Genomic DNA, 72,089 nt, shown 5'->3' on the forward strand with positions numbered 1-72,089 from the left:
ATTGCGTTTATTGGCAAAAAGTCCGCGATGGGATCCAATTGCACAAGCAGTGGGCGTTTGGTAGCTAGGGTTCAGGCTGAGGAAGTGGGACCGAAAAGGTCAGAATTGCGACCGAGAGGGTCAGCAAGGTTTATTATGTGTGAAAAGTATGGTTCACACACGGAGGCTTTTTACAATGAATGGTTACGTATAACTGACAAAGATAGGGTACCATTCCCTAAGGTGGGCAGCTTTGAACCAGAGGTACTGCAGAACTTAAGGATAAGGATATGTCTGATAAAATCCAGAAAACACAGGGTCAGACATACAAAGTGTTTAAACCTGTGGCAGCAAGAGGGGTTGGTGAGTTTGATCCTAAGGTATTGCAGGTGGTATGTCTAACCAAAGTCATATAAGACAAGAATGGAAATATAAGAACTGTTTGAACTTGTAGCAACAATAAACAAGTAAAAAAAAAAAAGATAATGCAAGTACACCGCCATATGTAGATGTGGAAGCAGTTACGGCCAGCATACAAACTATAGAAAATAATAAAAATATGACTGTAACCTATATATGTACTAATGAATGTTGAAGTTTTATTTAGGAGGAGAAGGTGACCTGATTGTTGTCAGCCATTTCTCATGCACCCAGAGGAGTATCCAACCGCTAAAAGAAGAGCAGTAGCCTGTGGGGGAAGTGGCTGAGACCAGTGGAACAGGTAAGTATGGTATCATTTGTGTACATATATAGTAAAACAAAAAAAAAACAAAAAAAATCAAGAAATTAACGTCAGAAATGGAGAAAAACCTGTCCGCACATTAGTATTTGCCAGTAGGAAAGCGGACAGAGACAAGGTAACCCCCGGGTATTTCTTTCAGTTACCAAATAAGAAGTATTCATTCCTAGTAATGCCCCTAGTCAAGATGAGCTCGGAAATGTTTGTTGGACCATGTACAGACCCTTAATACGGGATGAGAAGGATTGAATGAAATACTTCGCATGACCTAGAAGCTTGTTAAACTTTTTTTTTTTTTTTGTCTTTTGCAGTAATAGAAAACTCTCCATCTGGATAAGACAACTGGTAAACACTAATTCGGCAAATAGGAGGTGGCTGTCTCTGTGCAAATGGACGGGCTCAATAAGGCATTGAGAGTCAGGGTGCAGACTTCTTTGCAAACTTGGAAAGGGGTCACAGTAGCTAATCTTAGATAAGTGTGCTATTGAACATCACAAGAATAGTGCTAGGCGCAGAGAACAACAGGTGGAGAGGTTGAGGACGGTAAGTATACTGGCACATACAGGAAAGACCCATCAGTCCAAACCCCGGATCCCTAATGGTCAACAATATGTTACACTTGTAGGAAGGAAGGGCATTTTGCCAGAGATTGTAGGAGTAGTAGGACACATAGTCAATATAGATCCCCTAGACAGAAAACACAAGCCACATTATTAAACACATAGACGGGACCAAGGGACATATAGTAACGAATCATAAGCCATATAGAAAACACAGATTCGGCTAATGGGAAGAACAAAATAAATGCAACATTACCCTTTGACAAAACTTGCTGGGGTTAAGAGGGGGGCCTCTAAACTTTTGCTTCTTTTTCCTAGCAGAAATGGCCCCTGATTAACTTAATTTTGATATACATATAATGTGCTCCCGCTCAGGAAGTACAAAGTATGTTAGACACCCACGAAGACTAATATCGCATTCTACTGTTCTAGATGCATGTCCATCACAGGTAGAGGAAATTATCTCACAGATACCGGGTTCCCTATGAACTTAGGATGGACAGGACACTGGATTGATGGCTGGGATAGTCTCAATAGCGATACGACAAACACAGAAATTTTTTTAAGGGGAGTAGACCAAGTAGAGAATCACTTCCCCGTAGTGCCCAATCCAGTTGTCAAATTTTTATAAAATCTCCTTCACCTCTACAAACTCATCTGTTACCAACCTCTATTCTGTTTCTGTACAGTTTCCTTTTCATCTTTTGCGTTCACACCGTGTAGTAAAATACATGGACCCAATTACAGTTCAAACTCCACATGCCTAGGTCCTTCAGAGTTCTGCCCAAACCCAGTATATCTCAACAGCACGATAACACCAGTATTACTGCAGTGTGCCTTGTCATGCACAAAGGGTGGAGAATGGGAATACTGGTGAAGGGAAATTTTGTATAGACACTGATGTGCCTGTTGGTGAATGGCAAACCTGACATTTTCTTTTTCATTTTCTTCTTCTTTCTCTCCTCTAGAGATGTTTCTTTTTTTCTTTTTCTTTTTTTGAGTTATGCTCATGGTACTCTACATTGCAAACACACGATAGTAAATTAAAATGAAAAAAAATTGTGTTCCCTACAGGAAAAGGCAGTCTGGAGGACAAAGGGGTATGGCCAGGAGTCCTCAGGACTGTGGACAGGTGGACACAGTAAGCCAGTAGCCCCCAGAGCATACCTTCCAAGTCTAGCTGAGGTGGCACACGGTCTGACTCATCTAGGCAAAAAGGGTATGTGCAGGCTGATGAGAGCCTACTGGTGTGCACCAGGATTCTATTCTCATGCAGGTAAGAGAGCAATGACCTGTCTTGCTTGCTTGAGGAAGAATATTGGTAAAGCAATACCAACAGAGCCATCCCATATCCCTCCTGCAGACGGATCTTTTCAGGAAATACAAATCGACTTCGTACAGTTAACACCCTTTAGGAATTATTGTTATGTATTGGTGTGCACTGATGTTTTCTCAAACTGGGTAGAGGCATTTCCTGCCGCCACGGATGCTGCTGTGTTTACCGCAAAGAAAAATTGCGCAGAAATTTGTGTGTAGATAATGGTACCCCTAGAAGTAGGAGCAAAGCTTGAAATTGTACTATTGTGATCATAGATACTGCCACTAGTATTATGTAGCATCGGAACCACTCCCAGATCTTCACTCAACGAATCACCCTCTTCGAAATTTGTTTTTGTTTTGGTATTTGTGTCTTTTTGGTTGTTTTTGGAAGACAACCCCATGTCATGATTGATCCGCACAATGATCAGAAATACACCAATGAGGTGACAGTACAGTACCTTATTGAGATGAGCCAGCATTTGAGAACTTGACAAAAGAACTTGAAACTGTTGATTGCTGGTATGCCAAATACTAACTATCTTGATTGTGAATCAAGAGACTGCGTGATTGTTCTTACGCTCAGGTTGCCTAATAGATAGGTGGGAAGGACCATACCAATTTTTGTTGACAGCACTATCCCAGTGAAAGTAGCCAAGAGAGAGACTTTGGTCCATGATTCCCATTGCAGGAAAGTCGGTAGTCCGGAAGGAACTCGTAAATGGAGTGAGATTGCAAAAGTATCACCAGAGACTCTGTTCCGTGAAGAGTGAGAGGCAGCACTGTTGAACACTACCTGAGCGTACTAAAGGATTGCAGAAAGACCAGTCATTGTAATTGATTTGTTATGAACAAGAGTTGTTTTGTTCTATTCTCTTTTCTCTCTTTCCCGCTGACAAACATTTTTTTTCAGGATATTCTATTTTTGTGAGATTATTTTTATGAGGAGTCGAGTGTGGGACTGGAACTGGTTCTGGAGGAAGGAGTGATTTCCTTATAGGATCCCAGGATTAGCCGATCAGTTTGTTAAAATCAGAGAAAAATCAAAGGTCTAGTAGTTATGAAGTTCAGAGGTAATCAGGAACAATCAGACAATGGCTATTCACACATTGCAGATAAAGAGCTCATTAATATATGTGGAAGAAAGGTTTATGAGTAGCTCTCCCCGAACTCCGAAGGTTTATGTTATTTAGGAAGGACACTACTTATAACCCTTGTTCAATTATTAAACAGACCTAGCATACGTTCCAGAAATGGAAACAATGTTCAGAAAATGATAGGAATATGTAGATCATGAAAATTTTATATGTCACTTTCACGATTTGTTTGTGTCTTCATCTACCCAGCAGAACCTCAATCAAATCCAAACATCAGTGTACAAAGACGTAGGTACATGTATGTGTGAAATGTTCGTGCAAATCAGACAAGATAGGCCAAAGCACTGTCCCAGCATACTCTATAGGTTGAATGTTGTCCCACACCCAACCAGTGGTCCCGTGACCGCCGAGTGCATAAAGAGGATGTCTCGTCCTCCTCCCTGTCTTTCCCAAATATAGTCAAGTGTCTGATTTGCGAAATGAATACATACTTGTGTCTAGGTCACCGATTATTGTCTGAAATATTTTTTTTATGTTAATAATTGATGGCAGTTATTGTTTACTGCCAAAGGGTGGACCGTCGAAGTCAAAAATATTACATAAAAAGAACATACAAACTACACACATTATGAGTCGCTATACTTGCAAATACGCGCAGCGAGCACAGCAATATATGGTAACACACGCATTTACACGAACATGCCACAGAGATGGATTCGACACTTATTTCATACAGTACATAATTATAATAGTATCAAGCGCCAGACATCATGATGATTTAAAATTATATAATGAAGTAATGTCATGTATGTGTATTATTTGAACGAAACCAGATACACCTGTCATATTTGGTATTAAAGCAAGCAGATTAATGTGTAGATTCACTTGATACTTGTTATTAAGTTGTAGGACATTGCAACAAGGAATTATGATTAAATGTATAAAAGCTAAAATCACTTTTATTAGAACAATAGATATTCCAAACAGGTAGTGGACAGGAAGCTCAGGCCAGCCCCTTTTGATGTCTGATTTGGCTGAACCTGTTTAGCATATACACAGACTAGTGACTCATCATGAATGAGAAAGTTCCCTCCCCCAAACTAGATAACACATTGCTGATCACACAGGAAGCGAGTTGCTGTTTTGTACCAGAGGATGATGGAGTTGCTTTTAGACCAGATCCTGCATGATTTTACAGAGAGAGATATAAGATGCATTGAGGGAATGGTATTGTATGCTGGCCTGTAACTGTAACTGTATGTATTTTGTATTAACTGATTACTGTGCTATTGTATCCATGTAACTATAGGTATACTGTACATTGTAATATATTTTGAATCCATATCCTTTTAATAACAATATATATACATCAATGAGCTTTGGAACTCAGATAATGTGTGGGTGTATTGTTTTCTCTTATGGGATGCATTGTTTTGCTATGTATAGTGCACATTCATGGCACATGGTAATAAGAGGTGCAGGCGTTTACAATATATATTAGAGCGGACATTTTAAATATTTGTGAGAAAGCAATTTGGCATTTACAATACTTACCTGGGTGTTACATGAACAGACAGTCTGGCATAGAGAGCATTGTTCCTTATGGAGAGATAGTCTGGCACAGAGAGTGCTGTTCCCTATGGAGAGACAGTCTGGCACAGATAGCGTTCCCTATGAAGAGACGGTCTAGCATATAGAGTGCTGTTCCCTATGAAGAGACTGTCTTCAATAGAAATCATTGTTCCTATGGAAAGACGGCAGTGTCGGACTGGGGCATGTAGGGCCCACCGGGGGTATGCAGTGGTAGGGGCCCATGTTTAGGGGTGTGGCCCTATGAAGAGACTGTCTTCAATAGAAATCATTGTTCCCTATGGAAAGACGGCAGTGTCGGACTGGGGCATGTAGGGCCCACCGGGGGTATGCAGTGGTAGGGGCCCATGTTTAGGGGTGTGGCCAGTCCACAGAGGGGGTGTGGCCTGCCACCTCATTGGTTTGACTAACCATTAGAGAGTGCAACGTCTGGGCCCCTTCATAAACATTTACAGTAAATTCAGCTGCTGCATGCATGATAATGTATCAGATTAATAACAGCAATGCACTGTGGTGAATACACCATAGTCCAGTATAAGGTAACATATGTATAATGTATAATTCAAGTGCACAGTCTAGAACCTGATCCTTAGAGCAGGAGGTGGGCCCCCAGGCAGTAGGGCCCACCGGTGGTTTCCCCTGTACCCCTGTGGGCCAGTACAAGCCTGAGAGATGGTCTGGCACAGAGAGCGTTGTTCCTTAAGGAGAAATGGTCTGGCACAGAGAGCATTGTTTCCTATGTAGAGACGGTCTGGCACAGAGAGCGCTTTTCCCTATGAAGAGACAGTCTGGAATAGGGAGTGTTGTTCCCAATGAGGAAACAATCTGACATAAATAGCATTGTTCCCTATGAAGAGACGGTCTAGTATAGAGAGCTTGTTCCTTATGGAGAGACAGTCTGGCACAAAGAGTGCTGTTTCTTATGGAGAGGTGGTCTGGCATAGAGAGCGTTATTCCCTATGGAGAGATGGTCTGGCACAGATAGCATTGTTCCCTATGGACAGACGGTCTGGCTCAGAGAGCATTGTTTCCTATGGAGAGATGGTCTGGCACAGATAGCATTGTTCCCTATGGAGAGACGGTCTGGCTCAGAGAGCATTGTTTCCTATGGAGAGACGGTCTGGCTCAGAGAGCATTGTTTCCTATGGAGAGATGGTCTGGCACAGATAGCATTGTTCCCTATGGAGAGACGGTCTGGCTCAGAGAGCATTGTTTCCTATGTAGAGACGGTCTGGAACAGAGAGCGTTGTTTCCTATGGAGAGACGGATTGGTATGGTGATCATCTGACCACACTTAGCATGCTTTATAATGGTCCTATGGATTGTCATTATTATCAGGCTTGTTTGGTGCCCAAGATGCTGCAATACTATTTGCCTGATATCACTACCTGACACTGCGCCATGTGACCAACATTCTGCTATTGTCAGATATTTATCTAACAAAAATGTAATAATAATAAAGCACAAATACACAAACAGGCTGATATTTATAACAGATAATCACACAGAGGTTAAACATATTCTTCTCATTTGGGATAAAAACGACTTGTATGTATATTGTTATGAAATTATTTTCTGAGAATAATTAGTAAGTAATTAAAGCCTTGTTATGGCTGCAGATTTTTCACACAGTGATTTTTGCAATATTATCAGGTTATTTTGTGGTTATTCCAGCTTTTGGGACCTCAGAACTCACTGCTGTAACTGGAAATTGCTGCAGATTAGGACAGTGAGACTGGCAGCCTATTACCCTAGTGCCCTGATTCACCCCAGAAAATGCATACAGCCTGTGGGCACCTGACAGCACGTGGAAGGAATGGGATGCTGCAAGGGAGGGGGGCAGAGGTGGTCTCTCTGTAACATATGGTTATCAATCTTATGGGTATCTGTAATGAATGGCCATTAATTTTGGGGTGTGGCATACCTCCAGCAACTTGAAGGGGGATCTCTGAGCAATGTATATCTAGCTATGGAGGGTGATCTTAGTGTAACATGTTTCTGCCAGGGGAATATGGCAGCGACTGGATTTATATCTCTGCAATATATACTGTATGACCTTCAATTTGGGGTATTATAATATAATTACAGGATGATTCCCAATGTTCCCAGCCTAGGAATATGGCTGCAGATGTATATTCCTGACGAGCAGGCTAAGGGGCTAATTCAGGTTGGATCGCAAATTGCGATCCAACCGGAATTTTTATGATGGCTCCGTGGGCGCATCTCAGCGCCCATCCTGCGCCTGCACTTTCTGCAGGGGGGCGCAGAAAAAGCGATCGACCCAAACGGAGGGAGGAGCTGTGCGAACGGGGAGCGTGGTTGCGGCGGCTGCGTGACGTCACACACAGTCGCTGCGACAGGTAAGATGGCGCCCGGACTCCTGCGGCCGCAGCTAAGCTGCACCGACAGGAGTCATCCTTAGTTTCTGCTGACAAGCAGAAATTGCAAAGCGATCACAATTTCTGCTTGTTGAAGGGTGAAGGCGCCGGTCAGTGTGCTGGGTGGTCTTGCCCAGCGATGGGCGGCCCCCAGCATGCTAGGAAATGGATAGCAAATTCTGCTGATTAGCAGAATTTGCTATCCTTACTGAATTAACCCTTAAGTATTCATTATTATACCACAATAAAACCATCTCTGTGGTATATACTACACTGGGTGGGTATAAAAGGTTTACAGACCCTTATTGAAATTTGAAGTTTTTGTGATGTACAGACTGAAATCAGAATAAATCAGGCCCGACTTTTATTCTGCTTTTACTGTGACTTTGGGGTCTATGTACTGAGCCTTGGAGAGAGATAAAGTGGACGGAGATAAAGTAACAGCCAATCAGCTCCTATCTGCCATGTTATAGGCTGTGGTTGAAAAATGACAGATGATACTTTATCTCTCTCCATGTTTTCTGTCTCCAAGGCTTAGTAAATAGACCCCTTTGAAACCAAATAAAGTGACAAATAACCAATTTCTTAATGAAAAATAAGTGAAATGCAAAACCTATGCAGTTCATTAGCAATACAAATTAAAAATGTTTTGCAAATGTATTTACGTAGTGTGCACCTGTCAGCAATGAACGGGACTGTAGGATTCCCTTGCCAATTTATTGGCTGCATTGCGCAGGGACAGCCGTTTTTTGCTATGAACTTTCAGGACATCTACATGATCTCAATGTTGAAAGAAACTGAGATGAGTAGGATTTAAAATAATTTCAAAGGCATTATATGTACCAGGGAACACTATGATTATCATCAGTAAGGGGAGAGAATGTGGCATGACAGGGACATTGCCAAGATCAGTCTGTCCCTACACAGCTCATGACAGGACAAGGAGAACACTCAGTTAGTAACATAGTATCTAAGGTTGAAAAAGGACAATTTGTCCATCAAGTTCAACCTATTTGTGGTCTCCTATGCAGGATTATTTTGGTCTAAATTTTGTCTGATGCTGATGTCAGCCGTTGTGTTTTATTCCCTTTTCATAGTAACTATAGTGCGCGACTATGCACCATACCCCTGGATATCCTTATCCATTAGGAATTTATCTAACCCATTCTTAAAGGTGTTGACTGAGTCCGCCATTACAACATCCTCTGGCAGGGAATTCCAAACACGTATTGTCCTTACTGTGAAAAAACCTTTACGCCGCATTGTTCAGGAGGCCATCAACACAAAAGGGGCTACAAGAATGTAAAGTGGAACTTTTTGGTCTTAATTCTAGAAGATATGTATGGGTCAACTCATCACCCAAATAACACAGAATTTACTGTGTAGCATGGTGGAGGTACCATCATCATGCTTTGGAGTTGCTTCCCTGCAGCCGGGACACGGGCCTTTTTCAGGGTACATGCATAATGAATAGATCTACATGTCAAGATATTTTGGCATGAAATCCGCTGACCTCTACCAGAAAGCTGAATATGAAGAGGAATTTCACCTTCCAACCATCCGAGGACTGAAGGAAATTCAAGTCCAGCAAGGATGGACTACAGCAGACGAAGATCAAACCTTGGAATGATCCAATCAGAGCTCAATCCAAGCGAAAACCTGTGGAATGACCTAAATAGAGCTGCACACAGGAGATCCCCTCATAGTTTGATGGATTTGGTACATTTGCAGGAAGGATTGAGATATAAAAATACCTACAACACCCTGGTTGCAAAAGTGTGCACACCCCCAAACAAATAATTATGCTTGTATTTGCTGCGCGATATAAGAAACTGTTAATAAATAAATAATAAATATTAAAGCAGTGAGTAAAGGTGCATACACACTTGCCGATAAAATGAACGACGTCACTCATTTTCACCCTTCCTGAGCGATGTTCGCTTTCTTGGGAAGTGTGTATGCTGGTGACGACAACCAATCCGCGGCCCTGCGTGCCGTTAACGAACCCCGCTGTCGGCCGTGCATGCATGGTCAATCTGGATTGTCGTCCAAGAGCTGCCAGCAGGGTCCTGCCGCAGCATGACGTCACTGAGCGATACGGTCGTCATATCGCTCAGTGTGTATGGCCTGCCGCCGACCGCCCGGCCTGGGAGCGGGAAACACTAGACAACATCACTCATAGAGCACGTCGTCTAGTGTGTACCCACCTTAAGTCTCAGTCAACTTCGCAAAACCCTTCTTTCATTTAACTTTCCTAAAAGGTGCCTGTTTTTCTCTTGTTTATTTTATTTTTGGCATCAAGCACACATTTTTGTCACTTGTATTGGATAGCACTGACATTTTGTCATACCCTTTTTTGGGGGGTGGGACAGGTGTTCTTGTGACTGTAAAGGCATTTTACATAACATTTAGTTTACAGCTGTACATTTGGTAGAGATGCTTCAAGGTGTGATTTTAGGAGGACCACCATCAATCTGAGAGGGTTTCAGTAGTAACTGCAGTATCTATAAATCTGTGGTTTGTGTAAAATTGCATCAGATGTCTGGTGGATTAAGAACATCACACCACATGTGGTTTGTAGCAGACGGAACATTGAATGAACCCTTTGCAATGCGTCCAGTTTCTGACTCAAAATGATCCTTAGGCTACGCCATTTAAGAGGTGTATATTCATAGGTGGCATAGGCTTGGTGCTGTTGACTGTTATGTCTGCGCTCTGGATGCATGTGTATTATATATGTAAAGTCATACACATCATAAGATTTGTGTCTACACATACTTGTGCCTGTACTTTGTGACGTTTTAGCAATCAGCTGCAAATCAATGACTTTAATGTAGTTACATATGCAAAACACATGCAATTTGACAACTCTTATGGTGCCCATACTTGTGCGATGCCCCGCGACGCGACATCCATGCGATAGATCGCATGGAAATCATGTGATGGGTACATCACCGCCAAGTGGGAGCAACTCGGCGGGTGCTCCTCGCGCATCGCAGTGCGATATAAAGCATGTGTTTTAAAAACACATGCGATCGCACTGCAATGCAATAACTATTAAGTGCAGCACTTACTATTTTGCGATGCAATATTTGAGCGGCGTGCCTGCGCATCGCGTCGCAGGGTGCTCAATATGTGCATACAATCATGAGATTGATAGCACTGATGCGATCGAAATCAAAGGATTGTACGCTATATTGTACAAGTGCAAAAAAAATAAAACTGTGTGTAGGCGCTGTTCACTTGCAGTATACTGTTCTTAAATCCTTCAATATTCGTGAGTGGTACACTGGGAAACACACCCTCTTAATTAAGAACTTACATTAGGGTTCTCACCCACGGGCCAAACAAGCTATCTTTAACCCCCGATATAATTTCTTCAATATATAATAAAACGGGATAACTTCATAACATATGATCACTTATATATTAATTCTGTCACGCGTTCACATAAGGGTATCTTTAGATCCCCCAGGAAACAGCTGTCCAATACAATGTACGGTGACAGTTTTATTTTTTTTGCATTAGTGTCCTGTGGAGATTTATAGGTGTTCTCCTTTAAACTGTGTGGCTGCAGTTTACTGGTCAGCGCAGAAACCACACTTTGATTCTTGTGTATAGTGTACAAGTGTATGGTCGACATTACATCATTCAGTGCAGTCTTTACATGGCAGTTTGCAACTCACTGCTTAATACACAGCGCCTATTGTGTGGTTCGCAAGTCAGAAACTCAGTTGTGCGGTCTGTGGCCCTCAATCCGAGTTGTTCGCTCGCTAGCTACTTTTGGCAGCCGTGCAAACGCGGGGGAGTGTATTTTCGCTTTGCAAGTGTGCGAACTCCTGTGCAGCCGAACTGTGCAAAAACATTTTGTGCAGTTTCTGAGTAGCTCTGGACTTACTCAGCCCTTGCGATCACTTCCGTCTTTTTGGTGCTGGAATTGACGTCAGACACTCACCCTGCAAACGCATGGACACGCCTGCGTTTTTCCAAACACTCCCAGAAAACGGTCAGTTGCCATCCACAAACGCCCTCTTCCAGTCAATCACCTTGCGATCGCCCGTGCAAATGGATTCTTCGTTAAATACATAGCTCAGTAACGATCCGCTGTGTACCCGTACGACGCGCATGCGCATTGCAGTGCATACGCAGTAGACACCTGATCGCAGTGCTGCGAAAAAACGGCAGCGAGCGATCAACTCGGAATGACCCCGTGATCTGCTGTTTGCAAAATCAAAAATGCATCTTCATTTCAGTTACCAAAGTACCAGCTCTGATAAATACCATAGGCCCAAATGTATTAAGCTTTAAAAAGTGATAAAGTGGTGAGTGATAAAAAGTGATAAAGCACCAGCCAATCACCTCCTGTCATTTTTCAAACACATCCTGTAACATGACAGTTAGGAGCTGATTGGCTGGTGCATTATCACTCACTATCACTCTCCACTTTATCACTTTTCAAGGCTTAATACATTTGGCCCCGTTTACAAAAAGTACACAAAATATGGTTTCACAAACCAGCTGTGGTTTAAGAAAAAAAATCACTTTGATCCCCCTTCCCATTCCTCAAGAGCTCTTGATAAAAGTGGAATGGAAACTTGATCTGCTGCAGAACCTCTTGTGAAAGACTTAACGTCAGTCACCAGTTTATCGCCAGCACTTTCTTCTGCAGCAGTCCCACACATTATTGCAGTAGGCCTGGTAATACACCCTCTCAAGGGACCGCAGACCCCCACCCCAGACTACATGCATGCAGCTGCTAATGTTAATTACTTGCTAAAGCTACTAATGGATAGATATAATCATAAAATATTTACTGTGGGGTAAAACAAACATTATAGTCAGTAGACTGTGTGCATGTTACACGCATTACATACCGTATGAACAAATATAAATCTCAGTGAGTCATTATTACACACTTAGCGATGTTGTTCTCACTAACAACTTCTGCTTTAGCCCTAAAGTTGTTTATTCTGCGAATGACATGACGTCACTCGTCGTTTTCGTACTTGATAATTGCCTAGTTTATGTAAGTATAAGCCACAATTTATATAGCAATCAATTTAATTGCTATATATGAAGTCTTTATGAAAGACTTAAATAGAAATATATCAACTAAACTAGTAAATCAACTTATTAATAATGTATAAAAATGATTAGTAACGTTTGTTTCTGCCAGGTATGAAACACTCATTACCAAGAAAGAAAATAAACTTCAGTGGGAAGGAATTAGCACCCTCTAGTATAGGAGCTCCTGTGGAGTAGAACTACATGTGTCAGCAAGCCATGTGTACAAAGCGGTTATTACAGCAGGACTGTTGACCCCAGCCTACTGACTGACTAGTAACAGTGTCACCGCCATGCAGGTCACTACAGCGGCTCTGTGCGCGCACCTGCGATTCCTCTGCGCGTCCTGTGCGATTATAAGCAGAGTGTGGAGCTGCCGGAGAGTGGAATTATTTACAGAGCAGCGGAGGGAGGAGGAGGAGGAGTGAGGAGCAGGGGAATGACAGGGGGATCTCACAGCTACACAACCACTCAGCCTGCACTGTAGCTGCCCACCACCACTTGCTCTCCTGCGGACAACTGCCACCCTGTGCCCCCCCAGCTCACTCCTGCTTCCACCCCTGGGCACATTTCTTTCCTGGATACCCAATCATGTGAATGGTCAGTGGGCTATGAAAGGTCTGGGCGCGCAGGATGCTGGCAGGGACGTGGAGGCATCGGGATACTCAGCTACACAGCTCTCCGTGCGCTATGCCCACCCTCCTGCCCATCAGCGCGCACTGAGCCCGCTAGCAGCACCCTGCGCCCGGGCGGTGGCTATCTGATGGTTGGCGCAGAGGAGGCACAGAGCGAGCTTGGTACCGGCAACTACCCGGCTGTGATCTCCCTCAGGGGAAGCGGTGCGGTCGCTGGATAACTTGGAGAGGCTGCTCCGGTAACTGGATAGTTCAGGGGAACTTCAGCAGCACCCTGCCCCCGGATAGTCTCCTGTCGCTGGATCAGAGCAAGTGCACGGACTACTGCTGCCACCTCACTCCTGCTTATGTCTGCCTAGTGCAGTGCTATAGGGATCCCCAGCGTATTGTCGGTGCGACTCGCTGCGACTCCCGTGCGTGTGTGTGCGCATCATGATGTGGCCGGAGGGCTCCCCGCTGGTCGCCGCTTCCTTTCTGCTGGCTGTGCTGGCAGCTGCCCGGGGGAGCGGGGAGTACTGCCACGGCTGGACGGACGGGCAGGAGGTGTGGAGGGACGGCTTCCAGTGCCCGGAGAGGTACGATGGGGAGGACGCCACCATCTGCTGCGGGACCTGCGTCCTGCGCTACTGCTGCTCCAGCTCCGAGGCCAGGCTGGAGCAGGGACTGTGCAGCAACGACAGACAGCAGGGGGCGCCAGAGCACGGCAAGTCGGACAAGGATAACCCCGACACTGCCGCAGGTAGGTTGCCAGCGCTGGAGCGGGGCTGGGGGGCTTTTATAAATTGGCTGTGACACCTGACCCAAAACAGCGGGATTATTATTATTATTATTATTATTATTATTATTATTTACTATTTTTATCATGATAATCTTATATAGATATTGCAGGTGAGTCTGTGACAGTGCACAAACCCAGGCATTCACATATTTGTAAGCAGTTGGTTCACTTGTCAGTGTAGGCTGCAAGAGTTGGATAAGTTATGAAAAAAAAGTGCAAAATATATAACGTAACAACTACTGTGGAAACATAAAATTATTTATTATTATTATTATTATTATTAATAAGATGATGATGATGATGTTGATAATAATAATAATAACACCTTCTGATGGAACTTAACAGAACTACTGTGGAAACAAAGTTATTATTTTTTTGTTTTTTATTATTATTACCTTCTGGAGGAACTTATCAATGGTACACCCATCTAGTCAATCCCCCCCCCCCCCCCCAACTCCCTCTCTTACAGAGGCACCTACTACGTCCTATTCATGATTCATTTAAGATCTAGGTTCTGCGGCTTGTGCTCCAGGGATTGTGCTGAGACTGTGCAATGGGGTCACTGTATTCGTGCTTTACCCACTAGAGGGCTGAGTTCCCCCCAGATTATTATATCCATAAAGCATTATATATATATATTATATCCTGTGTATCATTAGAGCAGTACATGAGCATGGCTATATAGGGTGTGATTGCTGACACCCCAGATCCATCCTAAGGGGACTTGGTGGCTGAGATTTGATGGGATACATGTGTTACTGGACGGCAGCTGCGCCTCCTGTGTCACTGGCTGTGCCTTGGACAGGATTGGGGTTGGTGTTACTCTGGTGTGCAGAAAGGTGTTAGGAGCATGTTGTTTTGGAACTTTTCCCGGCTGGAAGTCTTCAGCCCAGAGCACACCAGCTCTCTGCAGTATATAGCTATCATTTATTCATAGGGACTGAACTGAGCTTCCCAGTATTTCCATTCATTGTAGTGTTTAATGGAGCCAATTCAGCCCCCTAGCAGGGTAGATGAGAGTACTGTGTGGGCAGACCCCTCATTAATAATTCATATTTAATCAGCTCTGAGAATAAATGATTACTAACACAACTGTAATCACTAACCTGTTAGTAACCATAGATAACACGTCACATGGGCATGTATTCCGTATCCCAAGGGTTACATTGATCATTTGTGGATGGACAAATACAGTTTCATTGATATCATTTAGAACATGGTTTCTCAACCTGTATAATGGGATGTCCATATTTTTGGAATTGTTAATAACTCCTCATCCCCCCACCCCCATGCTTTGTGGGCATCCCTACATTAGAGTTTCCACCATTGGCATAACCTCACATATTTTGTCTTCCAACAATGCTGGGTGATCATATCATACAACCCATTAAGAACCTAGCAATGGTGAATCATTATGCAATAGGTAGCATCTATCCTTGTGTATCCATGCCTATTTCCCTATAGATTGTAAGCTTGCGAGCAGGGCCTTCCTACCTCCATGTCTGTCTGTCTTTGCCCGGTTTTGTTTTATAACTGTTGTTCTAATTGTAAAGCGCAACGTAATATGCCACGCTATATAAGAAACTGTTAATAAATAAATAATGTTGCTGCACAGTGTTCATATAGCCCTGTCCATTATATTGGGATGCTGTGTAACTAAAGGCTGATTAAAAGGCAACATTGATTGATTGATTGATTGATCGATCATTCAGGTGCACCATTTGTAAACATCAGGTTCTACCCTATCCAGTACCCAGAAACTAAGTGCTGGAAGAAGCCAAAATTCCTTATCTCACAAATTGGTGGAGGGGGGGACCTACTATGACAGGCCTGGCCAACCTGTGGCTCTCCAGCTGTTGTGAAACTACAAATCCCAGCATGCCCTGCCACAGTTTTGTTATTAGGGAATGCTAAAACTGTGTCAGGGCATGCTGGGACTTGTAGTGCCACAACAGCTGGAGAGCCACAGGTTGGCCAGGCCCGCACTATGATCTATGGTCTTTGGGAGGCATCACATAAAGGTGGATATGCCTAATCTAAGTGGATCTCTGGACTTATCCTGGTGCTGATAGTTATTTTGTGAGGGTGACGTTTAAGAAAAAAAATAATCACTGCTATATTTCTATACAAAGTAGATCTGTACACATAGGGATCAAATAAATAACCTGGAGCGATGAATCTGACATTTATTTGTAATAACAGGTTGTGACCTATATATTATATAATATAATATAAAACATGTAAAATCTATTTAATGAATGCATGACTGTCCTTGTTAAATGAAAACCACTCCGTTCAATAAGGCAATGGCTTACTTACCAGATATGTTTGATAATCTATCTAAGCGTGTTTTGTAAAAGATTGATTAAACCTAATTTAGAATATGAGATATATCCGCAAAATGGTCATGTCATATAAATATATGAATTACTAATCTATTGCAAAAACATGATAGAGGACCTCATCGTTCCTAAACAGTGATCTGGTGTGACTTGTGTGATATTACATTAGCCAGCAGAGACCCCAGGAGCAGGGCTTCAGTCTGTACACGTGTTGTTTGCTATAGAATAGGGAGATTTGGTAACTTGGCAACTCATCTGCTCTGACCAATCAATCACTGCAGTGACACCCGCTGATTATTCTCTTTCTCAACAACATACTTACAACTTTTCTTTTTCTTTAAACAGATGTAATAGATAACAGCAAGTTCCACTGGGTTCTTTCCTACTAGGGGGCAACTTGATATTGTGTCTAAAAGACGGCCACTCTCTTTCCATGTAGATGTCTGATGATAGATCTGATTGTTAAACAGTTGTAGGTTTACACTGATGTTTGTCAAAGTCCAGGACGCAAGTACTCAGAAGGTATTTGGTGGAATGTGGGTGTTGTCTCCTTCAGATGACCTCTAATCCTTTGTTCTAATCAGAATTGTGCTTATTCTGTTAGTGCTACCATACTTGTTTTTTGTATTTGGAACCTTTTTTTCTAGAAATACAGAAGAGCACCCAGGAACTGTGGATTATTAATAAACTATTGTGATTTATCTGTAAAACAAAGCAAACCTTTTACCCTTTGTATTCTAAACAATAGAGAGCTTCTGATGGTTCCACTGCTAAGTTTCAGGTTTAACTATATTTAATGAGCCCAGTTTTTAATTCAGAAGATTATAGTCCGGTATAACCACCAATTCCTAAAGGATATCTATTACGTTTGTTTGTTTGTTTGTTTATTTATTTCTTTATGTGCATTTACATCCCACAGTCAGTGATGAGAGAACCTGAAAACATCAGTTATTTTTTTCTGCCGCTTTTGGCTGAAAGCAGAATTTAAGCGTACGATCCTCACTGCAACAATAATATAAAAAAGATATATTTGCAGAATTCTGTGGCTGTGAATAGAACGGGGAGAAGTGCAGTAAGTAGAGCTGAGGCTTTTATGCTTTCAAACTAAATTGATACATGCAGTCAGGAATGCCGTCAGTACTGACGGCGGCACTCTAGCCCTTTGTGACATCACATATAGGTGGAGCACCGCTGATCTGCAGGAATGATTCACAGAGGGCCAATGCGCAGGGAAGGCTTGTTTTTTAAGTCTCTGTGCTTCGGACCGCGCTTGTTGCGCAGGTCTAATCAGTAGGAGCCAGGGACGGGCCTCTTCTATGGCCAGCAGGATGTAGTGTGAGTGGGGGTGTGGCCCTATGTTATTATGTAATTAATGAACACACTATGGGGCCTATTCAATTGTTATTGTCGCGGCTGCCACTAGAGCGCGCCCAACGGCAGCAATTCAATTATTCTGCCGTTTGGGCACCCAGCAGTCACGGTGGACACATTTATCAAGCAGCCTTAAGAGGTGCAAGCAACAATGTGTTGAATTTGGGCCGTTTGGGCGCACAAAGCAGGGGGTTTAGACAGGTTTAGCTGTTTTAGACGGCTAAACCCTGTCTGTTTGGGCACAACATGCACAATGTGATATTTAGACAGGATTTTTAGATGCCCAAAACAATTGAATCTGCCCCACTGTGTAATTGGATTTTTTAAATATTTATATACAGGTTGAGTATCCCATATCCAAATATTCCGAAATACGGAATATTCCGAAATACGGACTTTTTTGAGCAAAAGTGAGATAGTGAAATCTTTGTTTTCTGTGGCTCAATGTACACAAACTTTGTTTAAAACACAAAGTTATTAAAAAATATTGTATTAAATGACCTTCAGGCTGTGTGTATAAGGTGTATATGAAACATAAATGAATTGTGTGAATGTACACGCACTTTGTTTAATACACAAAGTTATTAAAAATATTGGCTATAATGACCTTCAGGCTGTGTGTATAAGGTGAATATGACACACAAATGCATTCTGTGCTTAGACTTGGGTCTCATCGCCATGATATCTCATTATGGTATGCAATTATTCCAAAATACGGAAAAATCCGATATCCAAAATACCTCTGGTCCCAAGCATTTTGGATAAGGGAGACTCAACCTGTATAACAGTACACTATAAAGTGAGCAAAATTAGAATGAAATCAAAAACTATCAATACAGGCGTCTCCTAGTAGGACTGATGGCTCTGTGCATGTGCAGCAGCAATCCTGCAGACATCATTTTGCATTGTTGTTTCTAAGTTATGTTAAACGTGACGCTTCCTTGTATGTATTATCTGCTCCATATTGTCAGTTGTTTGTCTCTGCCATGGTGGTGGCCATTTTTTTTAAGACATTTCTATACATTTATAGCCGCAGCTGCGGAGGGGGCCCCCCTTCTCTGTTTGGGCTTGGGACTGCAGTCCTAGCAGTTACTTGCCTACCTGACTCTCTCCGTGAGGGAGAAAATGCTCTGTTCCTGGACTTTCCAGGTAATGTATGATTGCCATTACCTGTGGTGAAACACCGTTCTTATCAATTAACTAGCTCACCACAGGTGATGGCAATCATACATTACCGACTATGATTGGAACGGTAATCTGTGCCGAGCGAAGCGAGACACCTTGCCCGAAGCATGACGAGTGAAGCGAGCCATGCGAGGGCACACGGTGCACTAATATGGGTTACCCGTCTCTTTACGGAGAAAACGACACCAAAAACAGTCAATAACCTCATGTTGACCTAATGCATGTTGACCTAATGGCAATGTCGACCTTCAGTGGGTCGACACAACGACCCATACCCGTAGCTAGTAGCTTCATATAGTTGGAATCTGCAGACTTGCTACGCAGGAGCAAATAGCTCTATACATAAGGTGTCTGCCTTCAGTGTAACAGGTCATGGGTTCTAATCCTAGGCATGACTGCTAAGAAATGTTTGATTTAAAATAAATGACAATGAAATATATGTATATTTTTCACACACACACACACATTTATCTATAAAGAGGGGGGCACCAATATTTATCTTGCCTCCGGCAATTGGGACGAACGTAGCCACTGGTCCAGATTCTATCAGCCCTGCTCTGAAATGCACAGGAAAGCTCTGCTCTCCCTTTCCACAGATTTCAGGAGTTGGAGTAATTAACAAGTTTGATACCCCTGAAATATAAACTTAGACCCCCCCAGTGGTTCTAGTATAATGAAGAGGTATCCCCCATACATTATTCTTATACCGAAAAAGTACAAAATAAGTAAATAAACTCCATAAAATTAAAACAAAACCTTATTGAATAAATGACTAATCTAAATCTTATTTTCTCCCTTGACCTGTTGTAGCTCTCACGGCACACTACCCTGTCAAAGGACTTTATTATATTTTCACAATATTATACATTCCAGGTGCTTCCGTATCCAATTTACCCCTGCCATTCCTGATACTGTGCGCTGCAACCTTCCTACAGTTCCCATATTCTTTTTACAGTGAAGTGACATTTTTTTAGTATTATTATTATTATTATTATCATCATCATTATCATCATCCTTTATTTATATGGAGCCACAAGAGTGCCTCAGCGCCTTACAAAGTACATAAACAAATGAGCAAAACAAGAAAAAAAAACGTACAATACAAGACAATGGGGGTCATTCGGACCCGATCGCTTGCTGCAGTTTCTCGCAGCGATCGGGTCGGAACTGCGCATGCAAGCCATCGTTGCCTATCGATCGCCTCTGAGGCAGAGGTGGTTGCTGGGCGGGAGGGGGCTGGACGGCGGCGTTAAGCCTGTGTTGGCCGGACCGTTGTGGGGCAGGCCGTGGCGGCTGCGTGACGTCACACGCAGCCGCTGCGGGCCGGGGATCAACGAGTAGCTCCCGGCCAGCACGCTAAAGCTGCGCTGGTCGGGAGCTACTCTTGAAGTGCAAAGGCATCGCCGCTGTGCGAAGCCTTTGCACTTCTGCGGGGGGGGGGGCGGCACTGACATGTGGGGCGGACTAGCCCTGTGCTGGGCGTCCCCCCGCATGTCAGTGTGAATGATCGTAGCTGTGCTAAATTTAGCACAGCAACGATCAACTCAGAATGACCCCCCATGAGCGTGGAACAGAGGGTTAGGATGAGAGACATAGGGTAATTAACTGCGGGCTAATTGGTCTGCTGGAGCTATTCAATTCCAGCCAGCAATAAGCTTGCAGGTTGCACCTGTGAGAGGTTCTAACACAAATCAGCAGTATGTGCCCTTATCGAGGTTGCCACAAATGCATTGGCCCATAGCTTTTCTCAGAATCTATGGGTTAACACGGCTACCACCTTTTTCCCCGTGTGTTAAATTACTGCTGCTAATTGAATCCGGCCCATAAATGTTACTTCATATCCCATTTGCGTCATATGCAATTATTCCCCTTTATAAACATCCTATCATATTTGTAATTTCTACTGGAATTCTGTTGGCTAGTGTTCTGGGATCTATTCCATATCCATGTTCTCCAATTCAGTGTAATGTGTCAGTATTGTAGCTGTTCCCATGGCCTAGGTCCATAACCTCCGTAAAATGTAATCTGCAATTTTACACCCTGGTGTACTATTTAGTCTACTTTCTGTAGCAAGTTACCATTCTGCTGCTGAGTTAATAATTCTGAATAGATTATTGTCATAAGGAAATATGGGCACCTTACTTTCTTGACCATATACAAGGTCATAAATACAGTACAAGCATTGAATAGAGCGCGACCCAATACAATTACCTGTGCTGCGCTCCTAATAACTTTAGCCGTCTCGGTGTGTTACATTTATAGCTACCAGGGCCGTTTCTTGGGGCAGGCGAGCAGTGCAACCGCACTGGGCGCCTGCCGCGGCACTAACTGTGATTCCCTGCTTCCTCCTCCTATTTCTCCCCGAGTAACCCGCTCAGGGGGCGGAGTTTCACGGAATGACGCGGTTGCGTCGTTACGTCACGATGCAACCCCGTCACTCCGCGAAACTCCACCCCCCCCCCCCCCCCCGAGCGGAGTACAGAGGGGGATCCAAGTTAGGAAGAGGGAAAGGCCGGCGCGAGGAGCGACTGGTGAGGTGGGCCGAAGAGCGGTAATCGCCTCTGTAAGTATTCTCTCTCTCAATGTGTAAAATGGGGACACCTGCCGTAATGTGTGAAATGGGGACTCTTGCCTGCCATAGTGTGGGGATTTAATGTATCAAGGGCATTGCGGTGTGTGGCATAATATGGTGCAGGGGGCATTACTGTGTGGGGCTTAATATGGTAGAATTTTTTTTTCCTGTGGTGGTCGTGATCTGTTGGAGCAGGGTCAAAAACTGGATTGTGAGGTAGTCTTTTCAGGCGAGGCCACACCCATTGAGATGAGGCTACGCCCCCTTGCCGGGTGGCGCGTACGTTTTTTTTTATCTAGGTGTGTGTGGGGGGGGGCACATTTTTTTAATGTCATGGGGGGGCGCATTTTTAAATCTCGCACTGGGAGCCAAATTGGCTAGAAACAGCCCTGATAGCTACCCTGTCTCTTCTATACTTAAACTCATTCTCTGCCCATGCACACCCCAGTCAGGGATAGAGTTGTAAGGTCAGGGATACCCCAGACCTTACCACTGTATAAAATTCTAATGTACTATAGTATTATAAGGATCAGTTAGAACCTTAGTTAAATCCCAATATAGTATGTCAGTTGCACCACCGAGATGGAATCCAGTCACATGACTTACTGGTTAAGATGAGGCTGCTGTGGATGGTTATGGTTAGGTTGTAGTGGTGGGGGAGTTAGGGTTAGGTTGTAGTGTTGAGGGAGTTAGGATTAGGCTACAGGGGTAGGTTAGGGTTAGGCTGCAGTGGTGGAGGATTTAGGGTTAGGCTGCAGGGGGGGGGGGAGTTAGGGTTAGTCTGCAGGTGGTGGTTAGGGTTAGGCTGCAGTGGTGGGGGAGGTTAGGGTTAGGCTGTGGTGGTTAGGGTTAGGTTGTGGGGGAGGGGAGGTTAGAATTAGACTGCAGTGGTGGGGGAGTTAGGGTTAGGCTAGGGGAGGGGGGTTAGGCTGCAGGAAGAGGTTTGGGTCAGGTTACAGTGGTGGGGAGTTAGGGTAAGGCTGTGGGGAAGGTTAGGATTAAGTTGCAGTGGTGGTGGAGTTAGGGTTAGGCTGTTGGGAAGGTTAGGATTAGGTTGCAGTGGTGGGGGAGTTAGGGTTAGGCTGTGGGGAGGGAAGATAGTTAGGCACTAGAGGAAAGGTTAGGGATAAATTTACTGGAATGCTGGTGCATCAGATGGATTCAGTATGATTTACCAGCGGCCGGGATGCCAGCTGTCAATATACTGACAGTGAAATCTTAGCCGCCAGTATGCCGGCAGTAGGCTCGCTGCGCTCACCATGCTGCGGGCTCGATAGCTCACTGCGCTCACCACAGGATCTATTCCCACTCTGTGGGTGTTGTGGACACCCATGAGTGGGAATAGTCCTGTAGCGCCGGGATTCTGGCGTCAGTATCCTGACCGTCGGGATCCCGACAGCCGGCAAATTAAGCCTATAACCATCAGATCACTCCACTAAAACTGACGTGCCGCTTAACCGCTGAGAGCAGGCAAGTAACCGCTGGGCCGACAGGGATGTTAGGTCGACATTCTGCTGTCAACATGTCATCCATGTAGACATGATGAATGTCAACACGTTTTATCTTCGACATGCATGTTGAGCTAATGCAGGTCAACATGAGAACTGTCGACCTAACATACCATGCCCATTGACATATCATTTGAAACTCTAAGAATAAATCATACATATTTGGCATAACCATGCTGGAGGAAGAGAGATGCAGATGCACTCTCCTAGCACTAAGAACACTGATAGTAAAAATAATTTAAATAAATCTCACAATTAACATGGAGTATAAGAGAAGTACTTAGCACACATTTGCGCAAATATGCGGGCCCATGTACCGCAGCCAGGTGACTTCATCACATGGGTCCCTAACATTCCTAATACTATCACATTCTATAAATTTATTCAGGACTTACCTCTAAATAGGGCCTTATCAATGTGTGATCTGAAATGCAGGAACCCAGCTAATTAAAACACCTGAGGGTGAATGGGAGGAGTGCCAATACCAGAGGAAGGAAGCCTTGCCTTCCAGTGTACAATATATACACAAATATAGTGGGAAAAGGGGGGGACCTGGACTGCACATCATACTTGCCTACCTGACCCTCTCCATGAGGGAGAAAATGCTCTGTTCCTGGACTTTCCTGGTAATGTATGATTGCCATCACCTGTGGTGAGCTAGTTAATTGATAAGAAAGGTGTTTCACCACAGGTGATGGCAATCATACATTACCAGGAAAGTCCAGAAACAGAGCATTTTCTCCCTCATGGAGAGGGTCAGGTAGGCAAGTATGCTGCACATCCTATTACTAAAGATATCAAGAGGTGCTATCATGCTGAGGCTTCTAATACTATGCTGGAGGAAGAGAAATGCAGGTGCACACTCCTAGCACTATGAACACTGATAGTAAAAATAATTTAAATAAATATTTGGCATAACCTTCATGTTGACCCACTATTACTGTCTACAATACATTTAGAATCCTATCGAGCTATCCCTTATAAATTACCCGTGACTGTAACCTGACTCTGTAAATCTTTTGATCTATACATTTTTGCTACTTTTTTTAAAGATTGATACCACATGTATGTTTCTGCTTGCCTTATATCACAGACCCACTTATGACTATGTCAGTAATTAAGAATCAGCAGTTATTTATGGAACGTTTAGTTCCACTAGCACACCTGATGCTTTATCTGTCATAGGAGGGTATCCAATTGGTCGCGATATCATGGTTACGTGCTAAATTATCGCATTTGCTATAATTCGGTATCCTATTAGTGAAGAAAATGTATCTGTGAAATTCTCTTCACCATCTTTGAGCAGGGGATAAATAGTGCAAAATCCCTATTTTAAGCTAAAAATGTCAGGATTTGGTTCAGAACCCCTAGGACACCCCCTGAATGACTAATTTGGCACTTAGAAGTTTTTAATTATTTTTAATTGGCCAATAATGACATGTGATTTTTGGGGTAAAAAAACTTCAAAGTGATGGAAATTGGAGTGCAAGGTATGGGACAGGTATATTGGTGTGCTTTATGAGTGGGTAAAGTGTTTTTAGGCTTGCAGGTGGGAGTAATCTGTCTGTTTCCACTTCTTTTTAAAGCTTCCTAAAATGACCCAAATATAAACTTATACCCATGTTTATGAACCCCAAATTTAATGAGAACTTATTTTGCAGGAAAAAAATAACTTTTTAACATTTTTCTACATTTAAATAAAAATACATATAACAGCCATTTGGCCCAATTTAATTACACCAAATAGTTTTACTATGGCCACTAATAAGACTTCTATAATGTTTTCCTATATTAGTTTGGCTTTTTGGTGGTACAGGCAGATTTCACCATTTTCTCGTATACGTATCTGCTTTTGCCTGCTAGAATTATTGCATGAATCCTGTTGTCGACATTTTGGAATAGGATAGGTGCAATGAACGGGAGCACACAGGCTGCAATAAGCGGATTTTTCAGGAGATAGGTGCGATATAAACTTATCCGCAATCATCTCATTGCACGTGTGCAGATGGACAAGTCTCAAGGGCCCTACACACAGCGGGATCCGCCGCCGAGCTGCCCGACGGCGGACACGGCCAATGGGCGACCCGGCGGCGGGGGGGCAGCGATGGGGGGAGTGAAGTTTCTTCACTCCCCCCGTCACCCAGCCCCATAGCAGTGCAGGCCAATATGGACGAGATCGTCCATATTGGCCTGCATGCACAAGCCACGGGGCACCAGCGATGAACGAGCACAGGGCTGCACATCATTCATCGCTGGTGCCTCCACATTGAAAGATATGAACGGTATCTCATTCATTAATGAACGAGATCGTTCATATCTTTCATTACTATCGCGCAGTGTGTAGGGCCCATTACTCAGGTGTTGCATATCCAGACAGCTCTCCAGCTTCCCCATGCTTCCTAAGCAGGCTAGTATGATTCCAAATACACAGCCCAGTCACGGCTCTCATCCAGCCAAGTCTCATGAAATACCCACTGCCTCATAATTCTCTGCCAACATCATTACTTTTAGTTCTTCTGTTTTGTTTGGAAGACCTTAAGCATATGTTAACATACATTGTTAGAATACATACATTTTGTTATCATTTCTGATACATATTAAATGATACAATTGTTTGGCTTTGATTCTTGGGAAAGTTGCACTTGGAACCAAAATAAAGTAAATATTGTTCTTTATTGTTATAGCGCCAACATGCGCCGTAGAGGAAATGTTTAATCACTGTCATCAGCCCCTGGCTACATTCTTTACCACACAAACACAATTATTTTTGGAGTGTGGAAGGACGCTGGACACCTGGAGGAAACACACTGAGACATATAGGGTGCATCTAAACTCTACACAGATAGGGCACTGATCAGGATAAATCTCATGGTAGTCATGTGATGCAGCAATGCTAACCACTGTAATGCCAAATTGTAGCTTTTTCATAGCATCTAAATGTCCTTCTCTTTAAAACCAAACATTTTTTTTTTTATAATTCTTTTTGGATGTGTATAAAATAAATATCGTCTGGCTCCCTAAAAAAAGTTTGGGTCATAAATTTATTGTACTAGTGACTTTATGGTGGTTTATGGCTATTAAAGGCCATTTGCAGTGTTGGAAGGTACAGTAACATGTCACGTGGATGATTTATTAACAGTAAGGCTTGATATGTAATAAGGGCCTAATTCAGACCTGATCCTAGATGTGCTAAATTTACATCTACAATCAGTTTCACAGACATGCGGGGGGACGCCCAGCACAGGGCTAGTCCACCCCACATGTCTGGCTCTGCCCCCCCCCCCCCCCCACCCATTGCATGGCGGCAATGCTTTTGTACCTAAGGAGTAGCTCCCACACCAGCGCAGCTCCTGCACGCCGGCAGGGAGCTACTCATCGCCTCCTGAGTCGCAGTGGCTGCGTGTGACGTTACACAGCCACTGCGGCCTGCCCTCCGCACGCCTGCGTTGCCCGGACCGCGCCCCCAAAACGCCGGCTCTCTGGCATGCACATGCACAGTTCAGACCTGATCGCCCGCTGAGCGAAAACGGACAACAGCAATCCGGTCTGAATTAGCCCCATAGTTCTGAAACGGCCCAGAAGCATCTGCTGTAGAATGCCATCCCTGGTTTTATCTCTTTCTTAGATGAATGTCAAAATGTCAAGGACGTTAGTGCACCCAGATGCCTGACGTTAGTGCACCCAGATGCCTGACGTTAGTGCACCCAGATGCCTGACGTTAGTGCACCCAGATGCCTGAGGTGATACATCTCTGAAATATTCCACAAGTAAATTCAGTGGCTCTTGACTTGTAACCATGAGCCTTGTATAGTCTTATACATTGCAGAAGCTTATTAGACAAATCAACACTACAAATCCAAGAATTTAAGGAATGTTTGATGAAGTGCTGGGATTTAGGCGGCGTTATCCTGGCGCACCAATTATCATATTGCCAGACAGCAGGCTGAACAGTTCTTTCTATCGCTTAACCTCCAAGGCGATCAAGAGGATGTAGGCATTGAGAACCGTAGGGATTATGATAGCAATAAGTACAGCTGTTTCATGTGTGTGCTCACTCACGTCGCCAAACAGTTCATCCTCTTCATTTCCAGGCCCCCCAATTATCTTTAAAGCCTTAATTAGCAGTGGTTTACACGTGGAATGAATGTTAGTATCAGTATAAGAAAACGGTGTGCTTCTGTTATTGCTGATAGATGAGTCTGTAGCACATTTATTTTTGTGTACAAATGCACCTAATAGGCCCTGCACACTGGGCGATATGAGTGAAAGATATGAACGAGATACAGTTCATATCTTTCAGTGTGGAGGCACCAGCGATGAACGATGCGTGGCCCCGCGCTCGTTTATCAGTGGTGCCCCGTCGCTTGTGCATACAGGCCAATTTGGACGATCTCGTCCATATTTGCCTGCACTGCTATGGAGCCGGGTGACGGGGGGAGTGAAGAAACTTCACTCCCCCGTCACTGCCCCCCCCGCCGCCGGGTTGCCCGTCGGCCGTATCTGCCGTATCCGCCGTCGGGCAGCTCGGCGGCGGATCGCGCAGTGTGTAGGGCCCATTAGTGTCTATAATAGTGCACACACCCTTTCTGCTTCTTGATGCTCATCAGTGTAAACCTTACTTACCTACACCCCTGGAATGTCTGGGAGACTTCCGGGATTGGATCCTGCCCTCTGCCTGTACAGTGGGGTGGTCCGTAGGCTTGAATCGCGTTGTGTAGTTGTGGCTCCACAGTGTAATGGCACACACTGCAGCGTATTACCATGCGGGACCTGGCCACAAGAACACAACTCTCTTGGACCTTCTATGTGCAGTAGAATTAGTAAGCAACCTGTGTGTTGGGTTGTGGTCCCTCATAGGAATTCACATTTGCAAACGAAAGCCTGGCCTAAGACAACTTTGAATTCCTTAATTAAGTGTCCCTAATTTACTGCTAATTGGAGCCTCACCTATTTCTTATATAAAGAGTAAATGGACTTTGGGGTATCTTTATATTTCGTCAAATTTATATTTTAAAATTTGTTTTATATGTATTTATAAAAGCGCTGACACAGTCCGCAGTGTTGTACACTGAAGGGATCATGACAAGACACAAGTAGATTCCATACGACAACGTGAAATGGAAGGTAAAGACAGTACTACCTAAATGAGCTTAATATCTAATATTGCTTTGACACCGCCGCAAAAACCCGGGTTATTGCTGGATGAACCTGGGTAGAGAGAGACGCATTCAAGGCGCCGGCAGAGAGAAGCCCGGCAGTATCCCGGGTCCAGCCAGTATGTGAACGGATTTCAAGCCGCTGTGACACGCCTTGGAACCTGTGTTCAGTGATCTGGGCTGGACCTGGGAATGCAGTGTGAAAGGAGTATGAGAGACATAGGGCAGTACATGTCACCAGGCCCGGATTTCCCTCAAAGCAAACTAGGCACCTGCCTGTCCAAAACGTTTCCCACGTCCCGTTGTCTGCACTGTGCATGTAATATACGTGTAACGTAAGGCAATTCTGTCCACTTCCCACCTACCATAACAAATTAATCCTATGTGTGGGGGGGCTGTCTCCCTGTGTGCTTATACCGACATCTATCAATTGCAGGGTTGTTGGGTAGTCAGTGTCTAGTTTGTGAAATTACCCTGGCACCCCAGTAATGTCACTGTTATATTAGGCAGACACCCAGTGCTTTCAGTGTGACATTACCGTGGCCCCTCAGTAATGTCACTGTTATATTAGGCAGGCACCCAGTGCTTTCAGTGTGACATTACCGTGGCCCCTCAGTAATGTCACTGTTATATTAGGTAGGCACCCAGTGCTTTCAGTGTGACATTACCGTGGCCCCTCAGTAATGTCACTGTTATATTAGGCAGGCACCCAGTGCTTTCAGTGTGACATTACCGTGGCCCCTCAGTAATGTCACTGTTATATATAGGCAGGCATCTAGTGCTTTCAGTGTGACATTATCGTGGCCCCTCAGTAATGTCACTGTTATATATAGGCAGGCATCTAGTGCTTGTAGTGTGAAAATGCATATGAAAGCCCTGTGCCACACAGCCCGGGAGAGATAAACCCACCACAGTCTGTGGTGATAACTCATCACTAGCGTTATATGTCATAGGCACTAAGCAGGACACAGACACACACATTACTGTGTACAGTAGGTACCCTAACCCACCACACCAACAGCTCTTTGTGTCCACAGTCCCCACTGCAGATGCCACCTCGCAGTGACCTCTAATACCTAGCACTCTGTCACATCACAATTGTGTGTTTATAGGTAAGGAGCAATGGGGAGAGGCAGTGACTGAACTAGCGAGCGGTGGGCCCAGGTGCTACAAAATGCTTTGGGCCCCCCATCCCATCCAAGTCCACCCCCTCACCCCTGGAGAGCATCTGGTGAGGGGGACCTGCTCAGGGCCAGAGAAATGGATACCTAGCAACAGCGCCGTAACTAGACATTTTAGCACTGTGTGCAAGAAACGGCATTGGAGCCCCACCCCTGCATGCAAAACAGGGGCAGTGCGCACCGTAGGCGCGTGCAAAAATACATAGTGGCGTGGCTTCGTGGGGAAGGGGTGTGGCCACAAAATAATACCAATTCATAAAACGGTGCACAGTAGTCTCCATTATTCCAATTACGCCGCACAGTAGCACCACTACACCAGGTAGAGACCCTTTTACACCTTACGGCGGACAGATTCCTCTTTTTACACATTACAACAGACAGTGTCCCCTTTTTACACATTACGGCAGACAGCGTGCCCTTTTTACACATAGCGGCAGACAGCATGCACTTTTTACACATAACGGCAGACAGCGTCCCATTTTTACACATAACGGCAGACAGCGTGCCCTTGTTACACATAGCGGCAGACAGCGTACACTTTTTACACATAACGGCAGACAGCGTCCCATTTTTACACATAACGGCAGACAGCGTGCCCTTGTTACACATAGCGGCAGACAGCGTACACTTTTTACACATAACGGCAGACAGCGTGCCCTTTTTACACATTACGGCAGACAGTGTGCCCTTGTTACACATCACGGCAGACAGATTCCCCCTTTTTACACATCACGTCAGGCAGATTCCCCCTTTTTACACATTGCGGCAGGCAGATTCCCCCTTTTTACACATTGCGGCAAGCAGATTCCCCCTTTTTACACATTGCGGCAGGCAGTCCCCCATTTTTACACATTGCGGCAGGCAGTCCCCCTTTTTGTACATGGAAAGAAAGACAGAAAGAAAGAAAAATTATACTTACCCTCTCCGCTGGCTCAGGCTCCTCGGTGCAGCTTCTGGTCACGATTCCCGGGCAGGAGAGAAGGAGGAGGAGGGAGGTGGAGGAGGGAGCCGCAGCAGCGCTGTGTTATTGGTGGAGGCGCTGCTGCTGCTGCCCCTCTGCTTCACTATAGGCTGTTCTCGGAAGACAGCCTATAGTGAAGCAGAGGGACAGCAGCAGCAGCACCTCAACCAGTAGTAAAGTGCTGCTGCGGCCCCCTCCTCCACCTCCCTCCTCCTCCTTCCCCCGTACCGCTGCTCCTCTCCTCTCTGTCCGGGCGGCTGTGTGCTGCGGGCAGCGGTTGCCCGCAGCACACAGCGGCATGTAATGAGTCAGTTTGACTCATTACATGCTTTGGGCCCCTGGACAGTGGCGGGCCCCAGTGCAACGCACTGGTTGCACTGGCGGTAGTTCCACCTCTGGGGAGAGGGCCATCCACCCTTATAGTACTAAGAGGGAAAATCTTAGGGTTAGGGTATTAGTGATAGTTTAGGGGTTTGGGATATGGTATTAGAGTTATTTAGGGTTTAGCGGAATGGGTTTGGGGTTATGGTTAGGGGTTAGGGATGTGTTAGGGTCAGGATTAGGGCAGGGGTGATATGCGCCCAGGCTCAGAGTATACAGTTTTTAACTGCTGTGAATGGTGGAATTGCAGCCTCCTTTACACACTAATCTTACACCTAGTTCCTGTCCAGTCTAAGAAATGCAAGGTCCTGGACCAGTATTCCTGAGAATGCAGCCTATCCACTTAGAACGACTAGTGATAATTTTGTTACGTGATGTTGTTTGATAAGACGAGAAATGTTTGGAGACACAAAATGGTTTCTTCCACTGAATGTGGGCAGTATGTTTACTTTAAATGTGACACTGGTTTCAGATCTACTTCCAAAAGTCCTAGGTCCTGATTCAGATTTGTACACCGTGCAGGTGTTCATGGAACTGAGCAATTGTTGGTAGTCTGTGCACGTGCCACGATCGTACTACACATGGCGCTTTTGTGATGCCACTCACAACCAGGAATAAAAATATAGTGCTATGGATTGTTGAAGGAGGTGGGCCCCAAACAGGTATCTTGCATGTCACAGTAGGAGGAAGAATAACAGTTGTAGCTGGCTCACCTCCTCCTGCCTGTCCGCATCGAATGAGTTCCCACCCCTCGCCTCCAGTCCACATCCTACCTAGCTGGTTGGTTTATTAGACTACGTGTATTACAGATGTGTCACCTTAAGCCCCATACACACTAGACGAGAAAGTAAAAGATATCGATCAGAAGCGCCATCTTTTACTATCTCATCTAGTGTGTACACTCAACATCGTTAAGGACCCTCTCCCTCGTCTGAACAGTCCAGCCGAGGGAGGACCTCATTAACGATGGCCATGCTGCAGCTCCCCCGTCGCTCCCTTCACGCCGGCATTGGCAAGTGTGTATGCACTTGCCCATGCCGGCACCCCACCGGGTCCCATGTGTACCCGGCTTTACTGCCACATTGATATGTTGTGGGTTACTGTTACTGTTTCTTGATATATAACCTATACAGTGCTGCAGAAACTTTGTGGCGCCTTAAAAATAATGTATAGTAATTTTTTGGTAGTTAGTGGAAATAGTCCATTTGCATCATATTAACCATAGCAAGACATGGAGTCACCGATGTAGCATCTTAGGGCTGCCGTTAGGCTCATGCCAAACCCTTATATATATAAAGTTTTCGCATCTTCTGTAATTTCATACTGATGCGGCTTAGATTTTACTTCTAGAATGGTAGTGAAAAAAGCTCAGAGCAAGCAGTGAAGATTCCACGGATAAACCATTTAAAGAGAAAGGAAAATCCTGTGTGTTTCAGTAAAACGAGAACTTAAACTTAAATTTATAGTTTATTGAGTGCAGCAGATCAAATGCTTTACTGTTTTACTTCTATTCTTCTTTACATGTTCATTTGCTGGAGTAGCCCGGCTTGGTGTGATTTAACAGAAGAGATTATGGAAGATCAGTTGCAAAGCATTGTGAAAGTCAAGGTTGTGTGTAAAAGCTTTGCATTTGGGAGCTTATTTCCAATAAAGGGGGGTATGCAATTAGGTAATTTTTTTCTGACTAGGCGAAAAAATATGACTTTTCTATATTTTTAGTTCGAATGGGGATTCACCCTATTCAATATCAGGGCCGTTTTCTCACCTGCGCTGGTGAAAACACGACCGTTTTCCCCGATCTTGAGTCATTTTTCACCAATGCCTTTTCACACAAAACAAAAAAAAAGGTGAAAAGGCATTGGTGATAATTTCCCTAAAAAACGGGTGAAAACAGCCTCAATTCAATATGCAGTGGGGCGAAATCAACAGCTCTGAGATTGCCGGAGCAAATTGCATACCCCCCAAAGAATGCCATCTGATGGTGTTAGACTGTTTATCTATGGGGAGATCCTGGCCAGATAGGGATCTTCTGATCCCTCCACAGCAGGCTGGAAGCTCCACCCCTCACTCTTACTAATGTTTCTGTTCACATGTGTAGGGTTTTGGCTGCACACACACAATTTCAGGATCCCGAAGTATAGTGATACCAGCTGATGTGCCTTTTTTCACCCAGGTAGACTTTCAATATTTGTTGCTTCCTTTTACTTCATCCCATCTTAATTTATATGCTTAGTTCATTTTATGCCTCAGGTTACAGGAGCGTGGTAGTATCAAGATTAAATAAATGTAGATATTTAAACATTTTTAAAGTTGAATGAATTGTAGGTGGGTTATAAGAAGTATGTAAACCTATTTTCTCTACTTAAGGATCTCTTTGTAAACCATATTGGTGGTTCTGCCCTCAGGTGCTAAGATCACCAGGATACCCAGGCTACTGGATGAGCTCACTCTGGAGCAAGCCACGTAGAACTGCCCATATGAGAAGCAGTCCTCCCTCAAGTCAACCCCTGCTACCTTCAACAACTGCCCCTGGGCCTTGTTGATGGTCATTGTAAAGCATACTTTTAAGGGGGAACTGCAGCCTCGTGAACTCAAAGGGGTACTGATATGAGTGGTAGGTGGGGTAAGAACACCGACTCCCTGTGAGGACAGTCGGTGAAGACTGTGGCCTTCATGACGTTCCTGTGGAGGGCTTTAACTGGTGCCATTGCAGTGTTTGGGCAGGTTGAAGTTCTGCAGCAACATCACTGGAACCCCCACTTTCAGGAGAAGCTTAAAGCAGGTGTTGAGGAACTCCACGGGGCAGTTGACCACGTCATTCATTTACACCACCGAGTCCACAGACCTTTACTCCATTTCTGCTCCTTTAAATGACTGAAGTAGAGTGTGATTAGTGACGGTAGCCTTGTCGCTCTTGGGATTCAGAATGGTTTGCTAGGGTTGTCACCACTGAGCCAAGGCCTGTAGGGTTGATCACCCTTCCGTATTGCATCTGTATAGGGCCGGCACAGTGCACACTGCCGCACTGCCCTGTTACAACGCAGGGGGAAGGGGCGGAATGGCGTGGTTCTCAGAGATCACCTGCAAGACGTGCTTTCATTCCTTGTTCTAGTAATCTCAGCCACGTGTGCCAATAAGCTGATGATGGAAAACACCAGAATGCTATTGCAATACACAACTGATAAGTATTCCTACTCCCATTAAAAAAAACTATTTATAGAAGCAAGTCGGATATAATCCTGCTACACTATTGAACCTTATAGGGATTAAAATATATGTTGTGCTATTGAGTATCAATATCGAGTGCCGTATTTCCTCTGAAAAGAAAAGCAGATGGATGGCTAATTTCCTAGTATAAATCCCAACGCTGGCAATTGGTGCTAAGCAGAGAAAACAGCCAGAACGTCTCGCCTTTCCAGCAGAATGGGGCCACATTCTGCAGTGCAGCGTCACACCGGCCATTCGCACATTCATACCGGAGTGGAAACATTCTCGTTATCATTAAGATTCCTTCCTGTTATTTGATTCTGTGCCTTTCCTGTGTCAGAGGCAACTGTAGAGTACTAATGAAGAAATTGCTTCAATAAGTGAAATGATACCACCTGTCTAATGCACAGAATCCCCTCTTATAATTGCAGCCTCTGTTTATGCATCCTGGTTTCATTTTGGGATTTGCAATTGGAGCTTACTCAATTAGCGGGATGTAAGAAGCGCTGCAACTGCTTGGCCAAAGCAATAACAGGGCTTTATTTAGTAAGCGCTGCTAATCCTTTGAAGTTCTATAGTAGTTCTATTCCTTGGCTATTAATTTTACATTCTGTTGTATTGAATAAACTGGTTGGGGGCTTTCATTATAAGTCTTTGACTCAACTTTATTTGTATAAATCATCTTTGATGTAAAGAAAACAAAACAAAATCCCAAAACCTATAAATATACAGTACTGTGGCCCAAAAGCTATAATACTAATCATGTTAAAAGCTGGCAGACTTCCTACTGTGTGATGTAGTGTACTGCAAACAGGCTCCTACCAGTACAGTATGGTCCTTATTCAGGTTGGTTAGCAAACCAAAAAAGTCAGCAACTGAGCAAAACCATGTGCACTGCAGGTGGGGCAGATATAACATGTGCAGAGAGATTGAGATTTGGGTGGGTGTGTGTTCAAACTGAAATCCTAATTTGCAGTGTAAAAATAAAGCTACCAGTATTTCTCATACGTCCTAGAGGATGCTGGTGTCCACTTCAGTACCATGGGATATAGGGGGTCATCCCGAGTTGTTCGCTCTGTATTTTTTTCTCGCAACTGAGCGATTAGTCGCTAATGCGCATGCGCAATGTCCGCAGTGCGACTGCGCCAAGTAAATTTGCTATGCAGTTAGGTATTTTACTCACGGCATTACGAGGTTTTTTCTTCGTTCTGGTGATCATAATGTGATTGACAGGAAGTGGGTGTTTCTGGGCGGAAACAGGCCGTTTTATGGGTGTGTGCGAAAAAACGCTACCGTTTCTGGGAAAAACGCGGGAGTGGCTGGAGAAACGGAGGAGTGTCTGGGCGAACGCTGGGTGTGTTTGTGACGTCAAACCAGGAACGACAAGCACTGAACTGATCGCAGATGCCGAGTAAGTGTGGAGCTACTCAGAAACTGCTAAGAGGTGTCTATTCGCTATTTTGCTAATCTTTCGTTCGCAATTTTGATAAGCTAAGATTCACTCCCAGTAGGCGGCGGCTTAGCGTGTGCAAAGCTGCGAGCGAACAACTCGGAATGACCCCCATAGATGGTTCCGCAGGAGCCATGGGCACTTTAAGACTTTTCAAGGGTGTGAACTGGCTCCTCCCTCTATGCCCCTCCTCCAGACCTCAGTTTAGAAAATGTGCCCAGGCAGGCAGGATGCACTCCAGGGGAACTCTACTGAGTTTCTCTGAAAAGACTTATGTTAGGTTTTTTATTTTCAGGGAGAACTGCTGGCAACAGTCTCCCTGCTTCGTGGGACTTAGGGGGCAGAAGTAGGAACCAACTTCCTGAATACTTCTGGCTGACAGGACACCATTAGCTCCTGAGGGGAACTGAACGCTAGCTGCGGCTATGTGCTCACTCCCACAGAGCGCCGTCACCCCCCTTGCACAGCCAGAAGTCAGAAGACAGGTGAGCGTTAGAAGAAAGAATCTTCAATCAAAGTGACGGCTAAAGGTACCGCGCGGCTGGTGGGAGCGCAGCGCGCCATGCTGTCCACATATACACAGGCACTGCAGGGCGGGGGGGCTGGGGGGGCACCCTGGGCAGCATGTAACCTACCAATCTGGCTAGAATAAGGGGCATAAGTTGCTGAGGCACAGTCCTACCCCCACCAGTATAAATATCTGTATCAAAGAAGCTGAGGAGAAACGCGTCATTACGGGGGCGGGGTTTCCTCCCCACCAGCCAGCACACTGCTCAGCGCCATTTTCTCTCTCCTCAGGCTGCAGAGACAACGCTGGTCCTCCTCCACTGCTGAGTACAAGTATCAGGGTGACAAACAGGGGGGGCACAGTGAAATTTGGTGCTATATATGGTGTGATAATATCATTATAAAAGCGCTGCAGGTCTGTGGGCATTTTGTATTTCACAGACATTTGGTTACTGGCGCTGGGTTGTGAACTGGCAAAACCTATCTGTGTCCTTCTGACAGATTTTACTGTGGGTCTGTCCCCTATAAGTCCCGGAGTGTCTGTGGAGTGGTTGTGCACGAGTGTGACATGTCTGAGGGAGGGAGCTCTTCCCCTGATTGAGCCATTTTAGGGACACAGAGTTGTAATGTGGTGGCGCTGCCGACACACCACGAGACTGAATGGGTGAAAGAATTACGTGACAGTGTGAATCATATCAGTAAGAGATTAGATAAGTCTGAGTCTCATGCAGAAAGCTGGAGAAAATCAGTGGAAGATGTGATTTTTCATGGTTCTGCCTTTTCATCCACAGGCGACCGCTCTGGGTCACATAAGAGACCTTTTGCAAAAATTGTACATACCGATACCGACGCGGACTCTGATCCCTGTGTCGACGATAGTGATTCCAGGGGTATAGATTTTAAATTGGCAAAAAGCATTCAATATATGATTGTTGCTATAAAGGAGGTCTTGGAAGTTACGGAAGCCCCTCCTGTACCTCAGGAGAAGGCTTATTTCTATAAAGAAAAGAAAATTTATGTAACTTTCCCTCCTTCTCATGAGCTAAATACTCTTTTTGAGGGAATTTGGGTAAACCCCGAAAAGAAATTTCAGATTCCCAAAAGGATTCAGGTTGCTTATCCTTTCCCAGCAGAGGACAGGAAAAAATGGGAGTCACCCTCTGTATTAGACTGTTAACAAAAAAGGTGATTCTCCCTGCACCTGGGACGGCTTCACTAAAGGAGCCGGCATACCGCAAAATAGAGACTACGTTAAAATCTATTTATGTGGCCAATGGTACGCTGCTCAGGCCCACCATTGCTTGCGCGTGGGTGAGTAGTGCTATTGAAAAATGGTCAGATAACTTGTCATCGGAAATTGACACGATAGATAGATACGAGATACTCCTAACGTTAGGTTATATCAAAGATGCTGCCGCATACATGCTAGAAGCTATGAAGGATATTGGACTCTTGGGTTCAAAAGCCGCTACCATGTCAGTATCGGCTCAGAGGGCGTTGTGGATTCGCCAGTGGAATGCTGATGCAGATTCCAAAAGAAATATGGAGGCTCTCCCGTATAAAGGTGAGGCCTTGTTTGGAGATGGGCTGGATGCGTTAGTCTCGGCGGCTACCGCAGGTAAGTTGACATTCTTGCTTTATGCTCCTGCACCGGCGAAAAAGACACATCACTCTCAGATGCAGTCCTTTTGGCCCAACAAATACAAAAAGGCCAAAGGTTCCCCTTTCTTTGCAGGTAGAGGGAGGGGAAGAGGAAATAAATCCGCAGCGGCTCCAGGATCCCTGCTTCTGCCAAATCTGCAGCATGACGCTGGGGCCCCCTTGTGGGAATCCGCTCGGGTGGGAGCACGTCTGAAGCTTTTCAGTCAGATCTGGATTCAATCTGGCCTGGACCCATGGGTCTTACAAATAGTGTCCCATGGGTACAGACTGGAGTTTCAAGACGTTCCCCCGTGCCGATTTTTCAAATCGACCTCGCCAGCTTCTCTTCCAGAAAGAGAGGCAGTAACAATGGCAATTCAAAAATTATGTCAGGATCAAGTCATTGTCCTGGTACCCTTGTCACAGCAAGGAGAAGGTTTTTATTCAAGCCTCTTTGTAGTTCCGAAGCCGGACGGCTCGGTCAGACCAATTTTAAACCTGAAAAATCTGAATCTCTACCTGAAAAGGTTCAAGTTCAAGATGGAATCTCTGAGGGCAGTGATTTCCAGTCTGGAGGAGGGGGACTTTATGGTGTCAGTAGACATAAAGGATGCTTACTTGCATGTTCCCATTTATCCTCCTCACCAAGCTTATCTGAGATTTGCAGTGCAGGATTGCCATTACCAGTTCCAGACGTTGCCGTTCGGACTCTCCACGGCACCGAGGGTATTCACCAAGGTGATGGCAGAGATGATGGTCCTTCTTCGACAACAAGGAGTCAATATAATTCCTTACCTGGATGATCTCCTGATAAAAGCGAGATCCAGGGAAAGGTTGGTGCAGAACATTGCACTCTTCCTATCAATACTCCAACAACACGGTTGGATCATGACTTTTCCGAAGTCGCAGCTGGAACTGACGACAAGATTGTCCTTTTTAGGGATGATACTGGACACAGAAGTACAGAAAGTACAGAAAGTATTTCTTCCAGTAGAAAAGGCTCTGGAAGAGAATGGTCAAACAAATTTTGAAACCAACAAGAGTGTCGATCCATCAATGCATTCGGTTGTTGGGGAAGATGGTAGCAGCCTATGAGGCCATACAGTTTGGCCGATTCCGTGCCAGAGTATTCCAGTGGGACCTGTTGGACAAGTGGTCCGGATCCCACCTACACATGCACCGGAAGATAATCCTGTCCTCCAAAGCCAGGATTTCGCTCCTGTGGTGGATACACAGTTCTTACCTACTAGAGGGACGCAGGTTTGGGATTCAGGACTGGGTCCTGGTAACCATGGATGCAAGTCTCGGAGGCTGGGGAGCAGTCACACAGGGGGAAAGCTTCCAAAGAAAAATGGTCAAGTCAGGAAGCCTGCCTTCTCATAAACATTCTGGAATTGAGAGTCATTTACAACGGCCTTCTACAAGCGGTACATCTTCTTCAAGATCAACCCATGCAGATCCAGTCGGACAATGTAACAGCAGTCACGTACATAAACCGGCAAGGCGTAACGAAAAGCAGAGCGGCAATGGCAGAGGTGACAAAGATCCTCCTCTGGGCAGAAAGACATGCAAGAGCTCTGTCAGCAATTTTCATTCCGGGAGTGGACAACTGGGAAGCAGACTTCCTCAGCAGACACAATCTCCATCCAGGAGAGTGGGGCCTCCACCAAGATGTCTTTGCAGAGGTGGCAAGTCTTTGGAGAGTTCCTCAAGTAGACATGATGGCATCTCGTCTCAACAAGAAGCTTCAGAGATATTGTTCCAGGTCGAGAGACCCTCAAGCAATAGCAGTGGATGCACTGGTGACCCAGTGGGTGTTTCGGTCGGTATATGTCTTCCCTCCACTTCCACTGATTCCAAAAGTTCCAAAAATCATAAGAAGAACAAGAGTTCGGGCAATCTTCATTGCCCCAGACTGGCCAAGGAGGGCTTGGTATCCAGATCTTCAGGAGTTGCTCATAGAAGATCCTCGGCCTCTTCCTCCTCGCGAGGACCTGCTACAGCAGGGGCCGTGCGTGTATCAAAACTTAACCGTGACTATATTTGACGGCATGGCTGTTGAGCGCCGGATCCTAGCCCGAAAGGGTATTCCCAAGGAAGTCATCCCCACTCTTATTCAGGCCAGGAAAGGAGTAACGGCTAAACATTACCACTGTATTTGGAGAAAATATGTGTCTTGGTGTCTTGCGTAGGAGCCAAGAAGGCTCCTACGGAAGAGTTTGAGTTAGGACGTTTTCTCCATTTTCTACAGGCTGGTGTGGATGCGGGCCTTAGACTGGGTTCAATCAAGGTCCAGATTTCGGCCTTATCAGATTTCTTTCAAAAACAATTGGCCTCCCTTCCAGAAGTTCAGACGTTCGTGAAAGGGGTACTGCACATCCAGCCTCCATTTGTGCCTCCTGTGGCACCATGGGACCTTAATGTGGTGTTGCAGTTCCTTCAATCGAGTTGGTTTGAACCTCTACAGGAGATAGAGTTGAAGTTTGTCACTTGGAAAGTGGTGATGCTTTTGGCCTTGGCATCCGCAAGGCAGGTGTCTGAGTTGGGGGCCTTGTCTCACAAGTGCCCTTACCTGATCTTCCATGAAGATAGGGCAGAGTTAAGAACTCGTCAACAATTTCTTCCAAGGGTGGTTTCGTCTTTCCACATAAACCAACTTATTGTGGTGCTAGTAGCTACTGACACTTTCACTGAGTCAAAGCCTCTTGATGTGGTTAGAGCTTTGAAGATTTATGTCACAAGAACAGCTCGGATAAGGAAAACGGAGGCTCTGTTTGTCCTGTATGCTCCCAACAAGATTGGGTGTCCTGCTTCTAAGCAGACTATTGCGCGCTGGATCAGAGGAACGATTCAGCACGCTCATTCCACGGCAGGATTGCCGGTACCGAAGTCGGTAAATGCCCATTCTACTAGAATGGTGGGCTCATCCTGGGCGGCTGCCCGGGGTGTCTCGGCTTTACAACTTTGCCGAGCAGCTACTTGGTCAGGGTCAAACATGTTTGCTAAGTTTTACAAGTTTGACAACTTGGCCGATGAGGACCTCAAGTTTGGTCAATCGGTGCTGCAGGGTCATCCGCATTCTCCCGCCCGTACTGGAGCTTTGGTATAACCCCATGGTACTGAAGTGGACCCCAGCATCCTCTAGGACGTATGAGAAAATAGGATTTTAATACCTACCGGTAAATCCTTTTCTCCTAGTCCGTAGAGGATGCTGGCCACCCGACCCAGTGTGTACTTTACCTGCAGTTGTTAATTTTGTAGTTACACTAATGTTGTGTTACGGTTATTTCAGCATGTTGCTGCAATTGTTGATGCCCGTTGGCGTGTGTTATGTTGAATGCCATGTTGTGCGGCATGGTTGAGGTGTGAGCTGGTATGAATCTCATCATTAAATTAAAAGTAAATCCTTTCCTCGAAATGTCCGTCTCCCTGGGCACAGTTCCTATACTGAGGTCTGGAGGAGGGGCATAGTGGGAGGAGCCAGTTCACACCCTTGAAAAGTCTTAAAGTGCCCATGGCTCCTGCGGAACTGTCTATACCCCATGGTACTGAAGTGGACCCCAGCATCCTCCACGGACTAGGAGAAAAGGATTTACCGGTAGGTATTAAAATCCTATTTTACCCTGCACAGAAACAATATAACCCACCCAAATCTAACTCTCTCTGCACGTTATATCTGCCCCACCTGCACTGCACATGGTTTTGCCCAGTTGCTAACTTTTTTGGTTTGCTAACCAACCTGAATAATCCCCTATATCTGGTATTCCTCCTCTTATAACCCCCAGGTTCCATGCCAGAATTCCGGCATTTTAGCGCTGCATTCAATTTTTCTAGTAATAACTTTTTCCTCAACAAAGCAAATTCTAGATTTTTTTAATTACCTATACAAGGTATAGGTTTGGTATTTTGGATGCAGATTTATTAAAGGGTGAAGAGTCCTGTTGCTGGTGAAAACAGGTGTTTTTTCAGTTGCTCATTTTGCACCACATGGTGGTGTAGTGGTTAACATTACTGCTTCGTAGAGTTCATGAGTTCAATTCCCCGCTATTGCGTAGAGTTTGCACGTTTCCCCCCCTAGTGCTCCATTTCCTCCCACACTCCTAAACACAAAATTAGCATTAGTGTGTATTTGTTTGTGCGCTTGAAAGTTAGGAAACTTAGATAACTTGACTTATATTCTCTGTACAGCGTTGCATAAATTGTTACAACTGAGGAAATCGGGCAAACATATGTTTTTTTCGTTTAACATTGAATTCCAAATTTGAAAAACACAACAACCTTGTTTGGCTGTGATGTTGTTGACCTGCTAGTGTGGGCCAAAAGCTAAGCTCCTTTTGTGGTTGAGTTTAGTTTTTGGACCCCACTAGTGGACTACCCCCCTTGAGTATATTAGTACTGTACTCCGTGGTGCACCACCAACCTAAAAATAACATGTAGGTCTTCTAGCTACAGGATACATTCTCCAATAGTGGTTGGTTACTGAGAGTTATATGTAAATGACTTTGGTCCTCTGCGGATTTAACCCCCTGGTTTATGAATGTTGTTGACCTGTAAAGCACATGACCACTGCATGACAAATAACATCATATATTGGGGGAAATGTAATGAACAATGATTTGTCAAAGCCAATTTTTAAGAAGCAAAACTGTTCCGATTTTGCCCTAAAGAAACAAATTGTGAATTTTGGGCGAATTGTTGTATATTACATTTCCCCATTTTGTTTATTTAATAAGAAATTCTCTAGAATTACATTATTTCCCCATAATTAAAACTGCTGATTTCTGTTTATCTTCCAGTTCCCATCTACGTGCCATTTCTGATTGTCGGATCCGTGTTTGTTGCATTCATCATCTTGGGGTCCCTGGTCGCCATCTGCTGCTGCCGCTGTCTGAGACCCAAGCAGGAACCCCAGCAGAGCAGGGCACCTGGGAGCAACCGCCTGATGGAGACCATCCCTATGATATCCAGTGCCAACACCTCTCGTGGTTCTTCTTCTCGCCAGTCAAGCACAGCCACCAGCTCCAGCTCCAGTGCCAACTCGGGGGCAAGAGCTCCTCCAACAAGATCGCAGACCAACTGCTGCCTGCCGGAGGGGGCCATGAATAATGTCTACGTAAATATGCCGACCAATTATTCAGTGTTAAACTGTCAACAAGCGACCCAAATGGTTCCACACCAGGGACAATATCTCCACCCTCAGTTTGTGGGTTATGCTGTACCTCATGACTCTGTGCCCATGACTCCTATGCCACCTTATCTAGACGGGCTACAAGGTGGCTATAGACAAATGCAATCACCTTATCCTCACAGCAACCCTGAACAAATGATGTACCCAGCAGTGACTGTGTGAGCTGAGCCATATGTAAAGGACTAAAAATTAGAACATGAAATCATCTCTTCAATGAGGAAAACAGACTGTTTGAGACGTACAGTTAACATTGCATTACAGGACTACTTAAGTGGCGAGAGAGACTTTCAATAGCTTTATTGTAAAATGCATGTGGAATCAAAATGGCAAAAGGCTGAACGTATGAACGTGCATTTTTTTATTTTTTTTTGGAGGGTTGGGGGTGCATAATACATATTTTAGTTTTAAATGCCTGAGCCATTAGCCTATTCTTTTCTGGTCACAACTTCAGCAAAGAGCAGGTTTAGTATACTCTGGTACAGCAGGTATAGGGATTCTTTTTTTGTTGAAGTGTATTAATTATGATGTGAGTAACATGTTTCTATTTATCATAGACAATCATGCAGACAATCAATAGGACCGTGCAATCACACAAGCTTTGGGTTAAAGCTTATTTCAGACCTAAATTGTAAAAAAAGATAGAAAAGAAAAACAACACCTACGTTAACTCATTAAGGATTACAAAAAGCTATATAGATATGAATGTGTAATAAACTATAAATGAATGTGCCATAGATTTTATGCTACATCTGTCGCTAATACACAGTGGAGGCAGCCATTTTGTGGTTTTCTCACATATTTGTTCTTCAGGAAGAAACTAGTGGGCGGCTACAGCCTCCTGCCTAACATGCTGAAAAATAAATGTGAAGTATAAATAATTTATATATAATTTTTTTTTTTCCGTGTTCCAGCTTGTTAATCTGGTAGCAAACATTTGGTTCAGCCTATAAAATGGCTGCCTACATTGTATGCAGACAGCACATGTTCTAAAAGGGGTATGGGTCATTAGGTCGACCACACTTAGGTCGACAGTCATTAGGGCGACCACTATTGGTCGTCATGCATTAGGTCGACATGGCCACTAGGTAAACATGGTCATTAGGTCGACATGAACAAGGTCGACTTGGAAAAAAAGTCGACATGAGTTTTTTAAACTTTTTTTGGTGTCGTCTTCTCCGTAATGTGACCGGCAACCCCAATTAGTGCACCGTGTCCCCTCGCATGGCTCGCTTCGCTAGCCCTGTGCTCGGCACAGGTTACTATTCCCAATTGTAGTCCACGTGGATCGTAAAGTATGAAAAAGTCCAAAAATTGTAAAAAATGTGAAAAAACTCATGTCGACCTTTTTCCATGTCAACCTAGTACATGTCAACCTAGTGACTCTGTCGACTAATAGTGGCCAACCTAATGACTGTCGACCTAATGACCGTATCCCTTCTAAAAGGCCTCAGGACTTTATTTAGAGACGAATGTAGCGGACAGCACAAATGAAAATGCTCCGTATTGTAATAGTATATGGTAATGTTAGGCTGCTACTAAAGGGTAACAGTAGCTCAGTATAACAAATAATTTGTTATCAGTCTCTAAAAGTGACATTTTAATTCCACTGGTGCTGTAAGAGTTTTCATTTGTTTTTGGTTTTATTTTATTCCCAAAAAATCCAAACAACAAAGAATCAAACACTTTTAAAAGGTGGGATCTGAGAGAAATAATATTTAATATGACCAAAACTTAGTTTCAGGTACACAGCTGAATATACTATTTCTAAATAAATAAATAAATAAATAAATAAATAATGATAAATTACCTGTGGTGTTTGTATCAGGCGATACAGGGAATGTGTCAGATTATTCAGAAACACAATTGCTTTAGTGCATCAGTGTCATCTTCTATGTGCTTTTTCATTTATGACCAACATAAGTAGACAACAGTGGGGTCTATTTACTAAGCCTTGGAGAGAGATAAAGCCTAGAGAGATAATGTGCCAGCCAACCAGCTCTTAATTGTCATTTTCCAAAACACAGCCTGTAACATGACAGTTTGGAGCTGGTTGGCTGGTACTTTATCTCCTTCCACTTTATCTCTCTGCAAGGCTTAGTACATAGACCCCAGTTTTTCATGTTCAAGGTTTTCTGTCCTCATATACTGGTAATAAGGAGCCAAATCATATTTCTCAGCATAGACCTGGTGCACGTTAGGACACAACGTGAAGAAGAGGGGAGGATTAGGGGGTGTGGTCATGGCAAGTGGACTGTGTCACTGTTTATCCGTAAAACCTGTTGGTACACTTTGGGGAAGATGTATAAAATCTTCCAAAGAAGACATGTGAACGAGAAGTTGCCGATAACAACCAATTAGATTCTAGATATCATGTATCTAGTAGATTGTATAAAATTAGAGATAGAATTTGATTGGTTGTTATGGGCATCTTTTCCAACCGTCCTCTTTAGAATGTTTATCCCTTTTTACCCTAATCCCTGGTCTATCCACTAAGCACCACCCTATTTATACAGAGCATTATGTAGCTTCATTGGTTTTATCACAGAGCAGAATATAGTGGCGTTATCCCCTCACCAAATAAACTCTTTCTTTGCTGAAGATAAACCATGCAAGCAGTAACTTGTTAACACATGCGTACTTTGCCCATTCCTAGGGGCGGATTTAAAGGTCCATCCAAGTGCTGCCCTAATTTCCCTAATAGGAAATGCACCAGTGCCCATTGGCTAATTCAGAGCTGACTACAGCCTACAGCAGCCAATCATATTCTAGCTCCCATTTACGCTTACTCCACTGGAATGCTTGGAGCAGATATTTGATTGGTTGCTATGCTCACAGTGCAGAATATGACATATTGCTATTAACTGAGCCACTATGAGATGCAAGTTAACCAGAACACATAGCGAGATGCCGGAAATTAGCTCTGACTAGCCGGGTGCTTCGTAAATATTGATTTCTGATTGTGCCTTTTGCATAATTTGCAAAGTTAACCTAGAAGTTTGTATCCCTAATATACTCATGCAGCTGCTGCAGTTGCATGCAGATCCAGCTGACGGCCAAATGCTGTCCTAACACTGCAATTTCAGCAGCGACGTCAGCAGACTGGTACACGGTGCTGTAAACAAATGTAAGAGGGTGAAGAGCTGCGCAGAGACTGAAAACAAGGTATTATTTTTATACATATTTTTAAATAAAATTTCAAATTATTTCCACCCCTTTAAGTTTGAGAGTTTTTTTCCTAATGTGAGTTAACATGACTGTATTTTGTTTATAACTCAGCAGTTTAGAGGACTTGGGTTAGATTAGCTACGTGACAAACTAAGAGCAAGTGTCTGAGTGGCTGATGTAGGTTACACAAACCATCCCAACAGATGTTTTTTTTGCTTACTTTACGACCAGACAGGTGGATTCAAATCAATCAGAGATCGTAGGTGCACAAGCATTGTCACTCTTAGCCAAGCCGCAGCTTTTAGCTGCAAATCTATTACACAGAACAGTAAGTAGCCTAAACAGTCCTCTCACAGACAGTGGAGGAACTATCGTGGGTGCATAGGGTGCACCAGAGGTGAAGGAGCCTGGCAAGACCACACCAGAGAGCAGGGGCGGATCCAGAAGAAAATGATAGGGGGGGCACCATGGAAGGGGCAAGTACATTTGCGTGCGGCTTCGGTGCATGTGAGGTGGCGGTTCTTATACAATGCCCACAGTTGTAGCGCTCAGTATGCAATGTCCACTGTACTGGTAGTGCCCCTTATATAGACCCCATAGTAGTGGTGCCCCTTATGCTATGCTCGTATTGCCCCCAGTAGTAATGTTGCCTGTAGTAATGCCCCCAGTCATTTGGCGCCCTAGTAGCTATGCCCCCAGTGGTAATGCCCCTGCAGTTATGACCCCAGTAGTTTACCCCCCCCCCCTTTAGTTTAGCCTCCCAGTGGTAATGCCCCCAGTAGTTTGCCTGCTTGTAGTTTAGCCACCAGTAGTAATGCCCCCCTGTAGTTTGCCCCATTGTAGTTTAGCCCCTGTAGTTATGCCCCCCTTGTAGTTTAGCCCCCAGTAGTACTGCCCCCAGTAGTTTGGCCCCTGTAGTTATCCCCCATTAGTTTGGCCCCTGTAGTTTAGCCCCCAAGTAGTAATGCCCCTGTAGTTAAGCCGCCAGTAGTAATGCCCTCCTGTAGTATGCCCCCAGTAGTTAGCCCCTTTGTAGTTGGCCCCCAGTAATAATGTCCCCCACTAGTTTGCCCCCAATAGATGCCCCCAGTAATAATGTCCCCCAGTAGTTTGCCCCCAGTAATAATGTCCTCCAGTAGTTTGCTCCCAGTAGTAATGCCTCCTAGGAGGTTGCCCCCAATAGATGACTCCCCAGTAGTAATGCCCCCAGTAGATGCTCCCCCAGTAATAATGCCCCCAGTAGTAATGCCCCCCAGTAGTAATGCCCCTTGTTGATGCCCCCAGTAGATGCCCCCGCTGCACCGAAGAAGACAAAACACAACATACTTACCAAGCCCCGTTCCCGCTTCCAGATCTTTGCAGTCCTCCTCCTCTCTTGGCGTCCTCTCCTCAGCACTATGAGAGAGACGTCATGACTGACGTCTCTCCCATAGCGCACGCCGCACAGTGACAGCGTCGGAAGCCGGAGCTCAATACTGAGCTCCGGCTACCGCTGAGCAGGGAGACGGGCGCCCGCTGGTAACACAATCTCAGCGGGCGCCCGTCATCTCCCTGTGCGGTGCCGGGGGGACGACGACGGAGGGACGGGGGACAGAGGCCACAAACGACAGGAAGGGCACGGGCCCGAGTGCCCCCCCCCCCCCCCGGATCCGCCACTGCCAGAGAGGCACCCTCAACCCCCCCCCCCCCCCCACACACACACTGCTTTGCAAAGGGTATAGGCTAGAGGTTCTAAAACTCTGTCCTCAGGACCCCAAACAGTTTATGTTTTCCAGGTCTTCCACCAAATCACTAGTCACAAAATTAGCTCACCTGTGATTCTGTGAAAATGTGTCGGTGAGTAATGAATACACCTGCGCACCTGCTAGGTGACCTGGAAAACGTGACCTGTTTGGGGTCCTAGGGAACCAAGTTTGAGAACCACTGATATAGTCCTTTTCTAAATGGAGCTTGTGCAGTGAGCCGCAAATGCCCAATGTGCATGCTCAGTAGTGGTCCCTCTCCATTGTTTTCAGTTTTGCTATGAAGCCTGGAGGTTCAGATTTCCGCCCCTGATACAAGAATAATGTAGGGATAGCCTTTGATGGATTAACTATCAGTGGATATTACCATTGGGGGGAACCATTGATGGCTGGGGTCTTCACAGGCACAAAGGAACAGCCACACTTGAGTAGTACTTAAAAGCCATAAGACCTCCCCATCGATGGTTAGTTAAAGGAAACCATTGATGATTATGAACCGTGGATGGACAACACCAGATTATAGTGTCGCTGCATTATACATTCAACTGATTAAATCTTTTTTTTTGACAAGGAAACTGTTTTAAAAGAGCGTCTGTAGCCTCTGCTACCGCTGGATACAACCCTGGTGCCTTTACCTAATCCAATCCTCCTTAGAGCACTGTACACAGACACAGACACACTATACAAAGCCACAAGAGCACTGATATCTAATAATACACGTGGGTCATTCCTGCTGACTTGAGCCGGATCACTCACTATTCTGCTCCTCTTTTTCCCAGTAATTTTTCCAAATGCAATACATTTGGTAGAATAACATATTGTATATTTAATGTTGGTAATGCCAATAAATTGATGCAGCAGGACCAATGATGTACAGTATACCTCTATGTAATACAAGATGAGGCTCAATGGGACTGGAAGGTATATATTACAGGGGTGTGGATCATTAGATCGACAGTGTCTAGGTCGACAATGTTTAGGTCGATCCACTATAGGTTGACAGTCACTAGGTCGACAGGGTTTGAAGGTCGACAGGGTTTCTAGGTCGACATGTTTTAGGTCAAAAGGTCGACATGAGTTTTTCATGTTTTTTTGGTGTTGTTTTCTCCGTACAGTGACCGGGAAGCTCAATTAGTGCACCGTGTCCCCTCGCATGGCGAGCGATCGGGCAAGGGGCCTCGCTACGCTCGGCACAGGTTACTGTTCCCAATCGTAGTCCGCGTGGATCATTAAGTATGAAAAAGTTCAAAAAAAGGAAAAAATTTGAAAAACTCATGTCGACCTAGAACATGTCTACCTAGAAACCCTGTCGACCATAAAAACATGTCGACCTACTGACTGTCGCCCTATAGTGGTCGACCTAAGCATTGTCGACCTAGGCACTGTTGATCTTCAGATTGGATCCCATATTACAGGGAGATTTGGGTTAAAAGAAAAATAAAAACAAGATGTGGTATTTAAAAACTTAGTACTATTCCTTAAAGATCTTGGGGGGTGAATGTACTAAGCCATGGAGAAAGATAAAGTACCAGCCAATCAGCTCCTCACTGTCATTTTTAAAACTGTGTTTGAAAAATGTAATTTAGGAGCTGATTGGCTGGTACTTTATTTTCATTCACTTTATCTCTCTCCAAGGATTAGTACATATGCCCACAGTTAATTAGATTTTAACATATATGTAAAGCTGGGTATTACTGAGCTAATAGTATGTAAAGCCCTCTGCCCATCAACTTGCTGGTAGCAGACTTATTGGGGCAGATTTACAAACGCTTCTAAAATTGTGTTGTTGCCAATAGCAACTGGTCAGATTGTAACTATCATCTAACTATTGTTTCATTGCTCCAGCCTCCTGTACAGCACTTCATAAAAGTTGTAATCACATTAATGTGTCACTAGAAAATATCTGACTTGATGAAAACAATCTTACATTGTAACCGGAACCTCTCATTTGTGTGTCTATAATCTGGTGTTTGGCAGTTTTTTTTTTCTTTGACCCACGTGGCAATAAAAACATCTATTTTCTGAGTGCCCCACTGCACAAGCCTGCTTAGGACGATCTTCTGTGATAAACGTAATTCAGGGGGTCAATCGTATGTATATTGTATACTGTAAAGATGAAAAAAATAAGTTAAATTTGTAAAGCTTAAGAAAAATATGTTGGGGTAAATTGAGTTGCAAACAAAAGTTGTGATATGTGGTGATTTGCACAATTTCTCTGTGTAATAAATAATAGTGTAAAAGAAATGTCCACGTTTGTCATCATTTTCTTAAGGGCACTTAACTCAAGGTGTTTCTTAAAGTGAAGTCAAATTTCAATTTTTTATAAAAATTTTATGGTGTGATATAACTGTTTTTTTAATTATTATTTGAAATATATTTCTTAGATAAATATATATTATTTACTTATCTGCTCTTCAGCAATAATTGGTTTTGAAAGTTGTAATTATTTTGTTTTTGTTTACTAATCTTTGTAATTTTATGGTGTTTGCTATTGTTAAGCTGGGTACACACTGAAACGACGGGCATTCCTGCCGACATCGGAACGAATGCCCGTGAGCCCAAATTGAGTGTACACACTGGAACGACTTTAATGAAGGATGGAATGATCATGGCCCTCATTCCGAGTTGTTCGCTCGCAAGCTGCTTTTAGCAGCATTGCACGCGCTAAGCCGCCGCCTACTGGGAGTGAATCTTAGCTTAGCAGAATTGCGAACGAAAGATTCCCAAAATTGCGAATAGAAATTTCTAAGCAGTTTCTGAGTAGCTCGACACTTACTCTGCCACTGCGATCAGTTCAGTCAGTTTCGTTCCTGGTTTGACGTCACAAACACACCCAGCGTTCGCCCAGACACTCCCCCGTTTCTCCAGCCACTCCCGCGTTTTTCCCAGAAACGGCAGCGTTTTTTTACACACTCCCATAAAACGGCCAGTTTCCGCCCAGAAACACCCACTTCCTGTTAATCACACTACGATCACCAGAACGAAGAAAAAACCTTGTAATGCCGTGAGTAAAATACCAAACTTCTTAGCAAATTTACTTGGCGCAGCCGCAGTGCGAACATTGCGCATGCGCAGTTTGCAGAAAATCGCTGCGATGCGATGAAAAATAACGAGCGAACAACTCGGAATGAGGGCCCATGTTCCATCCTTCAGTAGCACAAACAAGGTTGCTAGAAATATCCCTAGGCTTAATGTGCAGCACATCAAACAATGGGCCGGATGTAATGGCGTGCGAGATGGCCGGAACTCCGAGACTCCGGCCGAACTCGTACGTTTTTTAAACCAGCAAACGTTTACAAGGCAAAACCAAGCAGGTTTTGCCTTGTAAACGTTTGCTGCTTTAAAAAAACTTACAAGTTCGGAGCTCCGGTCACCTCAGAAGCCATTACATCCGACCCATAGTGTCCGTTGCTAGTGTGCAATCACTTGAGAACACTGAGTGCTGTAGGCGACTTGTCGTTATGAAACAGCAAATCGGCCCGACATCACTCCAGTGTGTACTCAGCTTTAGAGAACAGTCAGGGTATTATTTTGTGATTTTATTTAACCACTGATTTATAATACTGACAGACCAATGATACATCAGTGCTGGAAGAAAGGATCAAAAATACTATTTGGCTCTCTCTGAACATGGCTCTATGCACATTTTATGCTGGGGCTTAAGCGCCCTGTGCTAGAGATTCTGTTTATCAAATAGGCTTCTGTAATATTACCCTTGGGATTTTGTTATGTAAAATTTATCAATTGTTCATTTAAGAAATACTGCACATAGATACCAAAACTTAGGAAGAGATTTTATGATGGTCATTAATAATGGACTCATTTATTGGCTGTAGATGTACATTGCATTACCTATTATATGGAACTTAGAATAATGAGTAAATTGTACCTTATCTTATGTCCACCACTCCCGTGAAGTTCAGTTGTGATTGCGCCGCAACAATTGTGGATTCCTAAAATGTCAGGACAGGGAGCATTCCATATCCATATCATTATAGACCTCATTCAGATCCGGCTATATCTGCGCCCCATCCCACAAAGTAGTGATGTTTAGTACTTTGCGCATGCGCAGGGCCCGTTACGCGCATGCACAAATGGGTCTTGCGACATAGGACGCAGTATGGCATCAGACTGTCATTGATTGACAGTCTGATGCCGTGTGGGGATTGGAAGAGGAAGGTGCCAGTCTCCAGTTGTGAAAAGGTGTGTCATCTTACAAGGAGCTGTGGTGACCACTTTGCACGACGCCATGAGTGCCACAAGCCGCCTGATGGTGTCGCAGTGATCTGACGCCTCCAAGGAAACCGCTGCGATAGCTAATCCAAACACATCTGAATGAGGCCCTACATTTGTATAGAACAAATCTTCTGGCTTTGTGAACGAATATATACAGATTCAAAAAGATATATATATTTTTATATATATTAGACCTAATTCAGGTATGTAAGCAAAGCAAAAAAGCAAGCAACTGGGCCAAATCATGTTGCACCTTCAGGTGGGGTAGATGTAACATGTGCAGAGAGAGTTAGATTTGGTTGGGGTGTGTTTAAGCTGAAATCTAATTTACAGTGTAAAAATAAAGCAGCCAGTATTTACCCTGCACAGAAACAATATAACCCACCCAAATCTAAATCTCTCTGCACATGTTACATCTGCTCCACCTGCAGTGCAACATGGTTTTGCCCAGTGTGCTTTTTTGCTTTGATTACAAACCTGAACCTGGCCCATTATTTTTCATTATTGCCAAATGAGTATCAAATAATGAAAGTAAAATGAAAGTATGGATCTTTCAAGTATGATCAATCAGGAGAGAAGAAACTCAATTCTGTCTAAACGTGCACTGCAGTAACATCGCCATGTGTTTGGCCCCACAATGAGCGCAGTGGTAATAATCTTTCAGATGACATTGGGTTATCGTCACTCCATAAATGTCATCAGCTGATTACTTTGTAGGCGATCACCTCACAACCACAGTAGTGGCCTGAACTGAGGTGGGCGCTGCTGCATCCGAACTTGTATTTGTAGGCGGAGTCACAGGGGTGATAATATGCCAATGTTAGTTTCAGCCCCACCCCTGGTGTACAAGCGTGTGCCTGAATGTATATGTACTGAGACACCCACTTTCTGCACACTGTAACTCCACCGGTCATCCTTGATATGCCACCATCGCACCATTCAACACATGAAACTGCCCTATGGCTGAAGGGGATGTAGTTATGTGACCACAATCTCTACAGTCGACATGCCAGCTAACAGGGACTATTCCGCAAAGGACTTTGTTGCGCTCGCCCCCCGCTGGGCACCTCAGTGCCGGGATCTCGCTGTCGGTATGGTGATTGGCGGTCGGTCACGCGATACCAACCCGGCTGAAGCAGTGTTTCCAGTTGAGCATGGTCTGTCGCTATCTCTGCCATGCCCAGGACCCTCCCATAACATTCCCACAAGTTGGTCTTTTTTGCATTCACTTCCCAGGAACGCGAAACACTTTGGTAATCCATTTCTCATCCCATCTAAGCGGTACGCTACTGCACCTTTTACTGCTTTCACACCAAAACTCCGGGTCTAGCCCGGGTCACTAAACACAGGTTTCATGACACTCAGGGTAACAGATGCCCCTTCAGGATGTGCACTGTCAAATAATCACCCAACCATGCGCCTCTGAGTCAGACGCTTGTAGTTCCCAATGGGTTCTCGCTGCTTTGCCCAAATACCAAACGATAAGCTCTGATTTAGCCACACAAGTGTTTGTCCAAATGAGGATTGTGATCTGCCCATGTGTGCTGGAAGGTGAGTTTATTGTGCATTGTGTATGCACAGAATGACCAGTTCTGTGCAAGTCATGTCATCTTATGTTATGCATGTAGAAGTAGATTTGCATGTACACCAGTACTTGTAACTCGGGTGTTGTATCAAAAGTCGACGTTCATATTGTTGTCTTGGATGGGAGGTCTACATCCACCTGCAATCCCATCTGTATGCGCCGCCGCTTGCTGCTGTTTACCGCTGGCTGCAATGTATAATAGTAGCGGTGTGCCCGGCTCCTTCTCTGCCAGGTGCACTGCTACTATTATACATTGCAGCAGGCAGCACTACTGCTGCTCCTTGTGCTCCACCCCCTTCCCCGTCTCCTGCAGTGTGTCAGGGACTGGAAGAGATGTCTAGTTACAGCTCTGAATACAATGTATCTGGTCCTGGCTTTCCCGATCCTCCACTTGCCTCCACCTAGACCCCTGAGCTCAGCTCCGGGACATTACACCCTGCTGTCCCCGGGACCATGTTGCGCTGCTCACCCTCCAGGCACTGCCTGGTGCCAGCTCTCTGACTCTTCACATCATTTACTTCCGTTACTTGCTGCTGGTCCCTGGGGAGTGGGCCTGAGCACAACCTGACCCTCAACTTCCAGTGGGAGCTGCTGAGGAACCACACCTTGCATGGACAATCAGAGCCTTGAGCTGCTCATCAAGCGAGAGCTGGGGATAGAATGAGAATAATAATAAATGTTTCAGTCCATAACTTGCACACAGACAGTGGTTTCACATCTGACTCTGTGGTCTTTAATGTGAAGATAATTTTTAATGATTATTTGCCTTTTACTGTTTTTTTTGGTGTTTTTTAATCTACACATTACTGAATGTAACTGATAATGCAGGATATGTACCATTTATATTGGGGTTATTATCACCTCTGATACATATACACACATTAGATATAAGCTTTGTGTCAATGTAGGAGACATATCTTTCCTGTATTGGTGAGTATTGCGGGTGTATGATAGGTTCAACCCCACATGAACAGCCAGGTCCAGTCATACAGTGAATGAGGAGGAAGGGGAATGAGGTGTGGGGGCTCTACCTGGCATAACTTGTATAAGGAGCTCTACATGGTGTAATGTGTATAAGGGACTTTACATGGCGTAATGTGTATAAGGGGCTCTACCTGGTATAATGTGTATAAGGAGATCTACCTGGCATAATGTGTTAAAGGAGCTCTACGTGGCATAATGTGTATAAGGGGTTGTACATAGCATAATGTGTATAAGGGGCTTTACATGGCATAATGTGTATAAGGAACTCTATATGGCATAATGTGTATAAGGGGCTCTACCAGGGGTAGTGTCTATAAGGGGCTCTACTATGTGGCTTAACGTGTATAAGCGACAATACTGTGTAGTGTAACATGTATAATGGACACTAATCTGTGGTGTAATGTGTATAAGGGACACTACATTGTGCTGTAATATGTAAAAGGAAGACTATTGTGTGGTGTGGTGTAATGTGAATAACAGACAGAGAACTCAGATTGCTCCAAGTTTAAGCCAGTGTGTTTTTTTCTATGATGAAAGTTACCAGTGCTCAGCTAAATGGTTAAAGGCCAGGTAAGTGTCTCTGTGGCCTATAAAGTAGCTGTAATGAGTTACAGATATTTAAAATAATTTAAAAAAATTACAAGGGGGAGGGGTGCTAATTTCCACTTCATTGTTAGACAGATACAAATAGTAAGACAGTAACTGCACCAGGTCTGGATTTACACACAGTCTTTCATGGCTCAAACCCCTTACTCCATCTACGAGTCACACCTATATTACACAGAGCGTTCCGTCAACTTGCTACTCCATTGATCAACAAATGCTGTATCTTAAGCTTCCCTTAGCTACATATGTAACATTTCATAAAATCTTGTAGCGGTCTAAGAGTACTAAAACTGACAAATCGTCCAAAACTGACGTTTTCCGAGTTTTGGCTGCATTCCCAGATGTGCCAAGCTCCAGAATGTATCCCATGGACCCAGTAGGAGTCTATGGGTTTCTCTTCGCATTGTACACTGAGAGGGAACCAATTGGATCTCTACCAGTGTCCCCTGCCGCACGTACATCATCCAACACAGTCGCAGAAGGACTTTAGGTCATAAACCCAGAATCCTTGTATCGCAAAGGACAGTTCTCCTTGGGAGGGCTGTTCTTTGCAATTTTCTAGGTACATTCCAGCGTTATTATAGCAGGTATGTACCCAATAATTGATGGGATGTATTGCATTCTAAATGTGATGCATTGTACATCCCCATCAAAGACAAAAATGCAGTGAAACCTCAGGGGCATTTCTCATATGATCCAAGTTCCGGAATGCACCATTAGTAGATGGGGTTACCTAATAGAAATCTATGGGCTTTTTATTGCAATGTGCACTGAGAGGGATCCAATCTGACCCCTCCCAGCACGTGCGTCATATGACGCATGCACAGATAGGACATCTGGGTGATAAACCCGTAAGTCCTATATCACATCATCACAAAAGTCAGTTCTTACCGGGAGAGCAATAATTTGCGATTATATTCAAGCATACCGCGTTACTAGACGCTGTTATGCTTGTGATGAGTAGCGGGTTGCATTGCATGCAAAATGCGATGCTTGATGTGGGTTGGGTATGACTGACAGCGGCATCCCGACACTGACTATCCCGACACCAAGCAGGGTCAGTATTCTACCCCTCCCCTGTACCCTACCCTAACCCTCCTGGGGTGAAGGCTATGGCTAACCCTTCGGGAATGGCGGCTATGACAAACCCTCTGGAGGTAGGTGGCTATGGCTAGGCACCTCCCTAGCACCTAACTCTAACCCTCACTCCCCCGCCGCACCCCCCTCTTGGCCCTAACCATAACCCGTACCCCGATACTCACCTTTGTGTCTGTGTTTCGGCACCGGATTCCTGAGTGGTGTCGGGATTCTGGCGTTGGTCACATGACCGTCAGGATGCCAAACGCATCCCCTTGATGCATCCCGCCCAAAATATTTTTATCGTAGTGATAGTAATTGTGTATTACAATACAACTTTCCTGGGGCAGCTGCATTGACACTCAGCTCCCCAGCTGTGACATTAACTGACAGCTGCTATAGAAGTCTCGCCCATTGGAGTTTCTATAATGGGTACATTGTGTGTGGTGCACTCGGGCCCACACCGCAAACATTGCACCCACGTTTTATTACTTTCCATTCCAGAGTCCCGCGTTAGAGCTCCGGCAGCGGTAAAAAAAAATTGCCAAATGTCCGCTGCGCATACGCAGTAAGAATTTAGTTTCTGGGACATGGCGGGCACCATGTTTCCGGAGACCTGCGCATGTGCAGAAGACTCTGGCACAATGCCAGAGTCTCCAGTGCCGTGAGGAGGAGGGGGCACACTCGGAGTCTGCACACCGGCCTGCTCCTTTGTAAAAACAACCTGCTCTCACCGCTCCGCCGACCAGTCCTGCTGCATGTGCACAAACAGGACCCGGCTTGCACATGTGCAGTGAAATGAATGCCCAGACTTGCGCTGCCAGTTCTAATTTCAATTGAACATAAAAAAATCATAATAAAAAATAATAATGATGCATAGTAACAGTCTCAGGTCGCCTCGTGTTTGCTCTGGGCATATTATTATCAGAATAATGTCTTGCGTTTATATAGCACAACTTAATTCTCAGCCTGCAGCTCCAGCCTTGCCGGCAGAAAGCAAGGTAAAAGCTTCTGCAGAAGATGAATGCTGACCAGTTTACCTTAAGACCCATAAATCTCAGTGTTACTGAGAAAGTTCAGTACAACCCCATCCATCCAAGTGCTCTCCCCAGGAAGCTTGTTTATTCTGGCTGCCCTGAGATCAGACCGAAAACTGGGCAAGGACCTGAAGCTGCACAGAATGTGTCTGTGCTGGGAAGACATATCTATACTTAGCTGTCCCTCCATACATACGTGTGAGAAGTATTAACCAGCTCGCTGTAGTTGCTATGGCCAAACTTTGTTATTGGAGACAATTTTGTTCCCATGCAGTGGTTATAGACATCTCAGTCCCAGCCACTTCATATGAAGCAGCGAGAGCAGATATTAAACTCCCAAGATGCATCTGATTTTAAGGAAATTGGATTTCTTTGCCCCAATCACTTTATATGCAGGGCCTGACTCAAAGGTGGATACAGTTGCAGCATACTTGCCTAGAAAATCGGGTGACCCTCCCGGCCCCCCCGGAAAGGCAGGCAAGTGTCCCACTTTTGCTGGCAGCCCCCCGCACTCCACCTCGGCTGCACACAGCAGAGAACAAGTGGCCGGTCCGAGGGGGATACGATGACTCGATTTGCGCTGAATCGTGTCATCATAGCATCGCCCCCCGCTGTACAGTGCTTGTTTTCTCGGCACTGTCTAGCGGGGGTAGGGCCGCGATGACGCAAATATGACGCCACACCCCTGGACTGCTCACTTTCCAAACCGCTCACACCCCTGGACCGCACACATTGCCGCCGGACACGGCCCCATTAGCCTACCACGCTGCAGCCTCCCGGAGGAGGGTGTAGCAAGGTAGGCACCTATGAGTTGCAGTCGTGATTGCATTTTTTCCGTGTACGTGGCTGTGATAATATGCAAATGCTAGTGTCAGCCTTCCCCTTGTGTACTAGTGTGTGAGGGACTGTGCAAGGCCTGAGATGCCCACTTTCAGTGTCCGTGGACAGTGTAACTTCGCCCATAGTTCAGAACACTCCACCATTGTGTGCACCAGCCTGTGGCAGGAACAATGTCTCATCCTGAAATTCCTCTAGCAATAGCCGCTGTGGCTGGGAATCTGCGTTTGGGACAGCAGCTGCATTCGCTGACACACCCATGATACTCTCATAATACGCTCTCTTTTGCATTCACCTCCTGCCGTCTGAAAGTCACCGTCCAGGAAGGCACAATACTTTCTATTTCTATTGCCAGCAGCTCCGCACACAGCAGCGGTCTCTGCGTACACTCAGCGGTATGCATGTGCCATAGGGGTTTTCAGGACTTTTCGCACATTAACAGATAAACATAACCATGGGGGTAATTCACACCTGATCACTAGGCTGTATTTTCTCACAGCCTGCGATCAGGTCCGAACTGCACATGCGTATGTACCGCAATGTGCAGGTGCGTCACACGGGTACAAAACGGATCACCGCTCAGCATTGGGTTTGTGCGATGGATCCATCCGCATGGGCGATCGCAAGGAGATTGACAGGAAGAAGGCGTTTCTGGGTGGCAACTGACCATTTTCAGGGAGGGGTTGGAAAAATGCAGGTGTGTTCATGTGTTTGCAGGGAGGGTAACTGACGTCAATTCTGGTTCCAGACAGGCTGATGTGATCGCAGCGGCTGAGTAAGTCCTGGGCTGCGCAGAGACTGCACAATATCAGTTTGTACAGCTCTGCTACACATGCGTTCGCACACTTGCACAGCTAAAATACACTCTCCCAGTAGGCGGCGACTATCTGATCGCAGCAGTGCAACAATCACTTGCTAGCGATCAGGTTTGAATTAGCCCCCATGTTTTTACTGGCACAAGTCTGACAAGGCAAAATAGTCACTGTTGGTTAAGATTTTAAAAATAATTTCCCCATATTGCTGTTAATATTAGTGATGTGCGGATTCGGTTTTACTCAGTTTTACTCGGTTCTCAAAACGGCATCTTATTGGCTCACGGATGTCACGTGTTTTGGATAGCCAAAAAGATGCCGTTTTGAGAACCGAGTAAAACCGAATCCGCTCATCACTAGTAAATATGTGCGATTATGCTTGAGGCCACTGACACATTCTTCGTATATATGTGTGAAACTAGATTTGGGCCCAGGGGAGTGAAGAACATGTGAAAGGGGTCTATGACTGATTATATTGGGAAATTTTTATAATATGCTTTAATAATAAAACAAAAGCATACTTTGTGGTTTATTTTTCTTGTCTGTGCATTTCAAATGCGAATCCCACAAAGTTATTATTGTCATTCTTTCATTCGGTATAACCTGTATACTCACTTTGCTAATACAAGAAATACTCAGGCATCTACACAAGTAATGACAGCACATTCTCCATCAGTTTCAAAAAAATCAATATCAATATATTTGGATTGGGTATGACACGGACAAATTTATATTTTTGGAAAAGCCGCAGTAAAATGCCGACACTGATATTTAGTCCTAAAACTATCCCTAACCCAAGCCTAACTATTAACCTAATTGTAGCTTAACCCTAACCACAGCCTAACCCCAATTGCAGCCTAACCTTAATTGCATATATATAATTTACATATGCTGTCTGCAGCCCTGTTCTGTCTGCTTAATTGATTTAGCAGCTGCATGGGATTACTGATCTTTGGAGGCTTGGCTGCAGGAGTCTGGTGATTGGCTCCTGTTCTCTTTATCTCCTAAATCTGCCTTGCACTGCTTGCTGGTCATAGTTGCAGCGAGAGCCCTTGGCCCTCTGTGTTGGAAGCCTAGCCTTGTATGTTTACTATCGTCCATTCCTCAACAGCTGCAACCTGGCAGAACCCCTATTGTCTGTCCCTTGACCCTCTGAGTGGGAGCTAGCTTTGTGTGTATACTGCCTTCCTTTCTTACTCGGCTGCAGCTTTGCAGAAACCCGATCATTTGTTCCTGCAAACAGTTCATTGTTTGTGCCTCTGTTCCATGTGCTGTTGTTTGATGTACATTGTATTATTCATTGGATATTAACCACTTGCCTGGCATGGGTGCAGCAGATGCGACCACACCAGGCAGTGTTTTATCTGACCTGGTCGCACAGGATGCGACCAGTCAGATAAACAGTGCTAGCAGTGGCAGGGAAGAGAAACTACCCTCCGCTGCTGCTGTCAGAAGGACCGTAAGGCCCCTCTGCCTCCCTGCACCCTCCCCACAGTGTTGCTGTGCTACCTGGTAGCTGACCGTGCTCTAAAAGGTGAATTCACGATGGTCGTGATGTTACCGATGTTCTGATGGTCGCAATGTTACCTACCAATGTTTTGACGTTTGGGAAAAACTTTTTTTTTTTTAATAAAAACATTTTTTTTTTTTTTTTTACTAAAATAATTTTGCATAGGGTTAAATTAATGTTCTTCACCTTATTCACTCATGAAAAAGAAAAAATTTCTGAGCGTTTTTTTGGGGGGGGGGAAATTGTCAGTAAATGACAAGTAGTAAATCACCACCCGAGTACCTAGCACTCCTGCCACTGTTATCTCTCAACAGTAGTATTGCTCCTCTGTGTCGGTTACTGCGGTTACCAGGGGCAACATCCATTGGCCTGGAGCATTCTGTGTTCTTTGTGTATCTGTTCTGCTCTCCCTGTCTAATCACCTCCAAACCGTAATATTGCTCCTTTATGTCGGTTTCTGCGGTTGCCCTGAGTAACATCCACTGGCCTGGAGCATTCCTTATTTATGTACCAGTTGATATATATTTCTTGTCCGTATCTTTAGTTAGATTACCCTGTCTGTTAGTCAGTTATTACCTCCCCCCAGTCTCTCAATTTCCCCCTTCTCTTGTACCTCAGTCTCAGCCCTGTCTCCATAGTTTGCCTTCTCTTAGTCCTGTCTCCACCTCTGCTCTGTAGTTTATTTCCGTTACTCGTTCCCACCGGCATTGAGTCATGTAACTCAGGGGTTGAGCTCATACTACCTCCAGTGGCGTAAGTCCTGGTGGGCATCCCAGTAACATAGAAACATAGAATTTGTCGGCAGATAAGAACCACTTGGCCCATCTAGTCTGCCCCTTTTTTTTTTTTTTTTTTACATTATTTTTATCTCTAACCTTATTTGATCCTTATTTCTTTGTAAGGATATCCTTATGTCTATCCCATGCATGTTTAAATTGCTCTACTGTCTTAGCCTCTACCACAGTCATTCCCAACCACGGTCCTCAAGGCACACCAACAGTGCAGGTTTTAGTGATATCCAGGCTGCAGCACAGACGGTTAAATCAAAATAACTAAGCTACTAATTAAGTCACCTGTGCTGAAGCCTGGATATCACTAAAACCTGCACTGTTGGTGTGCCTTGAGGACAGTGGTTGGGAAAGCCTGCTCTACCACCTCTGATGGGAGGCTATTCCACTTGTCCACTACCCTTTCTGTGAAATAATTTTTCCGCAAATTTCCCCTGAACCTCCCCCCCTCCAGTCTCAGTGCATGTCCTCGTGTCCTATTGCTTCTCTTAATTTGGAGAATGTTTCCCTCCTGGACTTTGTTAAAACCGTTGATATATTTGAACATTTCTATCATGTCCCCCCTTTCCCTTCTCTGCTCCAAACTATACATATTGAGATTTCTTAGTCTTTCTGGGTATGTTTTGTGATGTAGGCCATGCACCATTTTAGTTGCCCTCCTTTGTACAGTTTCTAATGTATTAATATCCTTTTGAAGCTATGGCCTCCAGAACTGAATACAGTATTCTAGATGAGGCCGTACCAATGACCTATACAGTGGCATTATTACTTCTATACAGTGGCATTATTACTTTATTACAGTACCAGTAGGCCCATCAAGCCTTATGGGAAAAGCGTTTCTTAAAGGCATGAAGACTTGCTGGTAGGTTCTATGAGTCTCGACCCTGGGTGTACAGGGGTCACTACCAGAAAACCTTCAGGAGACGGAGATCCTCAGAGTTCTCAGAGCTTACCAAGGGAAGACTCTCCAGTCGTGTCAATATATAGACATTGTGATAATGTATACATCCGTGTTGACATGTCATATGTTGTCATTCTAAACGTATCAACATCCTGACTGGAATCTGCATATTGGGCCAATTAAATCTGAGTTTATCCCACACATCATATTTTCCAAATGTTCCAATTTGAAAGCTCTGTGCCTTTTACTGACCTGGACAGCTTAGTGCTGATTGAGCCAGAAGGTTGGGTGATGTGTAACGTTCCCTGAACATGTAGCGTGCACGGCCTTCACCAGGGTGGCTGTGGAAGAGGACAATGAGATATGAGCGGTCCAGACCATCAGAAGTGCTGGACAACACCCCTGTGACACTTGTTGGGAGGTATTCCCAGAAGCATCTCCATGAACGAGAATAATCTGATTAAAACTGATCCTATAATTTTCAGATATCGTGTGTAGGAAAATCTTGGTGGCAGATAACTGCTATTGGTGCACGTGAGGGTTTTAATATCTTTGTGGTGTGAAGAGGAGACAAGAGTCTAAATGAATGCAGGTATGTAAGATGTAAATAAATCATGATTTTAATGTTACAGTAAAGACCTATTATTATTATTATTATTATTATATGTAGAACATAAATTGCGCTCAATCTACAACTGAGCAGTGTGTTCATCAGCGGCTCCCATTTCTTCTGGTCACTCAGATTGAGTACAAAATAGCTGGAACCGTGGAACGACATGTGGGTGACCAATCCAGAAGTAAGTCTCATTGGCAGGATCGTTCCGTGAATTTGTATTGCCCTATCAATTCATAGACCTGTACTGTAACATACACCCACCCTTTGGTGCTAAATAAATATATAAGGTGTATACATAAAAAAAGAAAAAATGTAACCACATTCACTGCTTACATCTTCCTCATCATAATATATCAGAGAAGAAAAAGGGGTCTTTGTACTAAGCCTTGGAGAGAGATAAAGTGGACAGAAATAAAGTACCAACCAATCAGCTCATAACTGCCATGTTACAGGCTTTTGTAAAATGACAGTTGGGTCCTGGTTGGCTGGTACTTTATCTCCATCCACTTTATCTGTTTCCAAGGCTTAGGGCCTAATTCAGATCTTATCGCAGCAGCAAAGTTATTAGCAAATGGGCAAAACCATGGGAGTAATTCTGAGTTGATCGCAGCAGGAATTTTGTTAGCAGTTGAGCAAAACCATGTGCACTGCAGGGGGGGTGGGGGGGGGGGAGGAGGGGGGGGGCAGATATAACATGTGCAGAGAGAGTTAGATTTGGGTGGGTTATTTTGTTTCTGTGCAGGGTAAATACTGACTGCTTTATTTTTACACTGCAATTTAGATTGCAGATTGAACACGCCACACCCAAATCTATCTCTCTCTGCACATGTTATATCTGCCTCCCCTGCAGTGCACATGGTTTTGCCCAACTGCTAAAAAATTTCCTGCTGCGATCAACTTGGAATTACCCCCAATGTGCACTGCAGGGGGGGGCAGATGTAACATGTGCAGAAAGAGATAGATTTGGGTGGGGAGTTCAATCTGCAATCTAATTTGCAGTGTAAAAATAAAGCAGCCAGTATGTACCCTGCACAGAAACAATATAACCCACCCAAATCTAACACACTTTGCACATGTTATATCTGCCCCACCTGCAGTGCAGCATGGGGCCTAATTCAGATCTGGTCGCACGCAGGCTATTTTTTGCACTGCTGCGACCAGGTAGCACTGCCTACAGGGGAGGGGGTAAGCGCTTTGCAGGGGTGCGATCGGCTGTGCAATGAGCTGCGCAAATAAAAGTTTGTGCAGTTTCTGTACAGTCCAGGACTTACTCAGCCGCTGCGACGATCCGGACAGGTGGTGACGTCAGGAATCCTCCTCCGGAACGGCTGGGCACGCCTGTGTTTTTTCGGACATTCCAAGAAAACGGTGAGTTGCCGCCCATGAACGCTTTCTGCCTGTCGATCTTCTTGCGATCGCCGGTGCGATCGCTTTCTTCATTAGATCCATCGCTGCCCGGCGACGGCCGTCACCTGCGGCCGACGCGCCTGTGCATTGTGGCCCACATGCATTCGCTGTTCCGACCCGTTCGCACGGCTGCGAAAAAATGCAGCGTGCGATCGGGTCTGAATGACCCCATGGTTTTGCCCAACTGCTAACAAATTTGCTGGTGCGATCAGGTCTGAATTAGGCCCTTAGTACATAGACCCATATGGGAAAAAATGTACTAACTGACAGTTTTGGTTTTATTTAAAAAATGTCTATTATCCATTGGGTTTCAGCTTCATTTCAAATCCAATGTCGACGCCCTTTCTGTTCAAAGCCGTCAGCAAATAAAAGTAAACAAAACAATGCAAAATGATGGCAAACTGTCCCAAACAAATAGCACAGCCTCTGGCAGGTGGGACTGAGATAAGCACTGCACAGATCATTATGATCCAAACAGGTTTAATTAGGTTTAAAAGGTTACAAACAGTTAAAATTGAAAGAAAAGAAAAAAAGGTGGGGCCCCCCTATTTTCCTAGAATCCCTCGGACAGTCAGGACATTACAAAAAATGGAATCCCCCTTCCTGAGGGACAATCAGTCCTGAGCTGAAAACTATGCCCTGCACGCCTGACCAGAATTAACCAACCGTGGGTGGGGGAAGTGGACTTCCAGCGAACCAGGATGACCTTTTTGGCTGTGCTGCTAAAATGTTTGAGTACTGACTTCTATAGGAACATATAAGACTCGTTATCTTGCTGAGCAGCCAGGAGGGTTCCACGTAATCCCATTAAACATGTAGCGCTGTGTATATTGTATTATTGCATCACCAACAGGTATTGGACACTCTGGGAAACATCTATACAAGGTATGCTAGGGCATTGATACCATCTAGGCAGTACCTTAAGCTCAATTATGGAGTAACTCGCCAAACAGGAGAAAGTTATGTGGTAAGTTTTGTGCCAGTCCTTGGATCCAGCCTGATAGCGGACAGGAAGACTGTGGGATACATTTTGAATATCAGCAAAGGAAGACACCACCAAGAAAATAAGCACCTGGCCCAAATGTGTTATCACTGCCTGTGACCATAAATGTTATGTAGAGGGAGTGGTTACCTGAGGGAAGTCAGGATTGTCAAACAGTGGAGTCATTGGTGAAATCAAAGAGGAGACACAAGTCTGCTTCCACACTTTATTCCAACAATAAGGAGACTCTTAAAGGGAGTATATGTGGTCTTCAATATTAACGCTTGCTTTGTCAGACTCCTATCTTGTCCATTTGGGATGGCCATTGGCATGGCTGCCATCAACGGATACCATGGACGGTAATGTTGGTATAAACAATCAATGTTCTATAACTTACCTATATAGTACCATTAGTGGTTTTACCATCAGTGGTTTTGTGAGTTGGCAACAAAACACTGTGATTAAGAGCTGGCGGCTGCTTGGGGCAGCAGCCCTCTTTAAACCAAGAGAAAAAAAAGCTATTGGGTCCATGGCCACCATCGAGAGTGGGAAACCATCTTTGTCACCACCATCTATGGAAAAAGTTTCCAACATCAACCATATACCATCGATAATCTAAAACCATCAGTGACTGATGGCCATCCATGTCCACTCCAGAATCCTACCCAAACAGCCTCGTGATATGTTATAATATGCGGAAGTTGCAATGCCTTAAAATGTCTATGGCAGAAAAGAATATTGTGACTTGTAGCTAACACAAGGTTACCACTGGATACCACACATGCACTTAGTACAAAAGACCATCAACTATCCAACCATCATGCCTCCTTGATAAAACCTCTAACAGTCAAAACATGTTGGAGACTCAGTGCTGCACACGTCTGAATGATCAGCCTGACACTACTTCCCACTTCACTGGTGACAGTGATACACAGCAATGTGAACTATCAGGAATGCCCACCGACCTGGAAATGTTTCCAGAAGAGGAGAACACTCACTGCTACATAAGGAACCATACCAAAGGCTAATCTGGTAGTACAATGTAACACCTCAGACTCAGTTTAGCGGTAAGCCTACTTACCAGTGCGCTACTGCAACAAACATTGACATTACCATTTCATTATCAACTCCCCTACAGTATGGCTGGACACAATGCTTTGGTCAACCACCATCAGACATACAATGGACAAGTCAACCTATAATTAAGATACAAGTGTAGTACAAAGTACTACATGAAGTAAGGGTGTTACCTAAAAGAATGACCCCAATCCCCCCACAGGTCCTCCACCATACTATAACAGTCTCCTACTGCTATACATACAAAGGTTGCACTCTAAAGAGATCCACCTGATAACTTGAGAGCACTGTGTCTCATACAATCAAATACATCTAGTGTGACAATAAAGAGCTAATTTCTACTTAAACCGCTTTTATACCAATACCGCGGGTCACAGCCTGACACCTGACACAGGTGCTATCCGGCTTCAACCCACGTCAGCCCCCTTTCCCATTGCTGTCACCAAAGTGGCGGAGACGGCGCTTGGAGATCACATGATCTCCAAGTGCAGTCTTTACATCAACATGAATGGTAACCAAGGTCGATGTGACCCGGCTCTCATTTACACTGCACAGTTTGCCGGGTTAAATCCGTGTTCAACCCTGCAAACTACCTGAGTTGGAATACTGGGTCACTCGACCTGGATTATTCCAACTCGACCCTTTTACACCAACCAGCAACACGGGTTATGCACACTTATGTGCAATAACCCGTGTTACATGCTGGTGGTGTAAAGGGATATTATATACACCTCCACTAACACAATCACATATTTCTGTGCAGAGCTAATGCTACCACCTTGGCAATTGAGCATCCCCCCCAAAGGTTGGATACCTCTGGGTGCCTATTTAACAAATAATATTTGTGGGATATTCTTTAAAACATATTGAAGGATCCCCTGAATGTAAGATGGAGGGAGCCGCAGCCCCGACAGCGTAATATTATGGAGCTTGGCACCTATAAGATAATGCCATCACAAGATGGCATTATCCTATAGTAGTCTACGGACTACTAATATGCAAAAACTACTGGGAGGGGGTTCCTCCAAACCCTTCCTTGCAATGGTCACTGCACGTGCATGGACTGCTGACTGAGCATGCGCAGAATGGCCCCAGCTCCTGGTATATAAGAGAATTATTGCTTTGTGACGATTGCTTTTGTCTATGTAAAATAACCTATAGTTGGTCCGATGTTGTAAAGTATGCTAACGTCCTTCTTTTTTTAGGTTTTCCATTGGGTTTGCCATTAGCAAGTGGTTGGTTTGCCAAACTGATGGAACATTGCCCAAAAACCCAAAAACAACGGTTAGGGAATAGCTTGCTGTACATTTTATAGAAGCTTTTAAGAACCCTTATAGTTTTGAAAACTCAATAAAAATAACATTAAAAAAAACATGCCTGCAAGACTGGGTGGGGTTTTCTAGTTTGAAATATGGTGTGTATCTTGACTAGCCCATAAGATATCATGGCCATTCAACAGGAGAGAGCTGAAGTGCATGAAAATCCATGGACCAGGAGTGTAGGTCTAGACCAGTGGTTCCCAAACTATGTCCTCAAGGACCCCTAACGGTTCACATTTTCCAGGTCACCTGTGGATTTTTAAAATGGGACATACATGGTGGTGATATACATTGCATCTGCCAGGTGACCTGGAAAACATGAACCGTTAGGGATATTTGAGGACCAACCTGTTCTGCATGTCCTATTCCCCGGAACCTAGGAGCATGATGGGCCTAATTCTGATTTGGAAGTACAGCACAAAAACAAAAGTAATTGTGCATTTGGACAAAACCATGGCCCTCATTCCGAGTCGTTCGCTCGGTATATTTCATTGCATCGCAGTGAAATTCCGCTTAGTACGCATGCGCAATATTCGCACTGCGACTGCGCCAAGTAATTTTACAATGAAGAAAGTATTTTTACTCACGGCTTTTTCTTCGCTCCGGCGATCGTAATGTGATTGACAGGAAATGGGTGTTACTGGGCGGAAACACGGCGTTTCAGGGGCGTGTGGTTAAAAACGCTACCGTTTCCAGAAAAAACGCAGGAGTGGCTGGAGAAACGGAGGAGTGTCTGGGCGAACGCTGGGTGTGTTTATGACGTCAAACCAGGAACGACAAGCACTGAACTGATCGCAGATGCCGAGTAAGTCTGAAGCTACTCTGAAACTGCTAAGTAGTTTGTAATCGCAATATTGCGAATACATCGGTCGCAATTTTAAGAAGCTAAGATTCACTCCCAGTAGGCGGCGGCTTAGCGTGTGTAACTCTGCTAAAATCGCCTTGCGAGCGATCAACTCGGAATGAGGGCCCATGTTGCACTGCATGTGGGGCAGATATAACAAGTGCAGAGAGATTTACATTTGGAAGAGGCGTGTCCTAACTGAAATCTAAATTGCAGTGTAAAAATCAAGCTGTCTAACATTTGTGGCCTGGGCTACATGCAAAAGCATACAGGCCCTCATTCCGAGTTGATCGCTCGCAAGGCGATTTTAGCAGAGTTACACACGCTAAGCCGCCGCCTACTGGGAGTGAATCTTAGCTTCTTAAACTTGCGACCGATGTATTCGCAATATTGCGATTACAAACTACTTAGCAGTTTCAGAGTAGCTTCAGACTTACTCGGCATCTGCGATCAGTTCAGTGCTTGTCGTTCCTGGTTTGACGTCACAAACACACCCAGCGTTCGCTCAGACACTCCCCCGTTTCTCCGGCCACTCCTGCGTTTTTTCCGGAAACGGTAGCGTTTTTATCCACACGCCCATAAAACGCCGTGTTTCCGCCCAGTAACACCCATTTCCTGTCAATCACATTACGATCGCCAGACCGATGAAAAAGCCGTGAGTAAAATTACTAAGTGCATAGCAAATTTACTTGGCGCAGTCGCAGTGCGGACATTGCGCATGCGCATTAAGCGGAAAATCGCTGCGATGCGAAGATTTTTACCGAGCGAACAACTCGGAATGAGGGCCACAGTATTTACCTTGCACAGAAAATATCTAAATGTATTCGCTCCCCTTGCATTGCAACAGCTGATAGTATATGCACACCCAGAAAACGCTGTCTATACTGCCATGACACGACTGCGTTCACATGACCACTCCCAAATGCTGACTTCCTGTCACTCACTTTGACTAAACTCTTGCAGCGACCGCACTCGCGAATCACTTGCTGCATGTGTGCACTGCGGTTCATATGTATGCGCAGTGTTAAAACCAATTGATATCCGTACAACCATCACTTTCCGTCCACACCTGAATGACCCCCACTAAGTGGACAGAGAATAAATTAGTCCACAGATTTATTAATTTAGCGACTTATGAAAGCTTATCACTTGATCATCTACCGCTTTAATTCTTCATGCATCATTTAAATAACATTGTGAGTCCCAAGAGCCCATTTCTCTGGAAGATTTGTCACTTGAATATCTTTTATCAATGACAAATGAAATCAGTCAGAAGAGTGTGTGAATGAGAATTTCCTCAGGTGAGACATCCCTAAATAGTGCTACTGAGGCCAAAGGAATATTTTATGGTCTAAGGCAGTCTCAAAAACAAATCCTGGATTTGGTACATTCTAAGAGAATAAAATATTCTTTTTTTGTGTGGCTAATCTTATATATGTGTGGTAATCCAAATCTGAATGAAGTACACAAAGGTCTGTATACACTTTCTAAATATACAGGCTAAGTGCTTAGCCACCATAGGTGTAGACAGTGAAGCTGCTATGGGGCCAAGAGCTGAGAGGGGCCACCTTCCCTGTCACAGTTTCATGTGTTATATAAATTTTTCACCATTGGGAGGTACATAGGGGTCATTACAATCTTTCCTTGGGACATACAATAGGGATATACCTTGGGACCTACAATAAGCTCATTGTAATGTGGTATAAAATTAAATGGAGGGCATTATAATGTTACATAATATGAACTGGGGCACTCTAATGTTTCACAACATGAAGTGAAGGCACTATATGTGGCATAATATGAACTGGGGCACTGTAGTATAATATGAAATGGGGGCACTATAGTGTGGCATCATTTTTTTAAAAAAAATTTCAAAACAATTTTTATTGAGACATCGTGAATTGTACATATAAAGATAATGTAAGTACAGTAACATTTGTAATAAAAAGATTGCCAATTGAATGTTGTACAATAAATTCAAATAGTGTCATAATAAAGTAATAAAAGATGATACACAGCATACATCATTCATTGGAGTCACTCGTGTTATTATGAATAATACAAATAGCCCTAAGGGGAACCGCCATCAATCGTTAGTCCTCAAACCAAAGATATAGGTTGGTCTTGTGCTGCTAATCTAGTTTGGTACCACGTGGTGTTCTTTAAACTATTATAAATTTGTAACCGTGTGGTGAGGGGTAGATTGGAAATATAGGATTCCCATAGAGTTAAAAAAACGACCCACTTGTTTACCCCTATCTACACTGGCTTCCACCCAATCCATCCAGAATAGGTGGTGCAGTTCAGTCAGAAATAAAGGTATCTGTGGAGGCGTGCTGTCTATCCAACCTTGAAGTATCGTCTTTTTCCCCGATGCACTAAGGGCTATCAATAGTTTTTTACATTCTGATGGCATTCGAAGAGCAGGATCAATGATACCCAAAATCGCCCATTCGGGGGTAAATGGCACAAAAGTGATTAGTTTAGCTTCTGTGTATCTTCTAATGAGATGCCAGAAGTATTGCACAATGGGGCATGCCCATAAACAATGATAAGTATCTGCCTCACTCTGGTGGCATTTTGGGCACGAGTGTATCTCCGACGTTCCCATATTGAAACGCCGTAATGGGGATAGATAAGTATTATGATATATATTTAGAAATAATTCGGTATACATACTCGCAGACAGTACCTTGCGGGAGTAAAATAGGGCTTTTTCCCATCATGGGTATAGTCAGACCAGGAAAGTGAGTCAACCATTTGGACATGCCGCCTGTTATAGTAGCATGATCTAATATTGTTCGTAAGAATGTATAATGTATAGATATGGCTTTATGACTAGGTGTGAGGTGCAATAAGAGGCTGTCTAGGGAGTTTGTCCAATCTCCTTCCGCAAAATGTGTAAGAACATGTCTGACATAAAATCGTGTTTGCAAAAATGGCAGGGGAAACGGGGTAACCATAGCGTGTTTTTTAGGCATCTCAGAAAAAGTTAACAGGCGGTGGTCCTCCACAGATACCAATGATCGAATCGATGTTATACCAGCCTCCCTCCACACAGTAAAGGGGTGAGCAGCCATGCCGTCCAAGAACTCAGGGTTTTTGGTTAAAGGTAGATGTAAGGAATGATATTGATTCAATTTCGCATTGTGGCGCAAGATACGCCATATTTTCCTGGTAGACCACAAAAGCGGGTTCGATTTAATATGGTCAGGAATCTCCTGATCATGTTGGTGGAGGAAACACGTCAAGTCTATGTTTGGTAAAAAGCCCTGTTCCAGGGATGTATTCGTGTAAACAGAGCTGTTTTGTAGCCAATCCCTCAAATGTCTAAAAAGCGCAGCCTGATTATAAACTACCACATCAGGGAAATTGATCCCTCCATTGGATTTGGGTTGGACGAGCTTACGCAAAGCTATACGTGCACGGCCCCCCTTCCATATAAAAGTTCTGATAAGTTTATTAATCAATTGCGTATCCGTTTTTGTCAACAATACAGGGAGCGTTTGTAGTGGGTATAATAGGCGCGGGATAGCCACCATTTTAAGTAGATTAGCCCTGCCCAAGTATGACAGCGGCAAGCGTTCCCACCCCTTAATATCATCAGTTAGCGTGCACCATTATTCCTAAGTATGAGATATATGTTGATACCCAGTGCAGTGGGAATGGGAAGTCCAATGCGGACATGTAGTATTGCCATATAACAATAGCGCTTTAGATTTGTCCATGTTAATGCTAAAGCCCGAAATGTGGGCAAACAATTGGAATGTTTCTAAA

General features: G+C 44.5%; 1 protein-coding gene across 1 annotated transcript; it reads left to right on the top strand.

Annotated features, from left to right (window-relative positions):
- The first annotated feature begins 13,104 nt into the window (after positions 1-13,104).
- SHISA2 (shisa family member 2) lies at positions 13,105-46,005 on the top strand. The gene is made up of 2 exons (XM_063951696.1): positions 13,105-14,098; positions 42,396-46,005. The coding sequence occupies exons 1-2, from the start codon at positions 13,792-13,794 to the stop codon at positions 42,947-42,949; spliced, it is 861 nt and encodes a 286-aa protein (XP_063807766.1). The 5' UTR covers positions 13,105-13,791; the 3' UTR covers positions 42,950-46,005.
- Positions 46,006-72,089: the final 26,084 nt, after the last annotated feature.

The sequence above is a fragment of the Pseudophryne corroboree genome, chromosome 2, assembly GCF_028390025.1.
Source record: "Pseudophryne corroboree isolate aPseCor3 chromosome 2, aPseCor3.hap2, whole genome shotgun sequence".
Taxonomy (NCBI): Eukaryota; Metazoa; Chordata; class Amphibia; order Anura; family Myobatrachidae; genus Pseudophryne; species Pseudophryne corroboree.

Excerpts from the sequence above, each read along its gene's own strand:
- SHISA2 (XM_063951696.1), top strand. The coding sequence starts at position 13,792 with ATGATGTGGCCGGAGGGCTCCCCGCTGGTCGCCGCTTCCTTTCTGCTG. Across the intron at positions 14,099-42,395 it reads TAACCCCGACACTGCCGCAG|TTCCCATCTACGTGCCATTT; the intron begins GTAGGTTGCCAG and ends TTTATCTTCCAG.